This window comes from Furipterus horrens, unplaced genomic scaffold, assembly GCF_987537825.1.
Source record: "Furipterus horrens unplaced genomic scaffold, mFurHor1.1.pri manual_scaffold_4, whole genome shotgun sequence".
NCBI classification, from domain to species: Eukaryota; Metazoa; Chordata; class Mammalia; order Chiroptera; family Furipteridae; genus Furipterus; species Furipterus horrens.
The window spans coordinates 15,451,532-15,523,620 of NW_028327174.1; the positions used below are offsets into that span (position 1 = coordinate 15,451,532).

The window sequence follows — 72,089 nt, forward strand, 5'->3', positions numbered from 1 at the left end:
GAAAATCAGAGTGGCTGGCACTGAGGAATCCTAAGAAGATAATCCTTGCCCCAAGGAATTTATAGCCTAATGGAAAAATTCCTCCTTATATGGACTTCATCCAGGTGAAAAAACAAAATATACAGTTGCCTAGAATTGTCACAATGTTTATCTTTTTTATAGTTGTGGCACTAGTACAGTATTGAGAACATGGAAGGTGCTCAATAGATAATGAAGAATGAAATATTTAATTATAGATATGAAGAGATTATATAGACAATTACATAGATACAATTATAGACATGAAGAAATGTGTATTTAAATGGATTCTTAGCCTTCCTCAGTCCTACTTTCCATTTCCATGTATATACATACTCTCAACTTTTCTGTTTTCACATTTATTACACATCTATGTGCTAGGCATTGTGTAGCCTTTTTACAAATGTGAGTCATGTAACTCATCTGCTCAGGATTTTTTAATGGCTTCCATCACCTGTAGAAATAACATTATAACCTTTTAGTTCAGAATAATTGGGGGTGGGAGAGGAAATTGGTTAAAATGCAGATTTCTACTCACTCCAAGAAGTCCCAGTTGTTTATCTAAGGGTAATTCCTGCAATGTGCATTGTAAGAAGCACCACCTACTCCCCAATAATTTCTCACTTTACAGAAACATGGACTTACAGTACCAAATCTGGCAATAAAGGGGCCTTAATGAACTGTTCTGTATATTTCTGCCTCCTTTGCAACCGTTCTCCATTTCTGGGATTTTTTGCTTCAACAGAACCTTTGAGTTATCCATTTCCCCTGCATACCATATTCCCCCATACCTCTATGCCTTTGTACAAAGGTCCACCGAAATTGTCTGCCTGGCTAATTGCATTCAAGTAGCTGCTAAAAAGCTACTTCTCTGGTTTTCTCATCAGATTTCAGAGCATCTTTTATCTACAATACAGGTGCACTTTGCATCTGTGTGGGTGTGCACTCACATTTGTACGCATGCGCACAACTTTCTCAGTCTTGTTTGCATGTCTTCCTAGATACGCACTTTTAGGCTCTACGCCTGCCCTGGCAGAGACTATTTTCTTCATCTTTTCAATATTAAGCATCTTGCTCGGTACCTAGTGGAAGGAGTTCAACTTTTGGTTTGGTGACCTTTCCTAAATCACACAGCTGGTAAACTGTGCCGTCAAAATCTGAACCAAGATCTTCAAATTCCAATGCAAAGTTCTTTTTCAAGATCTCCTTCAGTGAATACCATTTCCATCAGTTTTCTGCCTCCCCAGTAGCATTTGACATTTTATTTCATGTTTTAAAGTCTTTTTGTAAACAAGTCTTATTTTCTCCTTCAGGACAGAAAGCACAGGTTTAATGTGATTCAATCTTTGTATTCCCCACAGGGCCTAGCAGAGTGGTATTTAGTAGTAGGAAAAAAACGTACTGTTTTATTAACAAATAACCTATTTGATGAACGCAAGAGCTATTTATACAACAGGTCTAGGCAGGTATAACCTCAAACAGACGCAATTTTTTACTTTCCTCTTTTGCCACGTTTTAAAGATCTTACCGCTAGAACCTTAGCCTCGCCCCACCTCCCGCCCCTTCGTTTGAACGCACAATCAAGACCTAGAACTACCAATCCCGGAATGCTCTGCGACGGAACGGGCTCCGATAACCGCTGAGTGATTGGTGAGGGGAGGCGTTTCCTTCCGGCGGGAAGGACCCGAGGGGCGGGGACTTGGAGCGACGTTCAAGCACTATTACGGAGTTGGATGGGCAACACTGGGCGGGGGGAGGGAGTTGTGGGTGATCCCTGGGTCCCCCGCCTGCTGAAGAGATGGATGAGGACGGGCTTCCTCTCATGGGGTCAGGCATAGACCTGACCAAGGTTTGTAAAAGGAGTTGGACTTCCGGTGACATGGGAGGAGAATGGTGAAGGGACGCCCGATTTCCAGGGAGACCCCCCCCATACCTTACCGTGTTCCCGACCCCGGGCTTCTCTTCTGCCAGCCTCGGGTGGGAGAGCCTCCCAGTTCACCGTAAAAAGGGGACCCTCCCGAGCTGTTTAAGGGGTAGTGTGCCTCTCCCTGTCTTCGCTTCCCGTGTCACGAGTCTGCCTGCTTAAGGGTGACTCAGTGGCCACAGGGACCGGTTGCTTCCTCGAACCCTACGTCTTACTCGGCCCGCAAGTTTTCTGTCTTTCCCGCATGTTAGTCTTTCCCGCCACGTTCATACTTGGGAATCCAGAGCCCATTCTGGAACTTCTGCAGCCTCTGTCATCTTCGGATCCCCCACCCCCAAAGTTTAGGAGAACAAGGGCCATTCCAAGTACTTCAGCGGACCCACGTCACACAGCAAAACACCCGTTGCTGTTAATATCAAAGGGATCGCACAGTGTATGTTCCTCCTGTCTGAATTATGTATTTCTTTTACATAATGCAGGTGCCAGCTATTCAACAGAAAAGAACGGTGGCATTTCTAAACCAGTTTGTGGTGCACACTGTACAGTTCCTCAACCGCTTTTCTACAGTGTGTGAGGAGGTAGGTCCTGTGATACTGATTTAAAGGGCAGCCTAGAAACCACTTCGCACTTCTGAAGGCGGCAAATGAGCAAAACAGGAATTGTACGGTCTGTTCACATACCATGACCTTGTCCCTCGGTTATTGTGTTAACCAACTAAATCATCAATTCTGTTCCATCAGGCCTGGCCCCTGCCTCTGCTGAATTTTCTAGAGGCCTTTGTGAAATAGTTCAGTAAGACATTGTGATTAAAAAGAACAAAACGTCATCGTTGAAAGCATTTTTTATTTTCAAATTCGCTGTTTCTCTTACCCCCCAGATTTACATGTTTAGATACACATTATTTCAGTTTATATTAAAATTATTTTGCCTTCCTTGATCAAAAAAAAAATGGTAAGATAGCCTTGAAACATAACTTTGGCATTAAATACCATTATGGAAATAAAAATACTGTCTGCAAATAAATGACTTGTGAAATGAGGATTAAGTATCCAATTAAAGATTATATGCTAGATCCAGGGATCCCTGTCTTTAAAAAAATAAAGGCAAAAAGAGAATAGAGAGAAATATGGGCTGAAGTTGGGTTTCAGAAAGGAGAAAGTTAAAATTAGATAATTCACAGGTGAGCCAATTAAATAAACAGTATTCAGATCATTCTGCCTTGTATTTAATATAAGTATAGCCTTAGCAAGTGGACTTTTGGTTCGATATGTTATCATTAATAAAAATTGCATGGAGACAAGAAAACTATTTTCACTTGTAGATTCCAGCTGCTCTTTCTGTCTAGTTATCAAAATCTCTTCTGTTTTTTAAGAGAAAAGGAAGTGAAATGATAATTGATGAAGTAAAGTGCTCAATTCGATATATTTTATCCAGCGGGCCCAGAGACTAGGTGCTTGCTTCCCTGAGTTTTATCTTGCAATGCTGACTCTCTAAGTGGGATATAGCATTGACTGACTAAAAAGCAGTTAGCCAGGGATTTAGTCCTTCATTTTTTATATCAGGGTGGAGAAGTATCTGGAGAGACACTATTCCAGGATTGTTAGCAGAGGGGAGCAAATACTCCATCCCTGTACTTCTCATCACCAGTTAAAAAATAAAATCAACAACAACCAGCAAACACAACTATGAAATGAACCTTATTGAGCTGCTCTGGGCCAAGGATAGTCCCTCATGACTGTGGTGCCTGACAATTTTCACTGCCTGAGGAGTGAGTGTTGTTTACAATAATCACCTCTTATTTAATGATTGCTTATGAATTATCAAAGCCTAATGGTTAATTCTTTTCTCCCCTTCTGTTCCTCTTCAACTTCCTCTCAACTGTTTTGTCTGTTTCACTATTCCCTGGTTCTTCCTTGAACTCCAGACACAAAACTAGAACAAAAACTCATGAAACTTAAATGTTTATTGCCTTTTTCTCCTTAATGATAATCTAGGTTGACTGTAACTCATTTCTTACAATCCATATTTCAGTAGTTTGAATACAGTTGTGGACTGTTTGGTGTGATGACAATAACTAATATTTATTGTGTGCTTACTCTGTGCTAGGCATTGTACTAAATTCTTTACATGTATTTAATCATCACAGTCCAGCCTTTGGTAGAGGTCCAGTTTTCACTTTTAGAAATACAGAAACCAAGATGTAGAGAGGTTTAAATCATTTCTTCATCATCCATTCACTCATTCAACATATATTTGAGTGCATAGTATTTATAGCTGCAGTAGGTGCTCTAATTTTCCCATACACAGCTAGAAAGTAGCAGAGTTGGGATTCCAACTCTGATCTTTTAACTGGAAAAATCAAATACATCTCACTATTCTGTTATGTTGCACCTTCGGGTGTAATAAGAGACTTGTTACATCATTTTTAAGTGATAGACTGTGGTGTCCACTTTATAGCTATTTCAAAATTTGTTTTTTTGTTTTCTCTTTTTTGTTATGTCTTCTCTTTTTTGTTACATCACCCATTGGATGAAATGTGTTTTTATAGATGTAATATATGTATTTAAATATAAAGTGCCATTTTCTTGCACCTTAAGATTAACAGGGTTTTCTGAAATGTGTTGTAAATTGTTAGTAGCACCTACTGGGTCCTTATTTAGTTGAAGGCTTAAACAGGAACCAAACGATTTTGTTTCCCTTCACAAAAAAATAAATTTCAGCTGTTGTCTTTTTTTTAACTGGAAGTGAACTGGGGTGGGGGGAGGACCTGTTTTGTTTTTTAATTGTTATTGTTTTTGTTTATCACATAATCTGGTTTGAACTAAACCGAAACTGTAACAACTTCAGTCACTGCTAAATCCAACCTGACATTAAATTTCAAAAAAATTCTTGGGGCTTTCTTCATTACTGTTACAGGTTTTTAGAGTTCTCTCAAGAGTACTCCAAACAATAAAAAGAAAAGTGAAGAACTTGACTTTTTAAAAGCTTTCTGGATACCAGGCTACTTTATAACTCCAAGGACTGGAACCAGAATAGGAGAGAAGTTAGAAGACAGAAAGGAAAGTACTTGAATCAGACCGAAGTTCCAGAGTTACTTAGGGTCATCTCTTCTCCCCTCACAAGTCCCCAGTAAGCATTTCCATTCCGGCCCGGATCAGCAAAATCCTACTGACTGCAAATTTAAGTGGGGGAAAGGGGCACAGTGCAAGTTCTATGCATATTGCAGAGAAAACTCAGCAGAAATTTAACCTTATAGTGAATTTTAAAGTCAAAGGTACTCTGTAAGCAGGCAGACAGAAGTTTTATTTTGACTCAGACCTGTAACATACCTAGAACACTGGGTTTTTAATCATTTTTTAAAATATTATAAAATGCTGCTTTTTTTCCCTCAGATCTTACATACAGGCTAAAGTGCTTAGGATTCTTATATAATCTAAAAAAAAATTTACAATGCTTATCTTCTGCATCCAGTTAAGCCAGCCATTGGGTTTAATCTTCAAATAATGTTTTGCTTCAAATCCTATTTACTACCACATGTTTATAGCTGATTTTACAACTTTTACAATGTCCAGGCTTACATGTCAGATGAAGCTTACTAAACAAACAGTTGCTTCCCTTTCTGGCTTCTAGGTCCATCCCTGTTGTTGCATATGGCAATATTTCATCTTTTTTTATGGCTGAGTAGTATTCCATTGTGTATATGTACGAGTGTACCATATCTTCTTTTTTTAATTGCTGTTCTATTACAGTTGTCCCAGTTTTCCTCCACTGATCTCCCCTGCCCTGCCTACCCCCTGACCCCACCATCCCACAGTCAATCCCCACCTTGTTGTCCATGTCAATAGGTCACTTATACACACTCCTTGACTAGACCATTTCCCTTCTTTCCCTTCTTATCCCCCTCCCACCTCCACTGTGGTTGCTGTCAGTCTGTTCCTCGTTTCTACATCTCCGGTTCTCTTTTGTTTGTTTGTTTTGTTCATTAGGTTCCTGTTACAGGTGAGATCATATGGTATTTGTTTTTTGCCCCCTGGCTTATTTCACTTTGCATAATATCCTCCAGTTCCATCCATGCTGTCATGAAAGGTAGAAGTTCCTTCTTTCTTTCTGCTGCATAGTATTCCATTGTGTAAATGTACCACAGTTTTTTGGTCCACTCATTTACTGATGGGCACTTAGGCTGTTTCTAGCACCTAACTATTGTAAATAGCACTGCTACGAACATAGGGGCACATAGGTTCCTTTGATTTGGTGTTTCAGGATTCTGCAGGTATAATTCCAGCAGTGGAATTGCTGGATCAGAATGCAGTTCCATTTTTAGTTTTTTGAGGAAATTCCATACTGTTTTCTACAGTGGCTGCACCAGTCTGCATTCCCACCAACAGTGCACTAGGGTTCCCATTTCTCCACATCCCTGCCAGCACTTGTTTGTTGATTTGTTAATAATGGCCATTCTGACAGGTGTGAGGTGGTATCTCATAGTTTCAATTTGCATCTCTCTGATGGCTGGTGATGGTGAGCATTCTTTGATATGCCTATGGGCCCTCTGTATGTCCTCCTTGGAGAAGTGTCTGTTCAGGTCCTTTGCCCATTTTTTAATTGGGTCATTCGTATTGAGTAGTATGATATGAGTTCTTTATATATTTTGGAGATCAAACCTTTGTCTAAGGTATCATTGGCAAGTATGTTTTCCCATATAGTTGGTTCCCTTTTCATTTTGATGCTGTTTCCTTTAGCCACGCGGAAGCTTTTTGATTTTGCCCTAGAGGATATACAGTATTCCCTCACTTATCGTGGGTATTATGTTCCAGACACTCCCCCCCCGCCCGCAAAGTAGAAATCTTACATTTATTCTACACTCTTAAACCTACGTAACTTTAACAACATACGTATACAGTACCGCACAATCTTGCAATATAGCAAAAAATCTGCAATAAATAATTATAATATTTTTTTAAATCCCTCAATACAGTGAGGCTGCAATAAGTGAACCGCGATATAGCAAGGGACTACTGTATTGGCAAAAATATTGCTACATGGGATATCTGAATTTTACTGCCTTTGTTTTCCTCTGGGACTTTTATGGTGCCACAGCTTATGTTTAAGTCTTTTATCCATTTTGAGTTTATTCTGGTGTGTGGTGTAAGTTGGTGGTCTAGTTTCATTTTTTCGTATGTACCATTTTAGTTTTCCCAACACCATTTCTTAAAGAGGCCATTTTTACTCCATTTTATGCTCCTGCCCTTTTTTTCAAATATTAATTGATTATAGAGGCATGGGTTTATATCTGGGCTCTATTCTGTTCCATTGACCTATGTATCTGTTCTTATGCCAATACGAGACTGTTTTGATCATAGTGGCCTTGCATATAGTTTGATATCAGATATTGTGATCTCTCCTACTTTGTTCTTCTTTCTCAAGATGCTGAGGCTATTTGGGATTGTTTTTGGTTCTATATAAATTTTTGAAATATTTGTTCTAAATCTGTGAAACATGCCATTGGTATTTTAATAGGGATTGTGTTGAATCTACAGATTGCTTTGGGTAGTATGGACATTTTAATGATGTTAATTCTTCCAATCCATGGATGTGGTATATGCTTCCATTTATAGTATCTTCCTTAATTTATTTCTTCAGAGTTCTATAGTTTTCCAAGTACAGGTCTTTTACCTCCTTGGTTAAATTTATTCCGAGGTAATTTATTTTTCTTGTTGCTATAGTAAATGGGATTTTTCTTCTAGTTTCTGTTTCTGATTTTTCATTGCTCGTGTACAAAAATGCCTTCAATTTCTGATTATTGACTTTGTATCTCGCTATTATTAGGTCAAGTAGTTTTTTGTGGAGCCTATAGGGTTTTTTATGTACACTGTCATGTTTTATGCAAATAATGACAGTTTTATTTCCTCCTTTTCAATTCGGATGCCTTTATTTCTTTTTCTTGTCTGATCGCTGTGGCTACAACTTCCAAAACCATGTCGAATAAAAGTGGTGAAAGCGAACACCCTTGTCTTATTCCTGATCTTAGGGAGAAAGCTTTTAGTTTTTGTTTGTTGAGTATGGTGTTGGCTGTAGGTTTCTCGTATATGGCCTTTATTATGTTGAGGTATGCTCCCTCTATTCCCATCTTGCTGAGCATTTTTATCATAGTAGTAGGTACTGTATTTTATCAAAGGCCTTTTCATCATCTATTGATATGATCATGTGATTTTTGTCTCATTTTGTTTATGTGGTATATTATGTTTATTGATTTGAGACTATTATACCATCCTTGCATCCCTGGGATGAATCCCAGGTAATCATGGTATATGATCTTCTTAATGTATTGCTGGATCTGGATTGCCAATACTTTATTGAGGATTTTAGCATCTGTGTTCATTAGCAAAATTAGCCTGTAGTTTTCTTTCTTTCTTGCGTCTTTACCTGGTTTTGAAATTAGTATAAAACTGGCCTCATAAAAAGAGTTTGGGACTCTTCCCTCTTGTTGAATTTTTTGGAATAGTTTGAGAAGGATAAGAGTTCACTCTTCCCTAAATGTTTGGTAAAATTCACCTGTGAAGCCATCTGGTCCAGGGCTTTTGTGTGCCAGGAGTTTTTTGATTACTAGTTGTTATCAGTCTATTCAGGCTTTCTGCTGCTTCTTGATTCAGTTTTGGAAGATTATATGTTTCCTGAAATTTGTCCATTTCATCCAGGTTGTCAAATTTCTTGTCATATAGTTGTTTGTGGTAATTTACAATCCTTTGTATTTCTGTGGTATCGGTTGTAATTTCTCCTCTTTTGTTTCTCATTTTATTTATTTGGGTCTTCTTTTTTTCTTGATGAGTCTGGTTAAAGCCTTGTTGATTTTGTTTATCTTTTCAAAGAACAGCTTCTGGATTTATTGATCTTTTTAAATTTTTCTTTTACTCTCTGTCATTTAATTCTGCTGTGATCCTGATTATTTCCTTCCTTGTACTCCCTCTAGGCTTTGCTTGTTGTTCCTCTAGTACTTGTAGATACAGGGTTAGGTTGTTTCTTTGAGATTCTTCTATCCTTTTTTAGGTAGGACTGTATTACTATGAACTTCCCTCTCAGGACTGTCTTCACTGTGTCCTATAGGTTTTGAGCTGTTGTGTGTTCATTTTCATTTGCTTCCAGAAACTTTGGTTTCTTCCTTGATCTCATTGTTAACCTGTACATTATTTAATAGCATGTTATTCAGTCTCCATGAATTTGAATGTTTTTTAGTTTTTTGCTTGAGATTGGTTTCTAGTTTCAAGGCATTGTGATCTGAAAAGACGCTCGGTATGATTTCAATTTTCTTGAATTTGTTGAGGCTTTGTTTTGTCCTACCATGTGGTCTATCTTTGAAAATGTTCATGTGCATTTGAAAAGGATGTATATTTTGTTCTTTGGGGTGAAAAGTTCTGTATGGATCAATCAAGTCCATTTGATCTAGAGCAGTGGTTCTCAACCTTCTTAATGCCATGACCCCTTAATACAGTTCCGCATGTTGTGGTGACCCCCAACCACAAAATTATTTTTGTTGCTACTTCATAACTGTAATTTTGCTACTGTTATGAATCATAAGGTAAATATATGATATGCAGAATGTACTTTCATTGTTAGAAATTGAACATAATTAAAGCATAGTGATTAATCACAAAAACAATATGTAATTATATATGTGTTTTCCAGTGGTCATAGGCGACCCCTGTGAAAGGGTCGTTCCACCCCCAAAGGGGTCGCAACCCACAGGTTGAGAATCACTGATCAAGAGTGTTGTTCAATGCTACAATATCTTTGTTGATTCTTTGCTTGCAGGATCTGTCCATTGTTGACAATGGGATGTTAAAGTCCCCTACTATGAGTGTGTTGCTGTTGATATCCTTCGTGTAGTCTTCTAAGATTTTCCTTATATATTTGGGTGCTCCTGTGTTGGGTTCATATATGTTAATCCATCATCTTCTTGATGGATTATTCCCGTAAGTATTATATAGTGTCCTTTTGTCTCTTTTTATGGCTTTTGTTTTGAAAGCTGTTTTGTCTGATATAGTTATTGCTACCCCAGCATTTTTTTCATGTCTGTTTGCTTGGAATATTTCTTTTTTCCATCCCTTCACTTTCAGTCTGTGTAGATCTGAATGGTGTGCATTTTAAAACCTGTGAATTGTTTGTTTCTGGAATTTTCCATTTAATATTTTCAGACAGTGGCTCACCACAGGTAACTAAAACCACAGATAGGAGCGGACTATTGTACTTCACAATTATGGTTGTTATTAGATTAGAGATCAAGGATGTTTAGATAAATTATAAATTAAAATATATTGATGTTAATATCAGTGTCTTCCATGTCTTGTGTGAATAAATTTTTTTTAAAAGATCATTTCATTTTGGTGAGGTTTTGATAAAGTAAATAAGAGTAAGTAAAATGAGTGCTAAAGCCAAAGAATGACATACTATACAATTCTGTATCCAAAAAAAAAGTGGGAATTATTGCTCTAGAAAGTACAGTCATCCCTCAGTATCCACAGCAGATTTGTTTCAGTACCTGCACAGATACCAATATCTGGGGATGCTCAAGTCGCTTATGTAAGATGGTGTTGTATTTGCATATAACCTACACACATCCTCCTTTATACCGTAAATCATCTCTAGATGACTGAAAGTGCCTAATGCAATGTAAATGCTATGTAAATAGTTGTTATACTGTATTGTTCAGGGATAATGACAAGAAAAATAGTTAGTACATATTTAGTACAGACAGCCATTGCAGTCCTAACTAATACTTAGTAAGCATCAGCAACAGCAAAGCTTTTTCCTTTCTTAATATTTTTGATCGGTGTTACTTGAATCTGAGGATGCAGAACCTGCAGATATGGAGGACCAGCTATAAACTTTTTTGCCCAAACCTCTTTAGTCTTCCATATTAGCAAGTAATTTTTCAAATAAACATTTTCATTCTTATTTCCTATTTACTAAGGCTTGTATTTCAATCCTTAGCCTATCCTGCATGAATCATTGAGTACTCATTGAAGGAAGGACTATTTAGTTTTATGATCTAACCCTAAAAAGAATTTAATACCAGTTTGTAAATATGAATCATTGACTACTCATTGAAAAACAATTTAGTTTTATGATCTAACCATGAAAAGAATTTAATTTCAATTTTTAAATAACTCCAGATAAACAGAAAATGTTTTAGGAAATTTGATCAGAAAAATTTGATTCCCTGTGTTCAGCACAGTAGCAGCTTCATCATAGTAAGAAACAGACTAATCATTTATTAGCTTTGAATAACAAACCATTTTGTCTGTGAAATACTTGGGTACTTCCATCTTTTTTTGATTAATAAGCTTTACTTTTCAGAGCAGTTTGGGGTTTACAGCAACACTGAGCAGAAAGCACTTAGTTCCCGTGTACGCCCTGACACCCAGCCTCCACGCGCAGTCTTTCCTGCTGTTAGCATCCCCCGTCAGCAGGGTGCATTTGTTAAAATTATTTATTACAACCTGCATGGATACATCGTCGGCTATGGCGTTGTGTTTTAACAGTGCAAAATTCTTTCAAATAATGTAAAATTCTTTCAAAAATATCTGGAGTTGCAATATTTGAGTTGAGAATATCTTGTTTGAAGACTTAGTTTTCTCATCTTGAAAGCTGTCAAAATAGTTTCTACCTTATACATTTGGTGTGGGATTTCAAGTGATATGTAAAATAAATGCTGAAATGTTTACAGTGATGATCATGGCTTAAAATATATACCTATATAAAATATATTAAAACATAAAGATTAATTTTTAATTCTTTTCATTGCTTTTTTGTGTTCATTTACTATCATAAAACCAATGTATGCATTTTAAAATAAGTTAGAAATTACATTCATCTTACAGATTAACTTGCTGTATGGTTTCTGCAATTAGTAAGCTTCTCTAGTGAATTCAAAGATTGATTGAACTGGCCAAAATTTAATTTTTGTGATTTTCAGGAAAACACCAACAACATTCATCCATATGTTTTATAAACCTGTTTTATATACCCTGGCTGGTTTGGCTCAGTGGATTGAGCGTCGGCCTGCGAGCTAAGTGTCGCTGGTTCGATCTTCCAGTCAGGGCACATCAGAGAAGGAAAACTCTGACTCCAAAAAACCTCCGCTGCCTTGCGGCATACCTCTTCAGGGGAAAGGCTAAGGGAGTAAACCCCGACAGAAAATCCGGAGCCGGAGTCCCTAAGGCGGTTTGACGTTGTAGTCAACACCGGCAACTCCTGCGGCGCACCTGAAGCCAAGCTGTATTGACTCCGTCTTTCCCTTGGACCCTTCCGCTGCGAAGAGAGGGGGGGTCTGCTGCATGGGCAACAGCAGACCCTCCATATCACCCTGCCCAGGCTCTGTAGCTTCAGCTTCACTGGAGAGGACACTCCAGCGTCATCACAAGACGTCGATTCAACACGGGAGGAGACAGATACCGTGTCACTCCCGAGTCAGACTGCACAGCCATTCTTGGCGGTGCAGATAGACTCTTAAGGAGCTACACCATCGTCTCTCGAGACGGACGGCTGCCGACGACGACGACGATTGCATTTGTATAAAAGCCTTCTATGAATTAATCCTCGAAATCAAAGTTACACTTAGCTTTGAATGCCATTAAAACTAGATTCTGGTGTTTTATTTCTAAATTGTATCTTTGTAGATACCAAGATGCTCATCTTAAAAACACGTGTTTTGTGCAGCAGCACTAACTACTCTGCGCTGGTTTTCTGTTTTTTTCCTCTTTCTTAAAGTGGGCAAAATGACCGTTTCTTGAGGTGTTAAAATCTGCTTATGAGTTAGGATCTTGATAATATCCCAGAAAGCAGTTGAAATGCTGCATATCTAACAACTAGTAACTAGCCAGCAGCTCCTGCACTGTGTCACTAAATGTGATAATGTTTAGGCTTAGGGAGCTTTAAAGAAGTGTTCTCATGGATCATATTTTATGATGTTACTTTAGTGTGGTAATGATAGATGATAGATAGATAGACAGACAGACAGATAAATTTACTTGTACAGAGTAGAGCATAGTAAGCCCTTGGTCTAGTTTATCTGAGATTTTGATGGTAAATTGATTCCTTTTGCTTTTTTAGAACTCTGGTTTTTTCTTTTAATTCTCTCCAACATGAATGGCTCACTTTTCAATTTCATCTCCTTTTACTTTTCAAACTTGAAAAGTTTGAATTTAGGACTAATTGTATATACTTACATGTTTAACTAGTTTATAAAAGCAGATACTGTTCCAGGCTGTCTTGTGTTAATTTTTGTTCTTGTTTTCTGTGAAGAATTTCTTCATTCATCAACAAATAATTATTAGGCTCCTATTAAGTATCAGGTACTGTTCTGGGCACTGGGGGTATAGCAGTGAACAAAACCTCTGTCCTGGGATAAGTTTTCATTCTGATTCCAGTATTGATTATGGCTCTGATAATGAGTTTGATAAGACTGGAAATGTACTTCTTATCTGTGAATACAATTTTATAAAATAACTGTGAATCATAATAATGAAAATAATAGAATACTTGCATTTCTATTCTTATTCATATATTTATTTTTTTTTTATTTTGGTTTTTCAATTACAGTTGTCCCCTTTTCCCCTAATTTCTCTCCCCCACCCACCCCACCCCCTCTCCCGCAATCATATCCCTCCCCGTTGTCCATGTCCATGAGTCTTTCATACAGACTCTTTAATTAAACCCTTCCCTTACTTATCCCCCTTCTCTCCCTCTCCCCTCCCCCCTATTGACTGCTATTCTGCTCTTTGTTCTATTTAGTTCCTTTGTTTGTGTTGTTCTTTAGTTTCCTGTATTAGGTGATATCATATGGTATTTTTCTTTCTTTGCCTGGCTTATTTCACTAAGCATAATTCTCTCTAGTTCCATCCATGTTGTTGCAAATGGCAGGAGTTCCTTCTTTCTTTCTGCTGCATAGTATTCCATTGTGTAAATGTACCACAGTTGTTTGATCCACTCATCTACAGATGGGCACTTAGGCTGTTTCCAGCACTTAGCTATTGTAAACAGTGCTGCTATGAACATAGGGGTGCATAAGTTCTTTTGAACTGGTGTTTCAAGATTCTTCGGGTATAATCCTAGTAGTGGAGTCGCTGGTTCAAAAGGCAGTTCCATTTTTAATCTTTTGAGGTAATTCCATACTGTTCTCCATAGTGGCTGCACCAGTCTGCATTCCCACCAACAGTGCAGTAGGGTTCCCGTTTCTCCACATCCTCGCCAGCACTTGTTGCTTGTTGATTTGTTGATGATGGCCATTCTGACTGGTGTAAAATGGTATCTCATTGTGGTTTTTATTTGCATCTCCCTGTTGGCTAATGATGTTGAGCATTTTTTCATGTGTCTATGGACCTTCTGTATGTCCTCTTCGGAGAAGTGTTTGTTCAGGTCCCTTGCCCATTTTTTAATTGGGTTGTTTGTTTTCTTGATGTTTAGTCGTATCAGCTCTTTATATATTTTGGAAATCAGTCCCCTGTCTGTGATGTCATTGGCAAATATGTTTTCCCATATGGTTGGTTTCCTTTTCATCTTGCTGATGTTTTCTTTTGCTGAGCAGAAACTCTTCAGTTTGATGTAATCCCATTTATTTATTTTTTCCTTTATTTCTCTTGCTTTAGGAGATGTATCCGTGAAGAGATTGTTACGTGAGATATCTGATATTTTCTTGCCTATGTTTTCCTCTAGGACTTTTATGGTGTCACGGCTTACATTTAAGTCTTTAATCCATCTTGAGTTTATTCTTGTGTGTGGTGTAAGTTGGTGGTCTAGTTTCATTTTTTTGCAGGTCCCTATCCAGTTCTCTCAGCACCATTTGTTAAATCTATTCTTATTCATATAAATAAGAAGATAGTATATTAGAAAGTGACAAATACTTCAACTATAGTTTTCATTATTTTCAAATCTGCCCTTTGTTATCCTTAATAGTTTATTTTAATCAGACTTTATTCTTTTGTTTCTCATCTTTTCCAGAAACTGGCAGACCTTTCTCTTCGTATACAACAGATTGAAACAACTCTCAATATTTTAGATGCAAAGGTTTGTATTTTGAAAAATTTAGAGTATCAACTTTGCTGTACACTTAAAAACTTTCTCAGTTTTACTTAATTTTAACTGCATTTGGGGATGAATTAAACTTAGCTCCTTTATGCTGAGGTAATACAGTGTTTTTTACTTGTTGTTTTTTTTTTAATTTATTATAATTAAAAAGGGAAATATACTCATTATGAACCTGAGTCTGTGTACATGTACACATGGGATGAGATGTCTTTAATTATACTAGTCAAAAGCATAATGTGAGTAACATGTTAACAAATTGAGCTGTTAGTTTACTTCAGATGATGGAAAATTTTCAGTTATTTTAATAAGAATCATTTAATAACACAGTAAAAATTACATAACTTGAGATGTCTCCAGAGCAAAATTTGGGGAAAATAATCAGCTATTTTCTATTTGCAAATATATTAAATACTAATGAAGAATACCCATTTTGATGTCAGAAATTACAAAAGATAACTAGTAAAAGTGGAAGGTTGTTTTGATTTGAAAGCTTACAGATTTTTGATTTTTTTTTTTTTTTTTTTTCCTGGCTGTAAAGTAATAAAGACACTAGTACACTTTTGTGACTTTATCCTTTTATCAAAAAAAGAAAAACCTGAAAAACTACTAAATATTTACGAGGAAGTAAAATGACTGATATCTTTAGCATAAGGATCAGGCTGTCTAGTTTGTACTTTTTACATCTTTTTTTAGACTTCAACCACTATATGTCTCTCAGAACACTTCTCTAACTTAGAAAATTTAGGCTACCTGGCCTTGAATATGTTCAAGAAATTCTAGCTGCCATTCCCAATTGAAACTGTTTGGGCCGTAGCCACTGTGCTAGTACTGCCATCAGTCAACAGTTCTCAATGAATATCACCGCTTCGGTTCTTATTACCAGTGGGTTTTTCATTATTCTTTATTATGATTGTGTGTCTGGTTTTAATGTTTGGGGAATTCTTGAGTTAGAGCCCAAGGTCACAAGTAACGTAAGTATAAGGATAAGTTAACCTTAATTATTTCCATGGTCATAGAGTTAATCTCCAAAGTTAGCCAAACATTTGACAAATGTTTATCATTGATATCAAGATGAAATCAGGAAAGAGGGTTTGCATGGCTCGTGCACCTCCCGCAGGAAATGCTTAACTACTGATGGCATGCCCATTTTTTTGTGCATGAAAAATAACACGTTTTAGTAACATTCGATGATAAATGTTTAACGAAGGAAGAGAATGAGCTATGTCACGTTAAAGTGTGAAGACAAGAGTTTTGTCATTTCTCAAATAATCTACACTTAAAATCTGCTCCAAAGCACTTTTTTACAACATCTTTGTGAGGTGTTTTTTTTTTAATCCCCACTCCACAGGTGAGAAAATTGAGGCATATGGAGATTTATACAAGGTCACATGGCTTGTGATATAAATGTAGGCCCTTGGACTCCAAAGCCCATGCTCTCATTCCTTACACTAGGAAGTCTTACATTTTCAAAGTAATTCCTGGTAAAAGAAATGTTATAAGCTAATTTAGACTTGTAAGAAATTGTTCAAAAATATTTTATTTTTGATTGCCTTTCCCTTTTTAAATAGTTGGTAGCATGGACAATTTCAAACACCAAAAATGAGATTTTATAAACTTGTTTCTACATGCTTAAAAACAGAAGAGAGCTCATTGAAATACTCACCTGGAAACTTAGTGTTGAAGTACCTACTAACATCCTCATATACCAACATTAATTTTCTTTTCTCAGTTGTCATCTATCCCAGGCCTAGATGATGTCACATTTGAAGTATCTCCCGTAAGTGTCTCTAGTATCACAAATGAATCACGTCCTGAAACCACTTCAGAGCAATCACAGGTCAGTATTTAAGTTCCAAGAAACATGAGCAGATCTTCTGGTTGCACCAGATAGAGCTACTTAGCATATTTGATGGAAGAAGTTAAATAAAAATATAAAACTTTGAATAGTAACATTTTAAAAGCTTAAGAGAGAAAATGAAATTGAAAAAAATTAGCTATTTTGTGTGTTATTTTGAAGGGGTTCCTGAAATTAATATTTTCTTTGCCTATTAAAAAGCAACTTGTTTTATACAGGACTAGGAAAAATCTTCAGTATAATTATTTCCTTCAAGTTCACTATGGAAATTTTTTCTAAGTTCTAAGAAATGTACTTTTTAAATGTTTTCTTACAAAAACTTTCCAACACACACAAAAATAAAATAGTACAATGAATATCTGAGTGCCCATTACCCAGATTCACCAGTTAAGATTGTGTGGCCACTGCCTTCATCTCTATTTTACCGCTTGCTGTAGTGAACCCCAGGCATCATGTCATTTCACCCCACGTAATTCATGGTGCATCTGAAAAGTTCTGACATTTCCTTGCATAACCGCAATGCCTTTGTCATACACAATTTAATTGAAAGTAATTCCCTGATCTTATCTAACTTCTTGTTACTCAACATTTGCTCCAAAGACCAGCAACACGAACATCACCTGGGGGCTTGTTAGAAATCTCAGGCTCCGCCCCAGACTTACTAAATCAGAATATAAATTTTAACAAGTGCCTTGGGTGATCTGTAGGTTCTTGACATTTGAGAGATACTGATCTAGGAAACACCAGTTGTCTAAAAGTGTGCTTTTGGATTTTACATTTGGTTCTTAAGCCTTAACGCCCATTTACTCTCTGTATAAGTTTAAATTACATATTACTTATTATTCCAAGAAATAAAAATTGATTGAGAATAATCCCTAGTGCATCCCACTGAGGTATAAAATTCCAAATAAATTAATTCAAAAAATGGTGTTCTACCAAGTAATACTGAACAAGTACATTTCCTGTCTATATGGAATTCTGCATTTGTACCTGGAGGTACTTTCCATGGGATATTTTTTTAGATTATTATTGTGTTGACCGTGGTGATAATGACTGACATGTAAAAGGTGCTTATGTGAACCAGGCACACTTCCAAGTGCTTTCCATAAATTAACTCAACTTAATCCTCATAACAGCCCTACACAATAGATACTATATGATCACTTCTACTTTATAGATGTGGCAGTTAAGGTACAGAGAGGATAAGTAACTTGCTAAACGTCAAATAATAAATGTATAAGTAACTTGCTAAGGTCAAATAATAAGTGTAACAGCTAGAATATCAACTCAGGCAATCTGGTGCCAAAAGTCACAGCTGTTACCTGCTGCCCTACAACGCCGCCGTCACATATGTTGAATTTATTAAACATACTGAGCCCATGTGGTAGGAGGCACTGTAGGAGGACCCATATATTTCAATATAGTATAGATTTCTGTAATGAATTAGATGACCATATACTTAACAGTTAAATACTAGGAAATTTAACATCCATTTAATTAATATAGGAAATTCCACTCTGATGGCCGTTGGAATATATATAATGTGCAAGAGGAAATCCAGGTGTTGTTGAGGAATTTAACTCTATAGGTCCTTTCTATTAAATGTGGACCACCCTTTTCCTAAAATAAGGCATGTAAAAAATATTAAAGTGTTTACACTCTACCTAGCAGAGTGAATGTTAGCAGTTATACGTTTCTATAAATTTTTAAGTCTGTATAACTTTTAATATTAATTTTTCCAGATGTTATTATGAATGCCATCTATAATATGTCTTCTAAAACTTATGTAGTTGTATTCATCCTACCTATTAAAGGTCTCACAAGTTAAATTTTCTAAAATTCAGAATAACCTGATATATCTGGTAATTTTATTTTAAAATTGTATATTAATTCATTTGGAGGATTTATGAAGTTCTGTGGACTTCCTGAGTTTAACAGTGTGGTAAAGTTGTGTATTGATTACTTTAATAAAATAACTTTATCATGTTCTTAATATTCAAATCAACTTATTTTTTCTCCATTGTTATTAATTGGTATATTTTTGTAAAATATTTTGAAATGAACTTAAGTATTGCTTAATACAGACTTTCCATTGGCATTACAGTCAACTCACTTACCATATGAAGGATAATCATGCACTTTTTCTTAATCATCCATTCATTGCCATCTCTGTATGAGTCAAAGATCCAAGCTTGGCGTACTGATTTTCCTGCAACTTTAACTGCATGATTCAGATTTCGTCATTACTCACAATAGAACATCCAGTTGTGCAGACTGAGAATAAAATGAAGGACAGTTGAGAGATATGACAAAGGATTTATTGGGTCATTCAAATATCAAAGGTATAAGACCTGACATAATTAAACCTTATTGAGGTCTTGATTATTAGGCAAAAGTTAATGGCTAAGTTTTGAGATCCAGAAGGCCTATATGAATTATCAGTTAGTCTGAGGTACTTTTCCATGAGTTTATTATTAATAATTTTTTAAAAAATTTGTACTTGGGTCTTGTTGGCATTTTTTATTTAATTAAATGTTTTGGACTTTTTCTGTTTTATTTATTTTACAGATGAATATATGCACACACACTCCTTTTTGTGTACTTAATGTGACAGTAGAAACTTGAAGGATTTTTGGATATTTTATTTGCTTCAGATTTTTTGACAGATTTAATTTATATTTGAATTATCTGAGGAAAAATCTTGAATATACAGTTCACATTCATATTTTTAAAACTGAATGTTTTAAAGATATTTCTTGATTTGTCTATATTTCAGCATAGATATGTGGACACGCAATTGATTTCATCCTGTTAAGGAAATTCCTATGTTAATATACAAATAATGAGTGAGAACTCACAAAATGAACTTATTCTAAATGTTTAGGTTGATAGAAAAGTCAAGAAGTGTATAGAGACAGTCCTAACTTTGTACGTAAGTGAGGGCAGGGTTGCAGCGTGGACAGGTTTCAGTTACCACAGTTCTGTGAGAACTGCCTGCATGATGAAAGCATTTTTAGCTAAAAGACCATTCCCAGTATTCTTCTCTGTAAGTAGTATTTAGTATTTAATTTTGACCACTCTTTGGAGAACGTTACCGTTAATAGTTCCATCAGTAGCTGAAATATACAAAACCAGATCATTTTATTTGAAAAATGAGTTTTTTATTCCACAAATTCAGTCGGTATTGCTTTCTGAGATGTTAGAATAGCCGTATCAATTTAGAAAAAGATTATTTAGTAAATGAGGAATCAGTTATGCAGATGATAGATATCTAGAAAATCAATTCATTGTCCATTAGAGTCAAACAATAGACAAATTGAATAGTTTTATTAGCTTTATTAGAAGTTTTATTAAAATAATATGTCCACCTATAATTCTTTTTTATCAGCACCCTGGGGAAAGTAAAGCAGAATTCTAGTATTTTTTTATTTCATAAATACATTTACATTTTTAAGGAACAAAATAATGTTATTAAGTGTAGCTTCCTCTAAATAATACTTAAATATTTGGAAACATATATCTTTAAATTATTGGTATTTAAATTTAGAAATATGATTTTTTTCTGATACTGATTGCTTTAGAATTATAAAAAGAAACATCCCTTTTAAGTAACATGATGGACCCCTTTTGTGACTTGCCTAAAGATTTACACGCAATACTCTCTACAGCAGAACAGTTTACAAGACTCTGGACCACAGGAAAGTGAAGTAACAGCAGAAAATATCTTAACTGTAGCCAAGGATCCAAGATATGCCAGATATCTCAAAATGGTTCAAGTGGTAAGCTAATTTGGTCTGTCTTCTCTGTCTAGCAGTCTCATTTGAAATTCTTAACCCTGGAGGTTTTCATTGTTATTTTTCAACCTGAACAACTGCTAAACCGAGTGACCAAGTTTTCTGCTCTCTTATTTCTCTCCTATGTTCAATGAATGCCCTGAAGATAAGTAACCAAAAGTCAAATCTTTCTAATTAAAATTGATCTCACGCTTCAAACTAACAGTTTAATATAGATTTATATAATTTTTTTTGCTTTACACAAAGTTATAGCAAATTTGGGATGTATCAATGAAGGAATGAAAGTAGACTATTCATAAGGCTTAAGCTTAAGTCCCATATGCTAGCACAAAAAATTTTTTTGTATATTTTTATTTTGAATTTTTATCCGTCAATGGTTTGGTTCTTAGAAAAGAGCATAAATTAGCCTTTATGGACAGTGTGGCTCGGTTGGAGCATTGTCCCATAAACTGAAAAGTTGCATATTTGAACCCCAGTCAGGGCACATTTCTAGGCTGAGGGTTCAGTCCCTGGTCAGGACATGTACAAGGGGCAACTGATCAGTGTTTCACTCTCACGTCATTATTTCTCTGTCTCCCTCCCCTCCCCTCCCCTCCTCTCTCTAAAATCAGTAAGCGTGTCTAAGAGCATAAATCTCTTGGCCATGTAAGGTAGTGATTTTATTATATGATTTTAGAATTTATATTATTTCTAGGAAATCATTACATGGTATGATATCAGAAATATCTGCAGTTGCGTATAACAGTAAAAGCTGATTTCTTTCTATTCCTATAAAAGTCCTATTGCAGTGGTTGAAGGAGCTAGCTGTCCATCATTTTTTGGTTAATTAAAAAAGTAATGTTTTTTTACCGTTCCACTGTCAGACAAAGGAAGTACTCACACTAAAGAAGAGCAGTTCTATTTTGCTGTCGATGCATTCTTTATCAGTAAGATAATTTAATCAAATAGTATCTGACAACCAGAAAGAGTGGATTGGCTTATTTAGAAGCCGCAGTGGTGACAGTGGGAAGAGAATGTGTCAGAGCAGTGGGTTTGTCACTTCCAGAATTCTTCATTGATGGTCAAAAACCAGGGCTCTAGCTAGTCTGTAGAAAAAACTGAACCAGACTTTGGGATGAAAATGTATGAAGTTCTTTTATTAAGAGAATAAAATAGAGCTAGTTTGACATTAATCACGATAAATAAGTTTTTAAAGCTGGAACCCAGGAATGCTTGAGCTAAGCTTAAAATTTGGACTGTTAAAAACTGTGTTTGACTCTTTCAAACAAAAGAGGAAGGGTTTCAGAGTTACTCTGGAAGCCTTTTTATTTAGTCTCTTCTTGCCTAACATATTTTAAGTATGAAAGAGGAAAATCTACTTGATTTCTATAAGAATGTTCTAACATCTTTGGTAAAAGACTGTGTTTTAGGATAACAGTGATTTTCTTGGTGCATTTATTACCTCTGATTTTACAAGAACTTTAAAAACTCCTATTTTTCTTTTTTATATAAATCCACTATCCATTTATTCCACAAATATTTATTAAACACTTACCTTAAGGTATCATACTAGGTATTGTCTAGATCTATTTAGCAGCTAAGGTTTCCAGACACCACTTACAATTATTTTTGTTATTAATTATTTAGATTGATTTCATTGTGTTTCAGAATTACATATATTATATGTGTGTATGCATATATATATTTAAAATACTCCTTAAATATTCCTTCTTCTATTCATATGACTTTCTATCTCACTAGGAGTAAAAGCCAGGGTCCTTCAGAGGCCCATGCAATCCTGTACAATTTAGCTCTCCCCTGTTACCTTTCTGATCTTTTATCCTAGTTCACTCAGCTCAGCTCTGCTGGCCTTCTTGATGTCCCTTGAACAAGTATATGGACAGCCTCCCCTCTCGAGGCCTTTGCATCAGCTATTCTCTCTGCCTCGGACACTTTCCCCAATATCTTCATGGTGTACTTTTTCACTTCCTTCAAATCTTTACTCATATAGAACCTTCTCTCTGGCCCCATTCCTTATACACCTCTTACCTGCTTTATTTTTCTTCATATAACCTTCCAGTAATATGTAAAATGCTACTACTTATCTTTCATACTGTGGTTGTGTGTCTCCCTCTACTGAAATATAAACTCCGTGAGGGTAGGGGATCATATTGGGTCCTGCACCATCCCAGTTCCTTTTCTCTATGCTCTTTTCCCTTCTGCTGGGTTTTGGTGATAACATTTCTTTTTTACATTAACTCAGTGGTTTTTGGATTGGTAAGCTCTGTCAAAATACAGGTTCCTGGTCCCTACTCTACTAAATTAAAATCTCTGAAGTTGGGACTTTGAGCTAGAGCATACATATTTCTTTTTTAATAAAAAGCCCTTCTGATTAAGAAGTGCTTAAAAATATTTCAACCTATATTATAACATCATTAAAAGAAGCTTTACTTGGTAACATTTTAAGAATAAATAATTATTAATTTTACTTTATTTTTAATTTTATAGAAGTACTTTAGCTTCAGCCCATTCTTTTTGTTTGGTACCACTGCGTATGAGCAGGATTTCAGTTTCTTCAGCCTCAGGCTCTTCCTGTTTATAGCCCAATTTTCCTGATTTCAGCACTTTACCTTCCCTCTGCCTTAGGTATGGGTATTTCTAATTCCTCAATGTTTCCAGGTTTCTGGAGGTGCTGCTACTTTGTGGTATGCCCCTCTTCAGGCTCATGGACTTGGCATGTCTCTGCTAAGTCAGCAATCATTCTTTTATCTGCTTTTAATTTCCATGTTATTGTGGTTCATATATGCCTCTTAGTCATTAAAATTGGAGTTTGGGCCTTACTCTTTGGAGGTAATTTTAAGGGGAGCAGCATCTTTACACTGGCATGTTAAAAGTGCAAGTTCATCCAAGTTAAATTTAATTTTACTGTTTTTAGTTTATTGTGCCAGCCTGGATCCCAGAATCTTATTACCCAACTTTTGTTTCCTACTGCTGCCTGTCCTGAATTCCATTCTTCATACCAAACCACAAATTCTTCCCAACATAAGCTCCATGCTTTTCCACCTCTGAATCTACATTTCCCTTCTCTTAATTACTGCATGCCCAGATTCTTCTCATCTAACATATTCCTGTGAACACTTCCACTAAATCATCAGATTCTGAACCCACCAAGACATAAAAGTAAAGTATTGTCTCTCATCATTGACCTGTCTATATTTTTTATAAAACTTACAACTTCATATCTTGTTCAATGATTATTTACACATATTTTGTCTCCCCTATTGAAAAGGAAATCACAAGAAGAACTGTGTCTTGATTCATCTTTGTATTCACTTTAAACACCTTGCCCGTTAAGGTGTTCAATCAGTATTTATTGAATGAACGATTTTACCCTGGTATTAACCCTCCTTCCTGGCTTTGTGTCACCTGGAAATGTACAGAAGTGCTCCCAGTCATGTTACTGATCTAAAATCTTTTGTAGAACCAAACCAAGAATAGACCAAGCAGTGGAATTTCTCGTGGTTGACATTACTCTGCTTGAACCATCTATAAATCCACTTTATCTCCTGTTTCCTAAGTATATCATGAGTGACTGTCAAAATGGCCAATCACAGGTGTAGGATACATGTTTGGCAATGTCTTTGATTGTCTTTCCTGGGCATGGTCACTACCAGAGTTCATGTCACTTCTGCATCATCATTCAGTTCTCATTTGTTCAAATTAAGTATGAAGTAGTTAAATCAGTCCCTCTCAATGCTTCCTTTACCTGTTGAAGAGTAAAATTTTCGGCATATAGGAATTTATCAGATGCCCTGATTTGGACAAAATTAAACTGCCATTACATCATGTTTGTATTTTAATCCTAGCACTTGTTTGCAACATGTTTCAGAAAACCTCATCTAAATTCTGCATCTGGTCAGGTGGCCAAAAAGAATACTCCGTCTGATAATATAACTGTTGCCCTTTCTTTTAGCATCACTTAGGGGTTCCTTTATTCCATGTTCAAGAACATCCATATATCTGGATATGTATTGATTTATAGGTGTCTTTCTCCTTCGATTGTAAAACATTGTAACACATGCCTTTCAAATGCCAGTTCCCACTCATTAATTTCATCCCACTAAGTGTTAATGATCCCTGAGATGTATTTATTTTGAAATGTCATGTTTGCTCTATACAAACACACACACACACAATATACACAGAGACACTTTTTATTTTAGGGTATTGGCCTTGTTCTCTATATTTTTATGTCTCTCCTCTTAATTACCTACTAGTCCTTTTACTGATTTTTTTTCTCTTGACATTGAGGATTTTTATTGAGGTAACATTGGTTAATAACATTATATAAATTTCAAGTATACATTATCATTCAGTATCTATACTCTATTGCATGCTCACCCCTAAAGTATAGTTTCCATCCATTACCATATATTCTTTGCCCTTTCCCCACAGCCCTTGCCTCTGATAATCCCCTTTCTTTTGTCTGTATCTATGGGTTTATTTTTGTTATGTTAGTTCATGTTACTTTTTTGTGATCTATATATCACATATAAGTTAAATCATACAGTTCTTGTTCTTTGCCATCTAATTTATGTCACTTAGCATAATACCCTCAAGATCTTTCCATGTTGTCACAAGTGGTAGTATTTTCCTTTTTTTATGACTAAATAGTATTTCATTTTGTATGTACCGCATATTTATTTTGTTATGTGTTGATAGACCCTTAGCTTGTTCCATATGTTGGCTATTGTAAATAATGCTGCACTGAACATAGGAGAACATATGTATTTTCGAATTAGTGTTTTCATATGCTTTTGGGTGAACACCCAAAAAAGGAATTCTGGATCAGATGGCAACTCTGTTCTTAATTTTGTTGAAGAGCCTTCATACAGGTTTTCACAGAGGCTGCCCTGCCCCAGTTTGTAATCTCACCAGTAGTGTATGAGGGTCCCTTTCTCAGCATCCTCTCCAGCACTTATTTCTTGTCTTTTTTTTATAATAACCATTCTAACAGGTGTGACGCGATATCTCATAGTGGCTTTGATTTGCATTTCCCTAATAATTAGTGATAATGAACATCTTTTCATATGCCTGTTGGTCATCTGCATATCTTCCTTAGAAAAACGTCTATGCAGATTTTCTGCCCCGAGCATTTTTTTTACCCTTTGATTTTAGTTTAAAGCTCCTTGAACATACCTGTGGGTTTTGCTAAGCATAGCTCTTTGGTTCTTCTGAACCACTTAGCACTTTTCCGGAAGTCGTTGGCAGCCGTCCGTCTCGAGAGACGATGGTGTAGCTTCTTAAGAGTCTATCTGCACCGCCGAGAATGGTTGTGCAGTCCGACTCGGGAGTGACACGGTATCTGTCTCCTCCCATGTTGAATCGACATCTTGCGATGACGCTGGAGTGTCCTCTCCAGTGGAGCTGAAGCTACAGAGCCTGGGCAGGGTGATATGGAGGGTCTGCTGTTGCCCATGCAGCAGACCCCCCCTCTCTTCGCAGCTGAAGGATCCAAGGGAAAGACGGAGTCAATACAGCTTGGCTTCAGGTGCGCCGCAGGAGTTGCCGGTGTTGACTACAACATCAAACCGCCTTAGGGACTCCGGCTCCGGATTTTCTGTCGGGGTTTACTCCCTTAGCCTTTCCCCTGAAGAGGTATGCCGCAAGGCAGCGGAGGTTTTTTGGAATCAGAGTTTTCCTTCTCTGATGTGCCCTGACTGGAAGATCGAACCAGCGACACTTAGCTCGCAGGCCGACGCTCAATCCACTGAGCCAAACCAGCCAGGGTTGTTTCCGGAAGTATAATCATTTTATTGTCATAAGGCATCACCAAAACTGCTGTTCTTCAGCGGCATCTGCATAGCCGGTGGTTTTCTGTATCCATGTTTTCACAGAACTGTAGCTGTTACTAGAAGAATAGATAACAATATCACTGCATTTTAGAAAATGCCTCACAGAAGAGTCATTAGAGACCTATTACGACCTGTATCATTGAATCCTTCAATTTCTGCCATTGACATGGGGAGAACCTACATAGCTTTGTGTCTTTATACTTTAGGATGGTGAAATGCCTTCCTGTTTTCCGTATTAGTCTTCTAATCAGTTGTTCATTCTGCTAAGGTGGCTCAGTCCCTTGAGTGTGACTGAGAGCAAGCAGGGTTCAAAGGGATATAGATGGAAAGAGAAACAAATTCGAACACTTCCTATAAGGAGGAACCTAATCCCAGTTAATTCTGGAGGGTAGCTTCTTTACAAATTGCCTTAGCGATGCTGGAAAGTGGTTCACTTTCCCAATAAGATGCAGATTTTTATTGAAATACCCAATTTTTCTTTACCTCAGAAGGCAGCTAAGGCTTTTGTAGCTTACCAACTACTCAAAATGTCCTTTTAGTTATTAATGCAGAGGAAGGCCAGTATCAGCATAACTCATCAAATTAGTTGTTCTTTGACTGTTGGCATGGTCTTAAGTCGTGTAGCGTACACGTTACTACATGTTACCAAAGCTGCATTCTAGAGAGGGGATTGCTTGTATGAACAAAAGGGAAGATAGCATGGTCTCAAAAACAAACAAACAGGCAAACAATAAAAGAACTGCCTTTCTGAAAAACATCCATTATATACCAACAGTATAAAAATCTGTTCTAAGATCCACAAAATAATGTTCTATGCTCTCAAAAGGGAATTAACAGTGCAGAAATCCTCTCAACTCCTAAAGACAATAATAAGATTTCTTTCACTTTTTAAATTGTGTTTATATTTTTATCACTTAAAAATGAGTTGTTACTCCATAACCAGACTGTTACATCTACAGTTCCGCTTAGGCTGAGTTTATGTTTTTCTAAAATGTAATATTCTTTCATTCAGCATCTTAATACTTCCTAGGCGCTCAACTGTCTTGTGATCTCCTCTCTCTCTTCCTTTCCGAATTATTGTTTAGACCCATTTTATTCTCTAGCAAGATAGAGAGTAGACAGACGTTTCTGTAGCTATTTTAATTTTTCTGCTTATATAAGTTTGCTGACCACCAACAGTGATCACTCATGATCACTCACTTCAGATAGGAAGTCCTACAAATTATAAACATAATTTTTTTAAAAACTAAGTATCAATGAACTATATAATCTTTTTGGCTTTCTTCTTAAGCAGCCGTAAAATCTGCCTTTTCCTGGGTCTAGGTGTCTCCTGGAATGTACTGCTTTTATATTTGCTTTGCCTCACTGTCACATAACCTGTGCATTGGTTTTAGAGCCTAGGTAGTTCAAACCACTTACTTAACATAAACTCCTTTGAACATAAGCCAGCAGAATTTTTTAAATGTCACAAGTACCAGTTCACAGAGAAACAGCATCTCATGTTTTGGTCTCCATACCTTTTTCTGTCACTCCTGGATTACTGCCCTCTATGAGACTATAAGAATGATTACAGTTCCCGAAAAGAGTTGTTTTTGTAGTACATCTGAATGCCTAAGAGTACCCCCAGATCTTTACTGTGTACCTCTGGGATGCGACATGATATAGTTTCTTAGCTTGTCCTGTAATCCTGTATCACCATGTTCAGGTCATGTCATCCATTAAGGCTTCAGTTTCTTCATACATAAAATGAAATCTGTAGTTCTCTCTAGATTTATGATCATATTTAATTGATCCCCAGATTTGGATCTCATTATTAATGAATGTTCCTGGAACACCTGCTGGCATTTTCTGAATTTTTTTTCCCTTTTTAAGCAAGTTTTACACAAGATTTTTTAGTGAGTAATACTGTTGTGTTCCAAATGTGGCAGATAATTGATTCTTATTTAATGTTTGTTGTCATAATAGTGCAGCACAAGCCTTTACTAAATTACATATTGCTTTTATAACTTAACTGGAATTGTGTACATAGAACACTTTTCCAACAATGCTCCCCCTTTTACTGGCAGAGCTTGATGAATCCTTTGCCAGTAATAAATTGTGCATTGGGAAAGTCCGAGTTCCACATTAAGAAGCTAATGACTTGTATTTTTTGTAACCAAATTTGCCAAAATGGTCTCTTTGGACACTTGGGTTTTTTTTAAAGCTCTATTTTCTTTGGCTGGTTTAAAATATGGATTGAATAATCTCCTTAGTTCTGGTGGTTCTGATGCATCTGTTGCCAGCAAAGGATGTTGGCCTGGGGAAATGTGACTTCCATTTCCTAAGGATGAAGCATCTCCCAACTGATTATTAAAGATGTTCACCAAAAAGTTATGTACCTTGGACCTTGTAAAACTAATCAAGCATAAAGTAGAGTGCACTTAAGATAAGGTGTAGGTTTTGTAAAAGTAATAACGTATTTAAAACCTTATTTGAGATATGACCCCAGTGTGACTTTCCCTGGTCTAAAGAGCTCCAGGGTAAGTTCCTCATCACTGGTCAACAGTGTAGCCAAAAGTGATTCCTACATAATCAAAGCTGTGGATTTAGTTTGACATCTATATGCTATTTCTTTTTGTATAGCTTTTTTTAAACTCCGTAAGTATAATAGTATTAATAAGTGTTTTGTTTCCTTTATAATATCATAGATTTACTAATCGATATAAAATGTAAAAGACCTGTACTCAGGTCAGTATTTTTTTAGTACATACAGGTTTGGGGGGACAACATTTTGTGGTGTTTCACATTGAAGATAAAAGCCATATGTAAAATGATTGATTTCTCGCCCATATGAATGTAGGTAATGAAAAGAGGCAAATGAACACTTGTCTATTTAATTAATTGCATAATTCAGCCAACTCTGAAAATTGAAAAGGGAAAATAGTTTCTTCTTCCTATCAACTAAATGGTCAGCCAGGTCCATTTGATTACAACTGAAAGAAAGAAGCAAAGCTTAGCAGAAAGTATGTACTACTATATGAGTAGTACTTTGAGCTGGATTAAATGGAGCTCAGGTGACCACAATTATCCTCTTGTTTCAACATTCTGTCTTATATCAAATATAAGAGGGATTAGATAGAGATTTCTCCTGTGACAGAAAACTGACAGTTGACCTCCAGCTGGGAGCCCCTGAGGTGTTACCTATACTTTGCCATGGGCTGAATGTCTGGAGAAGAATCTAGAAACAAGTGACTTTTTCTAGTATTCTTGGCAAAGAATAACTAAAATTACTTATCTCTGCTAAAAATAGTGAACTAGCTTCTAAGGAAACCATGTGTGAAGAATTATGATAGTTTTATAGGTTGTGATTTTTCAATATTCTGGCTGCCTTTTGAACCCTTTCCAAGTTGCCTTGAAAGTTAGGGAGCTCAGAACCGGTCATATTGTAAACACATTTAATGTTGGCAAGTATTGCTCTTAAATGATGTACTTGCCCTTTTGTTTATTCTTTGCTATTTTATTTTTCTTAACCTATGTTTGGTAGCGAGCAGTAAGCAGTGGTATTGTTAAGTCCGGGTTTTAATTCCTAATATATGATGAACATCGTTAGAACACAGGAGGAAAAACATGTAGTGGACAGGCGCTACTAAGTTAGATGGTTGTCAGTATCCATTTGGCAATATTGTATGTACCTGCCTTGAGACTTACCTATTCCTACCGTTGCCATAATCATACAGTTCAGAATATATAATACTGATATCACATATTGTTCATTATAGTTATCCTCAGGTGGCATTCAGTTACCATGAAAGGTTTGATTTGTGAATAATCTGTTACCAGGAACTAATTATTTAACCATAACCGTATTTATTTATGGTTCTTATCGTTTCTGGGAAAATATCTTTTGAACAGTGAGTGACCCTCACTCAGGAGGGTTTGGAATTCTGAATTCTAGTTGAGGAATTGTCACATACCCATGATACTGTATATAGAGAACCCTAAAGATTCTACCAAAAAGCTACTAGAACTGATAAATGCATTCAGTAAAATAGCAGGATACAAAATAAATATCCAGAAATCAATTGCATTTTTATACACCAATAATGAACTATCATAAAGGGAAACTAAGAAAACAATTCAATTCACAATTGCTTCAAAAAGAACAAAATACCTAGGTATAAATTCAGTCAAGGATGTAAAAGACCTGTATTCAGAAAATTATAAGACACACTGAAGAAAGAAAGAGAGGAAGTTACAAATAAATGGAAGCATATACCATGTTCATGGATAGGAAAAATTAACATCATTAAAATATCCATACCACCCAAAGCAATCTATACATTCTATGCAATTCCTATAAAGATAACAATGGCATATTTCACAGAACTAGAACAAATATTCCAGAAATTTATATGGAACCACAAAAGACCCCGAATAGCAATAGCAACCTTGAAAAAGAAGAACAAAGTTGGAGTAATCATGCTCCCTGATTTTAAACTATACTATAAACCCATAGTAATCAAAACAGCATGGTACTGGCATAAAAACAACTATAGATCAAACTAGAGAGTCCAGAAATAAATCCACACCTTTAAAGTCAATTTACATTTGACAAGGGAGGCAAAAACATACAATGGGGTAAAGCTAGTCTATTCAAAAAATGATGTTGGGAACACTGGACAAGATATGTGCCAAAAAAATGAAACTAGAGACCACCTTCCTGCATTATACATGAGAAAAAACTCAAAATGGATTAAAGACTTAAATGTTAGACTTGAAACCATAAGCATTCCAGAAGAAAACACAGCAGTAAAATCTCAGACATTTCTCATAGAAATATTTTTCCTGATACATATCCTTGCGCAAGGGAAACAAAAGAAAAAATAAACAAATGGGACTACATCAAACTAAAAATGTTCTGCATAGCAAAGAAAACCAACAAAATGAAAAGACAACCCACTGAATAAGAGAACATATTTGCCAATACATCTGATAATGGCTTAATATCTAAAATTTACAAAGAATTTATAAAATTCCCCCAAAAAATGCAGTTAAAAAATGGGCCAAGGACCTGAATAGACACGTCTCTGAAGAGGACATACAAATGGCCAGTAGACATATTAAATGATGTTCAATGAGATAGCAATGAGATAACACCTTATATCTGTCAGAATGGCTATCATCAATAAATCAACAAACAAGTGCTGGTGAGGAATGTAAAAAAAAGGGCACTCTCATGCACTGTTGGTGGGAATGCAGATTGGTACAGCCACTGTGGAAAGCAGTATGGAGTTAATTCAAAAAGCAAAAACTGGAACTGCCTTATGACTCAGAGTTTCCATTTCTGGGAATTTATCCATAGAAAACCAAAACTAATTTGAAAAAATATACGAACCCCTATGTTCATTGCAGCATTATTTACAATAGCCAAGATATGGAAGCATCCCAAGTGTCCATTAGTAGATGAGTGGGTAAAAAAGCTGTGGTACATTTACACAGTGGAATACTACTTAGCCATAAAGAAGGAAATCTTACCCTTTGTGACAGCATGGATGGACCTGGAGAGTATTATGCTAAATGAAATAAGCTAGTCAGAGAAGACAAATATATGGGTTCACTCATATATGAATCTAATGAACAAAATAAACTAACAAAATAGAAGGAGGCTCATACATCGAGTACAGACTGACAGCTGTCAGAGGGGAGGGTGGGGCACGGGACTGAGTGAAAAAGGTGAGGGGGTTGGGAAGAAATACTCAGACAACCGTATTGTGATTACCAGAGGGAAAGGGGGGTGGGGTGGTAGAAGGGCATATAGCAGGGATCAATGGTGAAAAAAGGAGACTTTACTTGGGGTGGTGGACACATAATACAATATGCAGTGGGGGCCCAAAAGACAAAATTTATTTATTAAAAATTGTGTATTTATCCTTACATGTTTAAACTTCAGTGACCTTCAAAGTACTTTCCATTTGATGCACTACACCTATCAAGACTATTTTCCACTGCTCAAAACAGTTGATTTCTGTGCCTTTTAAGTGCTTCTGCCATTTTTTGTTTCACCTCCTCCACATTGGCAAAACATTTCCCTTTGAGGATTTTTTTCATCCAGGAGAAAAAAAAAAAAAAGTTGCTCTGGGTAGACTGAGATCTGGTAAATAGGGAGGGTAGAGCACCAGGGTCATGCTCTTTTTTGTCAAAAACTACTGAACACTCAGCACAGTGTGGACAGGTGCTCATCTAAATCACCCATTATGAAATGGGCAAATGCACTGAAGGGTCTTAAAAACAAAATTCACTGAAGCCGAACACAGCCTCTCACGACAATGCCAGCTGGGTTCCTAGGACACTCACCTAGAGGGGGAAGCCTGTACTACAAGGGGCTCATCCTCCAAAGATAATTCCAGTTGGGGGGCGGTGTCCCCCTCGTACAAATGGTGAGTTATAGAATTGTACATGTGAAACCTATGTGATTTTATTAAACACGTCATCCCAATAAATTCAATAAAAAAGAAAAAGAAGAATTGTCGCATACCAACATTTGTGTACACACAAATATCAATCTTCATTTGAGTTGTAGAAGGATATTAGACTACTGTGCATTTACATGTTTTTAAATAATATGTTATATAATTAAAAATTAAATATAATTTTAAAAAGGGAGAGTAAGTGAAAAATCAAATTGAGAATGCAAAATACTCTTTTAAAAATAACTGATAAGGTAATACATTTAGGGTGCTAAATTTGTCAAATGAATTTTTCTTAAGTATAAAATTATATTTGAAGAGAATATATTCCTGAAGAAATATATTCTCTATATCTTGTTTTTGTGCCATTGGCATAATTAAAATAATTGAGATAATGTATAGGACAGCTCTGAAACCATCATTTCAAGCCAAAACATGTCCTTCTTTATTTCAGTTTATTAATTTTGCTACATAGCAGTCAAATTTACTTCATCGGCTTTAAATTCATGGTAACACCATACCCTCTGTTCATCTCTCCCCACAAAAGAAAGAGAAAGAAGGGATGTAAACAAGCAGGCAAACACAGAGGAAGGAGTTTTGAGAAGATAAGCTTAAGGTAGTTTTAAATTTTATAGGAATTTTCTTTAAATTATATATAAAATGGGAAGCAACAAAAACAGGGGCATTTAGCAGAAAAATACTTTTAACTTTGGACTGGCCAGCCTTTCATTCTAACTCTTTTAAATGACTTCCCAGCCCTTTAGAAGTTATGACAAAAGGAACATTACTGCTCAGGTTCCTAAGGAAGCTTTTGAAGATGTACGCTGACACAGAGCTTTATCCTTTGCTGGAATGCGTGGTATGAGTCTCTATTCTGCTCCTACTGTAATGTTCCAGTTACCCAGCTTTGATTTCTCGGTGCCGTTCTTTTGTTCCCACTGACCACCTCTGACTTATTTATCTAAGGTATAACACATAGAAGTTTTCCAAATCGGTAAGGAACAAATCATAGTAATGTATATTAAGTAGTTACTTACATTTCCTCTTTTTAAAAATACTGTGCATCTCACCTTGAATATAAATTTGTCTAAGATTGTGGTTAATTAATGGAAAAAAATAGTAAAGGCTAGAGTTGCAAATGAGCTATATTAAGGAAGTGGACTCACTTCAGGTGGGAAAGACGTGTCTTTGAGGTTTTAGAGCCCTTCAGCTTGAGGAAGGCATTTCAGCACCATATTTGGATAAGGGTCTCAGATAGTGTAAGCTTTCAGAATGGGGCAGACATTAACGTGCCTTGAATTGACTGCAGCGGTGTGAGATGCAACAGCATACTTCATTTGTAAACTAACTTTTGGTAAGGATTATTTTGCGATTTGGAGAAAATGCTAATATGTTTACTGTATATTTTTAAAAGAAAGAAAAATAGATTTCAGAATATTTCATTGGTAAAAATGAATGAAAATTATATGTTCCTCTACCTGAAGATATCTACATTTTTTCTATTTATCTTAATACTGCAATTTAAATAAATATCTCCAGGCCTAAGTACAGCTCACCAGGGCTTTCATAATATAAAAATACAGCATCTCGACTTTTCTTATTCTTTTCCTAGTCCAAGTTCAGAGATAGCTTTTATGTCACTTAGTTGGTTAGAGGATGTACTGATGACACCTTGATTCAGGGCCTTTTGTTGTGGTTCTGTAGCCACATGGAATACCTAACTCTGGCTATCTTTCTTTAAATAAGTACCTGTGGATCTCTAAGGACAATGAATGAGCAATTCATAATGCACCAGCTCAAACATATTACCACTATTGAAAAATTAGTTCGGAAGTGAATATTTTTCTTTGGCTTAAGTCAGTAGAATTATTTTTATAATTAATTACTAAGAATTCCATTCTTTTATTGCTATATTTGGAGATATTTCTTTAAATCCTCTCGAATAGGTGCATATAGTAATGAGTTTCCAAAAACCTGATTAAATTGAGACCATCTGAACTTATTACACTTTTAAGTAGCAGATTCCAAAAGGATTTGTTATAAAAATTAAAGTTTTTATTCCTAGAAAGTAAATGTATAATTAAATTTAGGAAATTCTAATCAATGCATATTTTCAAGAACAAATATCATTTGAGTGAAATTAGGCTTAGCAAAGTTATAGTGTAGCTGAAGTACTCACAATGGAGTTACAGCATAACTTGGACTATCAAAGCAAGTCTTTAAATTTTAGCTGTTGTTTTATATAATAGTGGAGGGGAATGGGTCTTCCAAAGCACCTAATTACTTTGAAATGTAAAAAAGAAAAGAAAAAAACACTTGAGTAGCTACAAAATGCAAAGAATAAACCATACACTTCTTCCGTTGTTAATGTCTAAAATTTATCACATTACAAGAATATCCAGGCCCTGGTTGGTATGGCTCAGTGGATTGAATGCTGGCTTGCAAACCAAAAGGTTGCTGGTTCAATTCCCACTCTGGAACATGCCTGGGTTGCAGGCCAGGTCTCCAGTTGGAGGTGCATGAGAGGCAGCCAATGGACGTTTCTCTCCTCTAGCACATCGGCGCATTGATGTTTCTCTCCCTCCCTTTATCTCTCAAAATAAAAATAAAATCTTTAAAAGGTGAAATGGATGAAACTGATCATTGCCAATAGGTTTCACATTAAAAAAGAAAAAGAACAAAAAGAATATCCAGGGAAAAAACAATCACATGGGGAAATTGATGCAGCTGTATTTTAAGTCTCATAACAATAGATCCCTAACTTTTTTAAGTAATTTTAAAAGTTTTCTTTCTTTCTCTCTTTCTCTCTTTTCCTTCCTTCCTTCCTTCTTTCCTTCCTTCCTTCCTTCCTTCCTTCATTCCTTCCTTCCTTCCTTCCTTCCTTCCTTCCTTCCTTTTCTTCATAGAGAGGGGGGAAGAGAGAGAAAATGAGAGGGAAACATCAATATGTCATTGCCTCTTGCATGCCCCCAACTGGCCCGCAACCCAGGCATTTGCCTTGACTGGGAATCGAACCAGTGACCCTTTGATTCACAGGCTGGCACTCAATCCACTGAGCCACACCAGCCAGGGCTAAAGGTTTTCTTGATAGGCATTTATTTAGGTTAACCTCCTTAGTTCCCATGCCTAAAAGGCACAGGTAGAACTGCTAACATGTATTTATTTTATGAATAAAATAATAACTGCCTTACCAACCACCTGGGAACCCTGGTCATGGCTAATACAATTTTTATGCATTTTATCACATGATTTGTTCCTTCATCTTTAAAGATATTTGATGCGCGGTCAGTGAAGAATTCTTTCTCTTTTTTCAGTGAAGAATACTTCCTCCCTATGAAACTGATCTGTTGAAACAATCACTGAAAAAGGAATAATTTACTGTTAGCTCCATGGAAACCACTGTGAATATACCAGTCAAGATTTGTGAGCTTCTTTTGTGCCCACATATTTAGTTTCAAACTAATGACCCTTGGAGACAACAGTATCAGAGATAATTTTAGAGTCTATCATTTCCTAAATCTGTAGTCATTAGAAATAAAGCTTCCTGTTTTTAGATGGCCATATTCATTCTACAGTGATTAAGAGATTCATTTAAATTAATTTTGTATCCCTTCACAGAAAGCTTCTAGAAGGGGAAAAGGTCATTAAACATACACTTGTATTATGGTTTGTTCAGTAAACATGTATTAATCTGTTATAGAGAATACTTTATCAAAAATTTTTCCTAAATATAACACCCTACTAATATATTTCATAAAATGCAGTATAAATACTTTAAAAAGAGCATTATTGAACATCAGAAGGCAAAGAAATGATTGAGTCCATTTCACTAAGTAAAAGGAGCTAATTAGAGAACTTCCTGCCTTTTTTCAACCCATAGCATCTGTTCAACTCCTACTCATTCCATATCCTTGAAAATAAAAAAGGTACTATCCACCTAACAGCTCAATAGATCTTTTCTTTATGTTGACCTACTTGGGAATAAACTTAATAAACTTCCTATTTTCCATCTTTCATACTGAATTGTTATGATTCAAGCTTATAAACTGAGAGGAAAAACTCAAATATAAGGAGTCGTTTGTTATTTTTAAAAAGGAAAATCATCTCTAATAGATTAAGAGGGGTTTTCCTCTTTCTAATTTAAAACTAGGAAAATTTCAACATGGTTTATAAGGGAATTTAGTAGCTTGGATTTCATTAACACAATGACAAATAAATGTAAATATTGGTAGTCCTGTAGCCGTCAGTTTTTGTGATATAAGAAACTAGTACTTAACTGTTAGTGGTGCCATCATAATTTCATTACTGTGGCTTCTTTACACACTTTCTCCAGTGACGCAAATACAGACATGATTATTTGGAACATAAGACTTATGGCTGCCTTCTCTCTTCTTCATTACTTATGTTGGACAAACTGCCATTATCACTTGCCAAAAATAATCCCACAGTTCAGTAGACTTGAGTTTTGAGGTCTTTCATGTCCTCCTTAGACCACCAGTAGCCTTGTTTCTTGGAGATCAGAAATTGGACACTTCTTTTTGATGTTTAACAAACCAGACTATTCCTTAATCTCTAAGGATGAATACAGCAAAACAACAAATTTTCTAAGCAGCGTCACCGGCAACATAGCAAATCCATTTGGAACACATCCTTTGTAACAGGCCAAATTGTTTTTGTATCAAGCTTTGATATTTGTATTAAGCTGATAATAATAGTGAAGTCTCTAATGGAGTAAGATATTATAAGTTATATGTATTTTCTTTTATCTCTACCCATATACAGAAATGACTGAAGGCTTTTTAAGTCTTTGTTTTTAAACTCCTATCCCATCTTCAAGATTCAACCTCAGCAAATCCTTTGGTGGGTCTAACATTGCCCATTATGCAAGCCTCTGTTATAAATTTCATGATTGTATTGTGATCACATGTTTAAGCCATCTGTTAGACTGTACTCCCTGAGGACTGGGGCTGATGATATCCATTTTCTCAGCATTAAACACTGCTGCCATAGTGATGTTAAACATTTAGGTATGCGGGATTTTGTTATTAGGATTCTGCTAACCCCAGTAAATTGACTCCTAACCACCCTGTAAGAGCCCTGAGACAGAAAACTGTCACATCCCCGAGGCCAAGGGATGGACAACTGCAAAAGAAGACGGGGGCACCTTAGCTGGGCTGGTGCCCAGAGACTTGAGGGTAGGGCTCTGAGAAATTGCACTGGAGCATCAGAGTTCCTCAGGGGCTTCTTCTGTACCTTAGGATCAAAACAGAATGTCACAACTAGCTAGTGACATGGGAGAACCACGCAACAGCAGCTCAGAGAGCTTGCAACAAGGGAGGCAATTGTGTTTTTTCCCATGTGAGCCCTGGCTCAGCTTACTCCTTCCACCACATGGAGTAAAGAGATAAGAGGGTGAGGGTCCCAACCGTGTGTGCACCCTTTTAAAGCACAGTGACCCTGCTTACTTTTGAAAGTGATATAATCAAAGTCCTCAAATTTAACTCATCAGATAAGTGTTTCCTCCTCTTTGGGCATGATGTGAAGAAGAGTAGTTGACAAAGGCACTTGATTACATCTTCTCCCTTTAGAACTTTAAAAGTGAGTTTTCTACAAATGTTTATTTATCTATCCAATCAGTTCCCTTTCGTGTACATTTGTATTTATTTCTGACATAGCCTTTTCTTACTGTTTTGACGTTCTTATCCTAAACTTTGAAATTCACATATTGTCAATGTTTTTATGACTATACAGTTCTAGAATTATCATTACTCAAGGATGGTATTGGTGTAGGGAAGATGTATAATATAGTCTCAGGACAGTTTTTGAATTCTGTTTGATGTTTGTGCATGGAATTAGACCATTTGCTTTAAAAAGAACATTAACATAGCTATACTTATGAGTAGAAAGCTCTGAAATGTTTATTTGAAAAGAAGTTTATTTATATTGTTAAGTACCATTTTAAGTTATCAATATTTTGGTGATAAAAGAAGAGTAAGAATATGATACCTTGCCTCTTCTGTACAGCACAATTAGTAATAAATAATCACAACTATTTAATTTGGGCTTATGTGGGCTGGATAACACTGATTCTGTTAGGTCATTCAAGATGTGTACCTTATTAGATTACTGAAGCGCTATGCACATAGTGATATAAAAACAGAAGTAAGAGATATTTTAAATAATAAGCCCTCTAACAGGTCTTGTTTTAGGTGGTGTGTGGAGACATATAAAAGAGGTGTTTTTTAGCTTCCATTTTTTCCAGTTTTATTAAGAAGTAATTGAAATGTATCACTATATAAGTTTAAGGTGTACAGCATGATGGTTTGATTTACACCTACTGTGAAATGATTACCACGATAGGTTTAGTTGACTTTCATCATCATACAGATACAATAAAAAGAAAAAATTTTCTCCTTGTGATAAGAATGCTTAGGATCTACTCTCTTAACAGCCTTCCTATATTTCAAAGTAGTGTTAAGTATAGTCATCATGTTGTATGTGACATCTCTAGTACTTATGTTTTTTTGTAAATGGAAGTTTGTACCTTTTGACAACTCTCCTCCAATTATGATACCACCTCCAATAACCATAAATCTATGAGTTTGGTATGTTTTTTGTTTTGTTTTGTTTAAATTTCATGGATAAGTTAAATCATGCTGTATTTGTCTTACTCTGTCGGACTTATTTCCCTTAGCATAAATGTCTTCAAGATCTATCCATATTGCCTCAAATGGTAGGGTTTTCTCATTTTTAATGGCTGAATAATGTATCTATACATGTAGATATAAATATCTATAAATTTCTATCTCTGTAAATATATACATATCACAACTTTTTTATCCATTCATTCATCAAGGGACACTTAGGTTGTTTTCATATCTTAGCTATTATATAAATAATGCTGCTTTGAACATGGGGGTGCAGATATCTGTTCAAATTAGTGTTTTCATTTCTTTTCCCAGAAGTGGAATTACTGGCTCATGTGATAGTTCTATTTTTAATTTTTTGAGGAATCTCCATACTGTTTTCCATAGTAGCTACACCAATTTACGGTTTCACCAATAGTGCACAAGGCTTCCCTTTCCTCCATATGTACTCCAGCATTTGTTATCTCTTGTCTTTTTGATGATGGCCATTCTGAAAGGTGTTAGATAACTCATTGTGGTTTTTTGGTTTTTGGTCTTTTTTACATCCAGTTTCAAGGCATTTGACATTCTTTATGCCTGTAAATTAAGCATCTTTGATGATGTCACAGACCTAGTTTACCTTTCAAATGAAAACAAACTTTAAGTGAAAATAAACTTTAAAGACAATTAGCTGCACTAGTTTATAGTCTACCACTGAGCATTGTAATTTTCCTTGAATCACGATTTTTCTCCTTAAGATTACCCTCCTAGTCATTAAAGGGACTGCATTAAGTGCAGTTTTAATTTATCCTGTTCGTTTGCATAAACACAATAAGAGCAGCAAATGATCACATATGATCTTTACGTCTGCTTTGCTGGAACTTACACAAGGAACCTTTAGGTTGACCTTCAGGCTGCCTTTCAGGGCTCACTATGTTTTTTTTCTTTTTCCTTTCGGTGAAAAGAAAAAGAATTATTTATTTAATGGTTATGTAGATTTAGATTATTTGCGGATTTTTGCCGTTAAGTTTTATTTTCTTTAAAACACCCACAAACACAAAGTTTTGCCTCCCCCTACCAAACCAGGCTAGTTTTAGAAAAGTCAGAGATACAGTCTTCCTACTTTCCAGACACAGTTCAGTTTTACCAGCAGCTCCCAATCATTCGATCCTGATTGGGGGGGGGGGGGTTTCCTGTGTTGCGGTGCCTTCCAGCTCTTAATGCAGAACCACGTGGAGTTTCCAGCCTCCTTGTAAACCGCATGGAGTTCTCTGCCCCCCTTGCAAACTGCATGGAGATCCTCTCACTATGGTTTTAATTTGTATTTCCCTGATGACTATTGAGGGTGAGCATCTTTTCATGTAACTGCTGGCCATCTGTATACCTCCTTTGGAAACATGTCTGTCAGGTCCTTTGCCCATTTTTAAATTGGATTATTTGTTTTCTTGTTAATTGCATTATATGTGTACCTTATACAATGTATTTTGTATATTAACCCCTTATCAGATACATGAATTGCAAATATTTTTCCATTCTATAGCTTGTCTTTCCCATTGTTGATGGCTTCTTTTGCTATGCAGAACCTTTTTTTTTTTCCTTTTCTCATATATTTTATTTCTTTCATTTAATTTTTATTATATTTTCCCATTACCATTTAGTCCCCTTATACACCCTCCCCCAGCAATCACCACACTGTTGTCCATGTCCATGAGTCCTTATTCCTTTTTGCTCAGTCCCTCCACCCCCTAACCTCCCACCTCACTAGCTGTCATCCTGCTCTCCATCTATGAGTCTGTCCCCATTTTCCTTTTTAGTTCAGTTTGTCCATTAGGTTCCACATATGAGTGAAATTATATGGTATTTTATCTTTCTCTGACTGACTTATTTCACTTAGCATAATGTTCTTGTGCAGAACCTTTTAAGATTAATGTAGTCCCACTTATTTGTTTTTTTCTTTGTTGTTTGTGCTTTAGGAGTGATTTCTATAAAATCATTACCGAGATCCATATCAAGAAGCTTTTTTCCTATGTTTTCTCTAGGAGTTTCATGGTTTCAGGTGTTACTTTTAGTCTTTAATCCATTTCAGGGTAATTTTTGGTGAGTGGTGAAAGATGGGATCTAGTTTCACTCTTTTACATGTGAATGTTCAATTTTCCAGCACTATTTATTGAAGAAACTGTCTTTATTGAGTAATCTTGGCTCCCTTGTCAAATATTAGTCAATTATTTATTCTTGGGTTTTATTTTTGGGCTCTCAGTTCTGTTCAATTGATCTATGTTTCTGTTTTTATGAAGGATACATTTTTAATAATTGAATTATTATATTGTGTCCTTTGCTTAGGGTGTTCCAGTGATGGCAATAAGAAACAAAATGATATCAGAAGGACTAGACCCAAATCTTCTTGAGTAAGTATTCTAATATAATAATATTACTGCCAAGATGTTGAATTTATTGGTTATAATAAAAAGATTTCAAACTCTATTTTTCCTATATAGTGTTTTATAGTTGAGTGAATCACCTTCATAAAGAGTGTCTCTGCTATGTTACAAAAAATGAAAAAACATCTTAAAAAATCTGTCATATGCTACTAACGCCAGCCTTTGCACATTTAAGGGGAGTTACAATAGATCAGTGATGAACCTATATATCCAAAAGAGATTGAATTTTTTAAAATTTTTATTGTCAACACTATTACAGGTGTCCCCATGTTTCCCCCTTGCCCACCTTCACCCAATCCTCCCCTCCATTTCCCTCGGACCATAAAAGAGACGGAAATTGATGACAGTTTTGTTGCACTGCAGCAGTATCCTCAAGAAGCAGTGGTTTCTTTCTTTCTTTCTTTTTAATTATCTACCTGATTTTTGTTTACTATCTCAGTATACAGGAAGTTCACCAAGATCTAAGTTGAGGCAGAATAAGAAGTAAAGAGAGCAAAGTCACTCTAGGTCCACATGAGTGGTTATTACAGAACTAGATATCAGTTTCTGTGAGATTTATAAGATACTTTTTGAGAAATGCTGTTAATTTGTGGCTCAGAACTTTGACGATTTATTCCATCCAAGCAAACCTGGCTACATAGCTCATCTTGGATAAATATATATCATAATGGATTATTCAGAACCAGACTGTTTTGCAAGTGTCTAGATACGTGTAAAGAGCCCTTCCATTTTGTGATTTTAGGTCACCCTGATGTATTTAGCTATGTTATCCAGGCATTCATATTCTACTAGCAGTATAATACTTGGGCATTTTTCTTGACTCTCAGCCTTTCAAGAAAATGTGTGCATTTTGGAGGGGAGATACCATAAAACAGTCTTTTTCTCACATTTTATCTTCTGGAATATGAAATTTATTTAAGAATTTTTTAAAAGACTATAAGAACAAATTTCCAGCATGTATCTACATTTAGTATATGAGGTATATCCAAGTAGCAAACTTAAAGTACAGTGGCAAAGATTGGTAATCTGAACTAAAGCATCTCCAGAACATTAGACATTTGTTTTGGAAATTCTTTCTGACACAGACTTTTAAAGCAGATGGACTGTGACATGTACTTTAATGTGAATTACACATATGGGCCCAATCCATTTTGATACTCATTGTAATAATATATGTTATAAATATATTTAATGTTCACCATGACATCTTTTTTGCTTCTGGAAATACACAGTAGACCTCTGCAATAACAGAAAGCTAAAATGACCTTTAAAGTGCCTGATATTTTTCTCTAGAGAAAATGTAATAAATAGAAAACTAGCAGCCCTGTAAGCATTAGCACAGGCTGGGTATCCAGTCCCTTTACCGCCTGTTGGCTTCATCTCATCACTAACCCAGACTGAACCTACCTCACAGTCTTGTACTTAACCAGCTACCCACACTGGCAGCGTGGAAGTCACTGTCGATTGTGCCCTCTCTCCCACTCCCTGCTGTGGCAGCGTGACTGTCTCATTTTTGAAATCCCTTGTATCTGACCACATACCTCCATGCTCACTGCTCTTTAGTTCAAACTCTAGTCATTTCTCACCTGGATTATTATAATAGCTCCTGATTGGTTTCCTACTCTTTTTTTAATGTGTCACTAAAACCTGAGTGTTTCTGTTCATACTTCATTCTTGCTTCAGATCTTTTTGTGACTCTTTACTACCTCAACATGTAGTCTAACATATTAGAATTGCATAGAAATGCTTTTCTCTCTGTACTTCCTGGACTTGCAAAGAGGCAAACTCCAAGACAAATCATAATTAAAATGCCAAACGTTAAAGATAAAAGAGAGAATGTTAAAAACAGCAAGAGAAAGGAAGTTAGTTACCTACAGGGGTGTTCACATAAGACTGTCAGCTGCTTTCTCTAAAGAAGCTTTGCAGGCAAGAAGGGACTGGCAAGATAGATTCAAAGTCATGAAAAGCAGGGACCTACAGCCAAGTTTGCATTACCCAGCAAAGGTGTTTAGAATCAAAGGGCAGATAAAGAGCTTCCCAGACAAGAGAAAACTAAAGGAGTGCATCATCCCCAAATCATTATTATATGAAATGTTAAATGGGACTTACTTAAGAAAAAGAAGAATATCAAAACTATGAACAATAAAATGGCGAAAAAGAAAAAAACAAATCTGTCAGCACTTGCATCTAAAAAAGCAAACGAAGCAAACAAGAAGGACAGACAGAAGCCTGTTTACAGAGAGCATTTTGATGGTTGCCAAGATGGGAGATGTAGGGGAATGGGTGAAGAGGTGAGGGGATTAAGGAGCACAAACAGGCAGTTACAGAGTAGCCATGGGAGTGTAAAGTACATCATAGGAAATGGAGCAGCCGAAGGACTTACGTGCATGACCCATGGACATGAACAATGATGGAGGGTTTGCCTGAGGGAGTAGGGGTTGCTAAATGGATGGGGGGCAAAGGGGAAAAGTCAGGACACCTGTAATAGCATACTCAATAATATATATCAAGAAATGTTTTTCTCATCAAGACCCAGATTCTCTCTCAAGCTTCATTTCTTGCCACTCTTCCACACAGCTTAGCAAACAAGTGGCTCTTCCCTAAATGTTCCCTTTTGGTGTCTTTGAATGTGCCTTTCTTCTGCATAGAGCTTCCTTCCCCCATCTTATTGGCCTGGCTAATTTTATATTCTTCAAGACTTCATTTAAGTATCACCACCCTCTGAAGTCCATGGATGACTACCAAGGGGAGAACTCTCCGGATCCCCAATATTTCCTTGATATAGCTCACTTAGCAAGTTTGAGGGTATGTCATTGTCTGTAAATGTTAAGAAACATTTGCTTGCAAGGTGGTGCCAAGTTTTAGGGTGGAATTCCAGTAACAGTTAAAACATTCTTACATGAAAGCTGCTCCTCAACCACAGCCTGGTGCCAGAATTCTGACCCATTACCTCACAAGTACAGGCCCTGGGTCACCAGGGGCACTGGTTGGAGTGGGGCTGACTCACTATAACCTGTCACCACTACGACTAGCAGACCAACTCCAGCTACGTTCATCTAGATAAGATGAGTGGAATCAACTGCCTTGTTAAAGAGGAATTCTGGCCCTTTGGGAATCATGTTTACTTAAAAGTGAAGGAGCTGCACTTTGGAAGAAAGGTCTCAGCTGATGAAGGAGAAGAAAATGTGCCACCCAAGTGAAGAGTGTACTTTTATTTAGAATCTGAGGTACACATTAAGCCTCAGCCAAGAACTTTCAGTAAAAGATTGTTCTGTTTCTTTTTTTTTCTTTTGAAGTATAAACTACACTTTTTTATTACTCAGATAGTAAGGCAGACTCATAACTATTAGAAAAATAGTCTAAATCTGCACTGAGCAAAGAACGAAATTGAGATTAATATAGAAATAAGTACTGATCAGAAAATACATTGTAATTTGATTATGTATAAAAGTGTAGTAGCTAAGAGTACACAATTTTAAACCAAAATGGTTTACATACTAAAGGAGAAGAGAGCCTGGCTATTTTCCTAAAAAATAAAAATAAAAAATAATAACTATCATTGAATTTTAGGAAGTCTGTGAAACTGAAGAAAATGCTTGATAATTACCAAATAAATAGTATTTGTTTGCTACTTCTAAGTAATTGTTTATTTTTAGAAATCCAAGTTTTTGAAAATAATAGTTCTATATAACCAAAAATTAATTCTCTTTAGCTTGTAAGAATTAGTTTTCAATGTCACTGAAATAAAAAGATATATGAAAGAGTACCTTTATCACCTTAAGGTTAATCTTTTGTAGTTTTATTTTCAGAAATACAGAAGAGATGAATTGCGCCTTATAAATTCTTTCAATCAATGCTTAGATTTTCTTACCAGGGAAATGAAAAAGAAAAAAAGTTTCTTTCATATCCTTTTCTGAACATACATTTATGTCCCAGAACTAAGGTTACTACTATTACACAGTAACTAATATTTTTACTATTCTAGGATATAGAGATTAGCCTCTGGGCCTCCCCTTCAGCAAGAGAAGAAATCCGTAATGGTTAAGGCTCAGGCACAGGTATACTTTAGAAATAGTCAGCTTACTAGGATTCAGATTCTGCCCTGCAACTTTCTAGCTGTATAACCTTGGACTAATTACCTAATTTCTCTATGCATCAGTTTCCTCCTCAGTAAAATGGGAAATAGAATAGTTCACCTATCATAAAGTTGTTCAGACTAAGTAAGAATAATGTAAGCACTTAGCACAGCTCTGGACAAGCAGTAAATGTTCAGTAAATGTTAGTTGTGATTTATGAATGTTTTAATGGAAGAAGATGTAGCAAGTTCTAAACAACTGGATTTACTACGCTTTTGGATCACAACTTGTTTATAATCCTGTAGTTGACTGTATACCATTGTGTTTTCAACAGACATATTTAACACACACAGAGTAGTTAACCTTCTGAATCATATTGTTTTCTCAAACCGAAAAATATATATTTTAAATGTTGCAGTAAAGAATAGACTTCTGAAATTGAAATTTAACTGGTCACAATCAATATTAATAGAAAGGTACAGTTTGCAGCATGTTGATTTGGCTAAAGAAAGCATATGATTGAGTTCAAGGTACTGTGCAGCCTTTGCAGAGAAGCAGCTCTGCTGGCATTTGTCCTGGAGGTATCTATTCAAAAGCTTTATACCCTTCTCCCAGACTGGAATGACCGGCGTTATGGTTTCCAGAAATAAAAGTGACCACCTCAGCCTACTATCCCTGAGACAAACGGGGATTTATTAATGTTAACTAAAAGGATGCTGGAAAGCAAGAAAACTTTCTTTTAATTATACTCAAGGCATGTCCAGCAGATTTTCCTGCTCATGAAGGGAATTCCTTATCTGCCAACAATCGTTGTCTGCCTCCTGCTACACAACAACACAGTGGATTAAAGGCTGGGCTTAGGCTGACTGAGGGTACAATAAGCCTTAACTAATTCCCCAACTGGACAATTCTAAAAGTAGGTTTTTTACTGGTTCCATTCTTTGAGTTCTTGCTGAACCAAGTTCCCATTCAGTTTAGTTGCCCATCTTCAATCACTGACTGGCATACTGGCTAGAAATTAGAGTACAGGAAAAAGCAATGTCAGAAACTCGTGATTGTAAGAATGAGAGAGACAATAAAAAAATCAAAAAGGTGGTGTTAAAAAGCATCTGTGACCCTGGCTGGTGTGGCTCAGTGGATTGAGCACCAGCCTGCAAACCAAAGGGTCGCCGGTTTGATTCCCAGTCAGGGCACACGCCTGGGTTGCTGGCCAGGTCCCCAGTTGCAAGCATGTGAGAGGCAACCACACATTGATCTTCCTCTCCCTCTCTTTCTCTCTCCCTCCCCTTCTCTCTAAAAATAAATAAATAAAATCTTTAGAAAAGGAAAAAACAGTTGTGGTCTGCCAATGGCTAAACTTTTTAGCTATAAAACAAATCATGGGAATGTAGTGTGTAGCATGGTGATTAGAGTTAACAATACTCTGGTGTATAATTGAAAGTTGCTGAGAGAGATAGATCTTAAAAGTTCTTGTAACAAGAAAAAAATGTAGAAGCTACATGTGATGATGGATGTCAACTAGACTTACTGTGTGAACATTTCACAGTGTATACAAATATCAAAATGTGTGTCTAAAACTAATATAATGTCTATTATATCTCAATTTTAAAAAATGACTAAAGACAGACAATAACAAGTATTGGCAAGGATATGAAGAAGTTGGAACCCTTGTGTACTGTGTGTAAATGATATATCCACTATGGAAAACTGTATGGCAGTTCCTCAAAATATTAATCCTAGGACTACCATACAATTCAGCAATTCCACTTCTGAGCATATACCTAAAAAAATGAAAGGAAGAACTCAGACATATACAGGTGGGGGCAAAAGTAGGGTTACAATTGTGAGTCTGCAAAACAGTTTCTTTTATTATTGTTTATTAAGTATTGTATTATTTCCCACGTGAACAACCGTAAGCCTCCTTTTGCCCGCCCTGTACTTGTGCATCTTTGTTCACAGCAGCATTGCTCACAACAGCACAAAGGCGGAAGCAACCCAAATGCCCATCTACCCACGGATAATTAAACAAAATATAATATATGCACACAATGGAATATTATTCCGTCTTAAAAAGGGAGGAAATTCTGATAAATGCCATATAATGGATGCACCTGGAAAGCCTTCCTTATAATAAATGACATAAGCCAGTCACAAAATAACAAATCCTATATGATTCCACCCAGAATAATCAAATTCAAAGACAGAAAGCAGAGTAGTGGTTGCCAATGGCTGCAGGGAAAGGGGGATGGGGTGTTACTGGTGAATGGATATAAACTTTGCGTTTTGCAAGATGAAAAGGGTTCTGGAAATGGTGGTGATGATTACATCACAGTGTAAATGTGAAATCAATGACTGCTTAAGAATCCCAAACTTAGTTGTGCAATTTCAGTAAAAACCTGTATTTTATTTAACTTTTCCCCATCCTTCCCCCGTTACTCCTGCCAAATGATCTAATCTCATCTACTTTTCTACCACAGTATTCCTTACACTCTGGAGTTTCCAAATGCAGCATCATACCATTCCCGTTTTCTCTCCTTCGTTCAGAATCTCATCCCCACTCATTCCCCCATTTGTTGTTTCTGGCCAACTCCTGCTCACACCCCAAACCCCGTCACAGGCGTCTGTCTAGTTGCCTGTTTTAATGACAATATTAAAATTGTATTCTGGTTTATTATAGCACAGCCACGCAAAGTTGAAGTTTCACCATTCCCATATTTCCTTGTGCCTAGTGAGTCTTTGAGACACTTTTTACCAACTCATACTTTTGTATTTATCCTCTGAAGATGAAACATATCAGTGAAAACATTCAACAGATATGAAGACCCTTCACCCCCACAGAATTTCCATATTGCCTGGGGTTCTTCATAGCCGTTCCTGAATGCTCTTCTATTTAAAAAACTTCTTCCTGCAGCTTTCCTGAACATGAAGATTTTCCTTTTCTTTTCATTGCTCGCTTTTCTTTCTCTGTACCTTGGGACCCTTGCAGGCCGCATGGGTGTAGCCCTGCTCATGTCAGCCTCCCCAGATCGCATCTCTGTCTGTAGGTGGATCTCCATGGTAATGAAAACCATGAAGTGCTGAAGAGCACACTGTGTAAGGACTGGCAAGAGAAGGCGGCACCACGGCCCGTACGGGAATAGCACTTAATCCCCGTGGTGCTGGCGACGCCAGAGAGAAGCACCATGTGGTGCAGAGTGGGCGTCTCTCGGTTAAGGATGTAGACTTGGCAGGTTTATTAGCAGCAATATTCTAGGATGAACCTAATTTATAGTTAGTAAGTGCTTTTTTCAACTGGAAAAACTTAAAAAGAATTTTTTTTCCTTCTCTTTCAGGAGGCCAGATGCTCCAGTGCCTGACAGAGAAGGTGAAAAAAATACAGAAGAAAGTTCAGATAGCGAATCTTCTTTTAGTGACTAAGTTTAATTTTGATAACAATTACATATTCACATATAGGCATGAATTTACGTTTTATTGGGAAGAGCCTGAACTTGAACTCTTATTCACAAAAACAATAAGTGGCCAAATATTCACCACCAAGCTCTCTCTGTGTTAAAATAATAATAATAAACCATGTATAACCTTGCAGTATGTCTTGTTATTAAAATAAAGAGCCCTGAACTGAAAAATGAAGTAGCTACAAATACTAAGCTAGACTATTGCAGGAATACGATGAGCATTTAACATAAATCAGTGTGAGATCAGTGATCAAAAACAGACTGAATGAAAAAACGTGAATTTGGCTAAGTGAATTATTCATTTTTTGACTTTTAGCAAGAAAAGTATGTGCATTTGTGTCATACGAGTTGTTAAATTTCTGGCAGAAAATAATACTGGATTGACGTTTTCTGTGACAACATAAAGTTTATATATCATATAGTAAGGGTATGGAACTTTATTGGTAGTATTTATTAGCTTATAGAGCTTTTTACCACTTGGCCATTAGATCATATACTATCAAAGATATTATTATTGATTATCAGTAGAAATTGAATAGGTAGTTTCTGTGTAGTTCAGAGTGAGCAAGCATCATTGTCATCAGCTCTTAGTGCCTAAACAGAAAAAATATATTCAATTTGCACAGGTTTAAAATGTCCTTAACTCACCTTGCAAAAATTCTTCATGAATAATTATTTGCACACAGTCTAGAAAATGTCTAAAATACAGTTGATCCTTGGTATCCATGGGGGATTGGTTCTAGGAAGCCTTGCAGATATCAAAATCTATGGATGTTCAAGTCTTTTATATAAAATGACATAGTATTTGTAAATAACCTATCATATTTCCATATACTTTAAATCATCTCTTGATTACTTACAATACCTAATAAAATGTAAATGCTAGGTAAATAGTTGTTATGCTGTGTTGTTTAGGGAATGACAAGAAAAAAAAGTCTTCATGTTCAGTACAGACTCAACTATCAAAAGCCTAACCTACATAGTACACCTCAGCAACAGTGTAACATGTAAAAAAATAATTTCAGTCCAGTGTTGGTTGAATTCACAAATGCTGAATCTTCAGATATGGAGAGTTGACTATACTTACAAGGAGATATATAAATGCATTTGATTAATGGTGCTTATTTTAGTATAGGCTGCCTGAAAGACCCTGAGAAAAGGACTTGGATGCATGTCGGTCATTTGCAAGGTGATCCCAGGAAGCAAAAGAAAGAACAGAGTAAGATGGGGGAAACCCATACAAAGGTGTATTATCAAGTTTGCCATTTGGGGCTGAAGTGCTCTAAGACCTCCTGAGAAGCTTAAAGAATGCCCCTGACATTGTCCACCTAATACAAATGGGATCATTTACTGACCAGTTTCCATACCCCATTAGTTGAGAGTGACCTCCAGGAATGTTAACTACCCCTGCACTTCCAGACTGTGCTCTTGTGTGGGAAAGTGGAGGCTCCCCTAGTGTTGAAAACTGACTTGCAACAGAAAAACAGAAATCCCTTATGGGATTTCACCAGCAAAACATGGAAAAAATCTAAGCTCAGAACTGTCCGGTAGAGCTGTGGCTAATATCAGAAGTTGACAAGGGATGTGATATGGAACCAAAGAGGTATTTGCCGCTGTTTACCCTTGCCTGTTCAGAATTGCTTGACTCCCACGTTAAATCCACTTCATCACCAAGTCCTTAAGGTGATGGCCAGCCACAACGTATAAAAACTACACAGAAGGATTAGTGAGACAAAACTACATTTCCCGTCGCTACAACTGAACCCAAGGCCAAAACTCGTATTCATCATCTGCCACCACCCATCTGAAATTTTCCTTGCTCTCTGCCAGAAATTCTAGTTCGGTTGCCTGGTGTTGTGACCCAGACCTTCATCCCTTGAAGGATCTAGACCCTTGGGGAACTTGGTCCTTTTTAGTCTATGATTATCACAATTGTCTGCTCTTCACACCAAGCATGGAAGGAAGCATTAAGACATGCCCAAACGTATTACCTGAATTCCAGACATATCCTTCCTGTTTCATTTTGTAGTCACAATTCTAGCTCATGTTAGCCAACATAGTAATTCTTTTTGCCTGTTGTTCCACAGACATGAGCAGCCCAATGGGACCATGTGGCATCAGTTAGCCGCCTGGTTCTTGGACATGAATTCTAGTAGTTGGAGACATGGCATGATATGGTCACCATTGGAATAGTGCATGTATCACATCCTGGAAAACAGCACCCCAACCCTGCAAGATGTTGCTTCTGAGCTGATACCTAAGCTGACCCTGCAACAGGACATTTCATTGTTCTATTAGATTGACTGCTTCTGGACAATTCTGTATATGGTAGGACCATGGATCCAACAATATATGTCATTCTTCACTTGCTACAAAATAGTTCCTTGCTCTGAGGCAATGTAATGCCAGATACCAGGTTGGTAATAAATATTCTGTAGACTATCAGATAGCAATAATGGCAGAGGTACTAGGGCAAGCCCACATAAGAGTACACATTAATTACAATAGTAAAGAATTGTTGCTTCTTCCAAGGTGGAAGGAAATTAATGCCAACAACTTGCTACCATGTGGCTTTAATCTGAAGGAATGGTACGAAACCATTGGTCTCTGCTGCTGATACGTCATGTGTTCAATAGAGGCAGTAAGATCAGCTCTAGTGAGAGAAAGCCCAAGCTGTTGGGCCTATAAATAGCCACCATCTCTGCCACCACCATTACTCCATCTGTGGGCATGTTGTTTAAACCTAGAGTAGTCAGGAAAAAGCCGGCTGAAATCTGAAGGAATCATCCTGTCCATCTAATCTTTGCCTGTTCAGGTGAGTGGTCTCATATTGACATTCCATGATACAAAAGTCAGTACACTTTGCCATGATTAGAAGACTGTGTGTACAGCGATGGTCTCTTTAAATACTGCCTAGGTAGCCTTTTGGCTTTTAGCATACTGCCCAGGCTCTGTAGCTTCAGCTTCACTGGAGAGGACACTCCAGCGTCATCGCAAGATGTCGATTCAACACGGGAGGAGACAGATACCGTGTCACTCCCGAGTCGGACTGCACAGCCATTCTCGGCGGTGCAGATAGACTCTTAAGAAGCTACACCATCGTCTCTCGAGACGGACGGCTGCCGACGACGATACTCTTAAGAGGATAGTTGGCTGATCTGAGTCTGTGACTTTATTTTTTCAAATCTTCCAAAGCAATTAACAGATGCTAGCCGGTTCTACAATCCTTTGACCCCAAACAATTCTAGTGGCACAGCTTCTGGATAACCCATTGCCTCTCATCCAAATCTACCACAGGAGAGATTCTTAGGAAGTGTAATACACACCAGGGATTACCACCATCCTGCTCATCCTAGCAATAAGGTAAGGGATCTAGTTACAGGACCCCATCCTAAGGGTCTGCTTTGCAGGGACATTCTCATACCAAAATCCTTTGTTATATTCCTCCTAAAACAAACCTTGAAAGAAATACTTGGGAGCAAGTAGTTTATTTGTGAATAAATTCCAGAAAGCAGGAGTGAGAGAGCAGGAAAAATGAGATAGGGAAGAAAGTAACAACATAAGGGTGTATGATCAAAATTGCCATTGAGGAGATTGGGAATTGATTCCAGGACCATCACCACCTCAGAAATGAGCAAGTGCTTCCCAGAATTGTCTACCAGAAGGACAAGAGGCTGAATCATCTGTCCACTAACCCTGGACCCATTGGTTGAAGGCTTTACTCCTCTACATTTATGCGATGTACTTGCAGATAGACCTAGAAGGCTCCCATGACCTTGGAAAGGACGCTTTGTCACAAAGTGGAGAAATGGGGCACTTATTGGAGATGGGCTGCTGTCACCAAAATGAGAGTCTGAGATTGAGTGGAATTCCCAGCTGTGGCTGAAATCCAAGATGGGCCCAGAGCATATGTTGTAGGCAAGACCATGGCATCAGCTACAGACATTGCTGCTTCTAAAATACCAAAATGACCTGAACTTACTTTGATTTAAAATGTATAATTTTTTCTTGGATATGAAGAGAAATAGGATAGTAAGCCACCCTCAAGATTTCCAGAACTGTTTCATTAAATTTTTTAGTTTTTAAAAATCTTCCAAAAATGGCCAAAGGATAAACAATGACTAAATTTATATCTTTATAGTCTGTTGCAATTATAATACAGTTTTAAATGTTTCCTTTTATACATACCCCACAGAGTCTTTCTGTAAAAGTTTTATATCTGAACCAGAACATGGCTCCTGTGAGAATAAATTGTGTCCATGTGCTCTTGAAGAGTGCCCAGACAACATAATGCTCGGTAAAACTTTTGTTTCTGATCAAGTGCTTCACAAAAACAAGCTTGATTCCCAGGATCCATGAAGAACTTAAATTTCCAAAATTCAGTTCTTTAACAGCTGCTTCAATGGTGCCAGGATGTCTTTTCAAAAATGTTCACTTTTACTTTTCTTGTTGATAAGATTAATAAACAAAAGGTGGCCACTAAAGCCTCCTACTTGTTAGCCAGTTTTTTAAATTCTTCCAGTAAGTATACTATTTCTTCCCAAATCAAGGACTATACTTTCTCTCTCAGCTAAAACTTGCCATTAGTTATCCTTCTTAAGGCAGTGGGGAAAGACTCTATCTTGTTAAGATGTCAAGTCTTGTCAAACTTTTGTATAGATTAAATGCAATCCAATAAAAATTCCAGACTCTATAGAAATTGACCAGCTGATTCTAAAATTCATATGGAAATTCAAGGAACCTAGATAGAATAGCAACGTCTTTGAAAAATAAAGTTGAAGGACTAAAACTACTTGATTTCAAGCATTATTATAAGCTACAGTAATTAAAATATGGTATTAATGTAAAAATAGTCAAATACAAGGTCTGTCCAGAAAGTATCCAGCTGAATAATATGAAAAAAATAAAGATATTTATTACAGAAGATACAAGAAACATTGTAAATTGTAAATAAGTTTAGATAGTCATCAAACTTTTTGACAGCAGTAGTTTATACTGAAAGACAATGGTGGAACATATTTAAGATATCTAAAGAAAGGAAATGCGAGCTAAATATTTTATACCCAGCCAAACTAAACTTCATGTATAAACATATCATCAAACTGTTAATACTAGAATTCAACAAAACAACTAATTCAATTAAAAAATGGGCAAATGGTGATAGAAGGAGACATGACTTGGGGTGATGAACTCACAATACAATATATGGATTATTTAGTATAGGATTGTATATCCGAAACCTATGTAGTTTTATTAACAAATGTCACCCCAATAAATTCAATTAAAAAATAGAACATAAAAAATGGACACAAGACTTAAATAGGTATTTCCCCAAAGAAAATCTACAAATGGCCAATAGGCACATGAAAAGATACCCAACATCACTAATCATTAGTGAAATGGAAATCAAACCACAATTAGGTATCACCTCACATGCAGTAGGATGGCTATTATAAAACAAAGCAAAGGATGCGGAGAAATTGGAACCCTTGTATGTTGCTGGTGGGAATGTAAAATTGGGTGGCTTCTCTGGAACTAGTACAACAGCTCCTAAAATAAATTAAGCACGGGATCACCACATGATCCAGCAGATCTGCTTCTGGGTCTGTACCCACGAGAATGGAAGTGGAGGCTCAAACAGCATTATTCACAAGAGCCCAAAGGTGGAAACAGCTCAAATGCCCATCCATGGATGATTGGATAAACAAAATGCAGTACATGCATGCGATGAAATACTAGCCTAAAAAGGAAGGAAATTCTGATAACCCTACAACATGGATGAACCTTGAAGGTATCACAATAAGCCAGATACAGAAGGACAAACATTGTATCATTCTACTTGTATAATGTATCTAGAGTAGTCAAATTCATAGACACAGAAAGCATCATGGTAGTTACCACCGGTTGGGAGGAGAGGCAAATAAGGAATTAATATTTAATGGTACAGAGTTTCAGCTGGGGAAGATGAAAAAGTTCTGGAGGACAGTGGTGGTGATTATGCCTAATGCCACTGAGCTGTATACCCTAAAATGGTTAAACTGTTAAATTTTATATTATGTATATTTTACCACAATTAACAAAATGATTAAAATCATGCCAGAACCTAAGACCCATGAGATCTTCCTTTGAAGGGGAGACAGATGAGTAAACAGGGTTGCAGTCGAGTGTAACGAGCAGCACCTTGGGCTAGATTGTGTAAGTGCTGAGGAGAGAGACCCGTTTGTTCATAAAACAAATGATTACCAAGTGCTTAAGACATGTCAGGTACAAGGATATTGCAACGCACAGAACAGACGAAAGCCTCCACCTTCAAGCAGCTTACGTTCCTGCTGGGGGAGAGCGACAGACAAATAAATAAGTGAAATATATTGTATGCCAGAGAGTGCTAAGTGCATGAAGAAAAATTAAGCTAGGAAAGGGGATAGGTAATAGAGACGGTTGGGAGGTATGCACAGTCTAGTGATGGGAAAGCCATAAACACTTTTTAAAAATCAAGATGAATGCTTCAAACGAATAGATACGGAATATTTTATGGATGTGCTGAGGAGGGACATCTAATCTCAGAGAAGGTGAATGTCAGGGAAGCTGTGTAGGTACGGCCATGTCTGATCTGAGTATTAAAGAATGCCACAAAGAATCAACAGTAACCAAGGGCAAAACCCAGGAGTAGCATGTGCATATAGCATGATGTGTGAGATGCCAGGGGTCATCTGAGGAACCCAGTAATGCAATATGAACAGAGAGATGAGGCCGGCAGGTTGGGGCGTTGTGGAGCACGATGGGGAGCTTGAGTTTTACCTGAAAGTATGTAGGACTATCATAAGACAACCATGAAAGTAACATAATTGGATTCTACTTCAGAAAGATCACTTTTTTCCTCTATGGACCTGATTGAAAGAAATCAAGGCCAGAAGCAGGGTGATACAACTAATGTATCCAAAAGAGACGTGATAAGATTGAACTAAAGCACGGCCTAGAGAGATATCACGGAGACCCACCTGAAAAATGCCGAGGAGCAAATCAATAAGATTTGGTGACCAACTAGATGCAAGGTTTGAAGGAGAGATGTCAAGGACAATGCCCAGGTTTAAGGCAATGATGACTAGGTGCCGCTTACTAAATTGGGTGCAAAAGAGAACAGGTTTAGGGTAAATAATAATTCCATTTGAGATTGTTTACATTGGAGCACTTGGGGACCTCCAAGTAAAGCTGTTCAGTAGAAAATATGAGTCTGAAATTTAGGGGGGAAAAATCTGGGCTGAAGATATAGATTTGGAAGTATCAGCCCATAGATAAATGAAACCACGGCCATAGATGAGCTCCTGAAGAAAACGTGAGATATAGATTGGGAAGAAGGCCAAGGAAGTAACCAGAGATAAACACACACAACTCCTGGAACAAGTGGGGGAAGAACAGGCCAGTACTAAGAGTATTAAGACATGGTCAGAATTGGGAGAACAGGACCTAAAAAGGATGGTGTCACAGAAACCAACATCAAAGAGTGGTTCAAGTGGGAGGGAGCAGCCGCCACCAACAAATGCCAGGTAGCACTTATCACACCTTTTTACGTATTTATTTGACTTTTCTGCCAGACCTGAGCTCTGGGGTGGCACTTGTAAGTCTTCCCATCCTACATCCAGCTCCAGGTCTACACAGCAGATACTTAGTACAGCTGTTGTTTCTTTAAATTTGTTTTTCTGTCACAACTTGCTTATCTTCACGTTCTGGAATTCCCATTCCACATATGTTAGGCTGCTGGGTGTTCTCCCATAGCTCACTATTCATTTGTTGTGTTTCATTTTGGATAGTTTCTATTGCCGTCTTCAAATTCATTCATATTTTCTTCTTGCTGTGTCTAATCTGCTGTTAATCGAGCCCCATTCAGTTCACTTTTAAACTGTAGAGGTTTGACTTGAGTCTGCTTAGATATCTTCCATTTCTCTCCTTGTCATGCGCATGCTTTCCTCTAAGTCCTTGAACTTATGGGATATATTTAAAATAGCTGTTTTAATGTCTTTGTCTACTAATTTCATCATCATCATTTCTGAGCCTGTTTCTATAGTTTTCTTCTCATTTTGGATCTTATGTTTCTGCTTCTTTGCATGCCTAGTAATATATTTTTTAATTTTATCTTTCAATTACAGTTTATGTTCAATATTACTTTGTCTTAGTTTCAGTGGTAATTTTCATTTACTGTCAAACATTGTAAGTTTAATATTTTGGGGGGGATCCTGAATATGTTTATAATGTTTCTGGTATTTGGGTTTTGCAACAGGATGCAGTCCAATCACTTGGAAAGAGTTTGCTGTTTTTGAGGCTTGCTCTTAAACCTTTTTTTTGGTGGGTGCAGAACAGCCTTTAATCTAGGGCTGATTTGACCCTGCTATTGAAGCCATACTTTTCTGAAGGCTCTCCAAGTTCCTGATGTGTTAGGACATCTTTCTGCTCTGCTAGCAGGAAAATAAACGATTCCCAGCCCTTTGTGTGCTCCAAGAATTGATCCACCGTCCCTTTTCGAGTAGCTTCTTCTTTGGCCTTGATAGTTTCCTCAAACCTATGCATTGACTATTACTCAGCTAAAAACTTGAGGGCACCCTCTGTGGACATCTGGGGCTCCTGCTGGTTGCAGCTTTCTTTTCTCCAGTGTTCTGCCCCATGAAGTCCAGCTGCCTTGGCTTCTCTGTGCCCTGAACTCTGTCTCCTCACCACAAGAAGATCACCAAACTCTGTTGGGTTCCCCTTCCCTGCCTAATGGCCTGGAAACTCGCCAGGCAGCAAAGGATGGCATTCATCAAGCTCATCTTATTGGGTTGTTTCCCCTTTTCTTCAGAGATCTCTATCCTGAACTGCCTGTTTTCCAACGTCTGAAAATTAGTTTCAGAGATTTTGACCAGTGTTTTAGTTGTTTCAGGAGGGAGGGCAAATGTGGTCCGTTACTCCATCATGACCCTAAGTGAAAGAGCAGTGCTTCCATTTTAGACTCTTTAATTTAATTAGAAGGTATGCTCCTGGTAATTAAGATAGCACCCAGAACAGAGCATGGCACGGAGTAAACATTCAACAAATATTTTTGAATGAATGAGGTCCTGTTTTCTCCCAACATTGCCTTCAAGAAAGTATCTTCCTTTTCATTCTAATCATGTCCTTCATATACCAAGAACATGATCAATTCTCTCCTGCAAAATATGACTGTTCTCTTCTGTATTCATCTGCGTGTGGTAAACGTTCACCCATGTTATTTCTAAAGTGTTTGCTGAGGGTGAGGGTTTCCCGAGAGAAGATCCACATAGACCGAAGGTGCCTCTGGTTGACTAAATCTACGGATGAGTTCAGGAGCCCAAGCTCTAATCAGTTGTGTACCCATCAAACAGTGATCTAATCCTCTCCATTTTCCTCAGAGGAAATGCTTTATATGCCTCATCAACCAAAATCGTGTAACCTAGCCCTGATCTAGCTCCATAATTTATGGCCTGAAGACTAGAAAGAATAAGGAATCGCTAGTATTGGAATTAATTTTGTCAATTCCAGGCTACCAGGCTAAGTGCTAAAAAATACCTTGCGTGAAATCATCTCCTAAATCAGTTTCTATTTTAGAAGGACAAATACATTTCAAAAGTAAATACAGCTCAACCCTGCCTGGTGTGGCTCAGTGGATTGAGTGCCAGCCTGTGGACCAAAAGGTTGCTGGTTCGATTCCTGGTTGGGACACATGCCTGGGTTGTGGGCTGGGTCCCCAGTTGGGGGCATGAGAGAGGCAACCAAGCAATGTTTCTCTTGCATATCATGTTTCTGTCCCTCTCCTTCTCTCTCCTTTCCCAACTCTCTGAAGGTAAATAAATAAAATCTTTTTTAAAAAAAATAAATACATTTCAAAGATAGTAACTGTATTAGCCCATAGTGGGCATTTTAATTTCTCCCATCATCCCAATTAGCACATTAGCCTTTTGAAAAATGGAATGACGTGGCAAGAGTGGAACTGCATATATCAGCACTAAGAAGAAAGAACTTTTTTCATTTTTAACAAATCAGATATGGAATTAAATGCAAGCTCTTTTTGAAGTGAAAAGGATTTGTTTAGGTAACATATTCTCCCCAAGTTAAAGTGGAATATGATGTAGGACATGAGTGCCACCTGCTAAGCTAAAGCCTAAGTGGCTTATTATTACTGCTTTTATTTTATTTATTTTTTATTGAATTTATTGTGGTGACATTTGTTTGCAAAACCATACAGGTTTCAAGTGTACAACTTAATGAAACAACCTCTGCACACTGCCCACCACCCCAGACAACGTCTCTTTCGGTCCCCTTTCTGCGCACCCCGCCCCCCCATTTTGCCCACCTCACCTACCCCAGCCCTCCCTTCCGTCTGGCTATCACCACACTGCTGTCTGTGTCTGTGTGTTGTGTATGTATGCTTTTTGGTTCATTCCCTTCCCCTCCTTTCATCCAGTCACCCCCCGCCCCTCTGAGAGCTGTCAGTCGGATCCATGTGTCTATGCCTCTGTTTCTGTTTTGTTCATCAGTTTCTTGTTTGTTATTACTACTGCTTTTAAAAGGGAGCATTTTCCCACTCATTGCCCCAATTCTACATCTGTTTTTCACTTTAGAATAATAAGTCTGGATCCTTAAGTTATAGAAGAAGTAGTATTGCTTAAGCAATTCTGTTGACAGTCCCCAGATTCTTGGGCTTATTAGTAGCAAGATAAATGAAGCTTGGGGGAATCGTATGTTTGGAAAGATTTGGGGACATTTCTGTTCAGATTTTTTTTTTATAATTTATTTATTTGTTTGTTTATTTATTTTGTTTTTAGAGAGAGAGGAAATGAGAAAGAGAGGGAGAGAAACATCACTGTGTGGTTGCCTCTCACTCGCGCCCCCAACTGGGGACCTGACGTGCAACCTAGTCATGTGCCCTGACTGGGAATCGATCTTTTCAGATTTTGATGGAAATGAATCAATGGGTCTGCCTATTTGGGCTCACCATCGAGTCAACATTAGGACACAAAACCCATTTTCTGGTTTTTCCGGGACATAACATGTTAATACTTGAAAATTTTCTTCTAGATGAAATACTCAAGTCACAATGTGTTTCTCATATACACTGGCCTTATAATATCCACACATTTCTAGAAGTGCATGACTTCCTTCCACCTTCTCCCTTCAAACAATTAAAACTGAATGGGAAAGAAAAGGATTTCTTGGAGTTTCTTTCCTTTAAGAAAAAGAATTTGTTTTAAACTTTATGAAACACACTGCCCAAACAGGAAAATAAAGCAGTGATAGTAGTCACAAAACACAACTCTGTAAAGTTAATTTATTAAACAGAAATGTAGTTTGATTTTATGAGTGAGGAAGTGCTGAAACATTCTGACCACAGACCTCCTGAGGTACAGAAGGGGATGTAGCGTGGGGATAAGAGGACTAAGTTTAATTCCTTTCTCCCTCCTTTTATTTGTACTAATAATTTCAGAGGCAGAGTTTTTCAGTGTTGTCTGTAAGTGGTGGGCCAAGAGATTTTAGTTGACAGAAGGTTGCAACATTCACTTCATAGGAAAAATGGGACACATGAAGGTCAAAATAAGTTTCTCCTCCTGGAACTATTAGACAAGTGGGAACACCCTGTTCACTAATTGCACAGATGAAGTCGTTTTTGTTGTACAGATATTAAAGGCTTGACGTGAGGATCTTTCAGTTCCATCTTGCTCTGCTGTATAATGCTGGTGACAGGTATTTAAGAACTGCCTGTTCTGTCCGAAAGGTTCACTGTCTGCTGAGTACTATCAGACTGTCTACATACATGTTAAACTGCTGCCAGCTGCTTTGAGCACAGCAGACCGTCCGTGTGGCAGCCACACCTCAGGTTGTAGTTCTAGCCTTTGGATTTCATAGTCATCATTTAACTTTCGGGGAAAAAAAATATTTTTTGCTCACTTACATGTCAAAGACAGTGGATAAGATTTTGCTTATTTTTTTAAAGAGACTACTTCTATTTAAAACAAACTTACTTGCTTCCAAATGCAATGAGTGTTGCAAAACATAGTAAAATACTTGACTTCTCAGATCCTTCCTAAGTTTATTTTCATTGTACAACCAGTTCTATTTGGTGGGAAACTTTGGGGGCTCTTTCACATTCTGGCAAATACAGTCGCACCAAATTTGTAGAATCATAGGGGGTTGTTGGTGTGAAGCAGGAAGGTTCTGCAAAATTAGGGAAATTAATCTCAAGGTCAGTAATAGGATCAAATGTCACAATCGATTTCCACGAGCCCACCAGGAAAAAAAAAAGGAAGCTCTGTAGGTGAATCCAGAAATGTCCTTTCTGAATAGCTACTTGCTATACACCAACAGGAAAGCAAAAATGATCCTTCAAGTACTCTGTTTTTTTTAGCATTTGCCATTGTTAATCAATGTTCTAATTGAGAGTTGGCTCCAGGCTCTTTGCAGGAGAGTATTTTGCAAGAACCTCTTCTTTAGGAAGGCCTAGTCTATTTAAACATGTCAGACTACCAGTTGCCATGATATGAAAGTTATTAATATGAAATCTTTTGGCCTTCCATCTTTCTTATCTTTTAATGACCCCAAATAATGAACCATTAAAAATTTTTATTTAAGTAATTTCTATACTATGCCAACTGTACAGAATATGCCTGCAGTTGCACTAGTCTCCACGGAAACATTGAAAGGCAGATAAACAATTCTGGACAGCAGACAAGAATGCATTAACCTGCTTATTGCATTTTGAATTTGTTCTTAGCGTACACGTTGGCAACTTCCCTACAAGGAGAAGGTAGGATAAATCAGAGGAGATAGGAGAATTGTATTTTTGCAATAGAAAATAGCACTGGACTTTTTCATGGTAGTTCTGTCCAACAGAATAAGAATATAAGCTACATAAATTATTTTAAATTTCCCAGTAGCCAAATTTAAAAATGGAATTTATTTTAACACTACATTTAATTATATCCAATAAATCTAAACTGTTGTCATTTTAATATGTAACCAATACAAAAAACATTAATGAAATATTTTATATTCTTTTTCTTACTAAGGCTTTGAAATCTTGTGTGTATTTTATACTTATGAAAAAATCTGAATTTACTGGTCACATTTCAGATGCCCAGTAGCCACATGTGGCTAGTGTCTACCATGGTGGACAGAGCTATCATAGAGAGCAGTACATAGTCACTGTATTTTAAAATAAAAGAAAGAGAAGAAATACCGTAGCCTCAGCGGAGAATTCTTACAGTTTTCCCTTGGACTTCCCCAGGACCTGACTTGTTTCTTTCCAAAATTATGCTTCGGGGTGCTCTGCATGCTATAAAGAAGCAGGTCCACCAGGCCCTAGTGGTATTTTGCTTTCTCGTGTCTATTGTATTAACATTGTGCCCCAGGACAAAACTGAATCTTGACTTGTGACTATAGTATTCATCTTCTAAAGCTGCCTACACTTCAGGGCCTCTGGCCTGGCAACCTACTGCTAAAGCTGATTTGAATCCAAGAGGAGGTTCATCCAATTCTGTTGAGCCAAAATCTATGTCAACCTGAACAGCCTATCAGGCAGCACACACATTCAGTGCCTGGCCCAGGCTAAGCACTGCCCTAGGCATAACCTCATTTGCTCAGGTCCTTATTTGCTTTCTGCAGCATTTGAGTGGTATCCTCATCTCCGCCTCTGCTGCCCAGTTCTCAAGGGCCCCTCCATAGATCCACCAGAGACTTTGCTTAAATGCATCTGATTGATCTGCTTTCCCAAAGGATCTCTGAGATGGCCCCCACTGCTAGCAAAGTATAAACTCTTCAGTGTTGCACATGAGACCTATCCAGCCTGGCCCCAACCCGTCTCCCAAATTGCACCTCCCCCTACTCACTCCACACATGCTCCAGCCAAGCGGCTTCTTGCCATATCACTCCTTTATGCCATGTTTATATACACAGTTTTCTCTTCCTAGAATGAACCTTTTCCTCTGGTTTACATGTCAAAAAACTACTCATCCATTTGAGAAAACCCAAGTTAGTATCTTGGCTTCCCTACTTATCCTATAGGGGAGCCTGATAGTCTGAAACACATTTGTTTCTGATGGTCGAAGTTGATATCCATCTTTTGTTTGGGGGAAGTTTTCTTAGTTTGTTCTTGCTCACTTGCTCTCCTGTTTTAGAGAGGACCATCAGCAACTCCAATAATGCTCAACCTTTGCATAGCATCAATTCCCCAGTCCGCCAGAATACTCTCTCAGGGAAAACAAGTCAAAGCCTTTTTTTTTAAGTTGCCCTTGAAAGCTATTTGAAAATAAGACTGACCGATATCTAACATAGTCATGTTCAGAAGGAACTAAAAACAAGATGTGGACCCTTTAACTCCTTTTTTGTGGCTGATTCCACATAAGCACTCATTTTGAATTCATTTATCCCTTTTGGGGTTTTTCAGGGAAGCTTCCCAACCATGCTTTTTGTAGCAGAGCTATCAACAATTCACTCTCACACCTCAGCACATCATGAGTCAAACAGCTCACCATCTCTTTAAAGCTCTTCTGGACTCTCTGAGTTCTGCAAAGGTCATCACTTGGAGTTATATACACAAAGTGTCCTTCTTCATCACTCCTGGCAACAAGTAAGTTGCCAAATCCTGTTATTCTACCGCTGCAGCATCTCTGACAATCATTCCCTGTCTGCTACCCCCATTGCCAACATCCTAGTTCTGACCCATGTTGCCTCCCACTCGTACCCTTGGAATCACCTCCAGCCCTGTTTGCCTTCCACTCCTAAATTCCATCATCTACCAAGATTTCTAAAATGCAGCTCTAAGCATGTCACCTTCCAGCTCAAAAACCCTCAATTCCTCCGCATCGCTTAATAAAGTCCAGATTCTTTAGCTGGACATTCAAGGCTCTGGCCCCAATATATTGTGATCTCCTCCTACTCTGGCCAAAAGGTACTAATTGTCTCCCAAATATGTCCATTGTAGCAACTGGTCCTTGTCTGTGACGTTCTTCTCTCTTCTTAATTCCCTAACTTCTTGCTGATAGAAATAAATCCCATCCTTCAAGTCCCAGTTAACACTACTACTTCTTCCATGAAGTCTCTGGATTTTCCAGCAGAAATAATTTTTGATCCTTGTACATACTTTATTTCTGTTATGACCCTTACTACAGTTTATACTATAAGCTTATTTGGATGTGTGTGTATATATATATGTGTGTGTGTGTGTGTGTGTGTGTGTATATATATATGTCAATACTTATTTCTGCTCAGATTATAAAGTTTATTTCACATAGTCAACACATGTTTATGGAGTACTTACCATGTGCTAGTGCAATACTGAAAATAGTAAGCAAGCCAGACATAGAGTATCCATTTTAGAGGGCCATCCTACAGCACCTACCGTGTGTCTTGCCTTTATTAGCATTCAGTGATTATCTGTACAATACATGACTGAATTCCTAACTCACCTGAAAAAAAAATATTTCCAGAAGTTTTTATTTTCAGTCCCAAAGAGTAAGAATACTAATTCAATTAAAAAGTCTTCAGAGCAGCTGATCTGGGAGCTCATAACATATATGTGTGTGTGTCTTGCATACTTTAGCCATGGAGACCCTGGAGAGCCCCCATACAGTTTATACACATCTAACAATAATAATCATGACAACAACCGCAGTGAGCCTGGGCATTTGATTTCCAAACCCACTTCAGATGAGAAGCAGAAAATTAGGAGTAGGGGCTAGAAATGGCATAGTCAGTCACACAGGCAACCATGAGACTGAGAGTGCAACAGCTAGGGAGGACCCAGAAAAGCTAAAAAAAAACAAAACAAAATAAAACAACAATAAAAACACAGCCACATACAGCCATTTAGAATAGGGACAAACAGTTCTGCATACTTCTCAGTGTTATAACACAATACTACTTTTAATGAAAATCCCTGGTCATCAAACTGGACTAGGTTTATATTGAACTATTTATTTTATTTTATTATTTTTTAAAATATATTTTGTTTATTTATTTTTAGAGCAAGGGGAAGGGAGGGAGAAAGAGAGGGAGAGAAACATCAATGTGTGGTTCCCTCTCACACGGCCCCAACTGGGAACCTGGCCTGCAACCGATGCATATGCCCTGACTGGGAATTGAACCGGCGACCTTTTGGTTTGCAGAGCAGTTCTCAATCCACTGAGCCACACCAGCCAGGGCTATACTGAACTATTTTAGGGCAGGGATGATTAATGTCTGGGAAATGTTCCCATCCAAAATAATTAAAACTCTTGGTTTTTAAAAGTATAAATCCTCAGCCATCTATTAAACTCACTTATCCAGAACGATTCCCTCCCACCATGACCCACAGGCTCTGCAGCAAGTTTGATCGCACTTCCTTACATTACTTGATTCATTTGCCTCAGAACATATGTTGGCTCTCAGCATCTAGTTCCATTTTCATTCAGTGAGTTTTATTCTCATCTTATCTGTACAACACTCTGAAAGGATCAATGGAGGACACAAAGCATTTTAAAAATCTGTACCTTAAGCTTGTCTTGGGGATGCTTAAGGTCTAGTTGAGGGGATATGACCTACATCCTGGAACCAACTAAAGGGACATGATAGAGTGAAATGTACATAAATATAGAGTAAAACAAACTTTGCAATGAAGGATTTTTTTCGGAAGTGGACTGATCACAAAAGATTTCTTGGAGATGAGGCACTGAGCCAGAAGTGGAAGATTTGGGGAGGGCATTTTGGGTAAAGAAAATAGCACAAATTGGAATGCATACCAGGGGCAGGAAAGAGCAAACGGTGTGCAGGAAATGGTAAAGAGCCAGCCTGGTTGCCTGGGGCTGAGGGGCCCTGCTTGGGAATAATAAGAGATAAGTTTTTATACAAATTTCCACAGTTTTATACAAATCTCTGACATTTTTCTAAAGTCATGGCTTAGTCAGCTCAGGCTGCTATAACATGGCTTAAACAACAGAAATTTATTCTTATAGTTTTGGAGTCTGGAAGTCCAAGATCAAGGTAGGAGTGGATTCAGTTTCTAATGAGAGCCTGTTCCCTGTCTTGCAGATGGCCATCTTCTTGCTGTGTCTTCAAATGGGGGAAAGAGAGCAAGGTCTCTAGTGTTTCTTCTTATAATGACACTAATGCCATTAGAAAGCCCAACCCTCATGACTTCTAACCCTAATTACTTCCCAAGACCACATCTCCAAATACCATCACATTGGGGTTTAGGCTTTAAACATGAATTTGGTGAGGGTAAAGGGGATTGAAGGTGGGGACACAAACATTCAGTCCCTAACGGGTCATGTGAATTTAAATCCCTGTATCTTTTGGAAAGCCAAAGAAATCAAGTTTGATGTTCAGACTGATACTCTTTCTTCAATCATGTCACTTTTGTTTTTTACTAGAGAGTTTATGAATGCCTAGTTGCAAGCTACAAAGTTGACTTGATTTGCTTTCTCTAAGTTCATTTCACAAATAAAATTGTAAGCAATGTAAAGTGTTCCTTTGGTTAGAAGCTCTGGACCACCCTACTTCTAGAAGATATCATCCAGTGCTGTGGATGTGTCTGAAGCTTTGGGTGATTGTTGACAGATTCATGAGTAATTGGGCATGAACACAAATAATGACCTTACTTTCTACAGCTTGTTAACTGGTAAAGACTGGAGATTTATCAGCCTGTGAAATGAGGTTTTAATAACTGTGTTTTTACCTTTCTCACTAGACTGTAAAGTCTGGGAAGTTGGGGTAAGTGTTTTCCCCAGAGTCTAGACCATCACTTACCACAGAAATGGGACTTAGTGTTAAATTAGCAACTGAATAAATGATTGAGGGCAAAAGAAATTAATTACTAACATTTGACTGAAGTGAAATAGTATATTTCTCAAAATCAACTTAGCCTGAATCAGTTGAGATTCTTGTAACCGGTGGATTATGCCTTTTTAACAAATTAAAAACAAACCACAAAATCAGGGATTTTAAAATAATTTTTTCACAGGCATGCTGTTGTGAATCCAATACACGCATCCTGCTGAATTGGCGGCTTGGTGTAATTGAGAGCCAATTTCAACGTTCACATGACAATGAAAATCTCAAGCTTAAATTTATTAATATGTTGCCTTGGCAGAACACCAGCCCTCTTAATAGTAAAATATGGAGAGAAAGGATATTAGTCTCCAAAGACTTGAGTATGAGTTTGAAACTAAACTGATGTTGTTCTTAAAAATATCTTTCATAAGGAGACATAACTGTGGAGTTGTGAATCTAAAGCAATTGAAATGAAAAATAACCCAAAGGATGGAGAGTCAAAGTTTTAGTATGGTGTTTAGTTGGAAGGCCCAGGGTCAAAATATTTAAGTGTTTTAGAACCCACCTGGGCACCAATCAGAGAATTTCTTATCTAGACATACTTAACAAATAAGTTGCCAAACGCACTAGGATATGGAGCAGAAGTACAACATATTCAACCAGATGGACCCTGGAAAAGGAGAATACATCGTTTCTAATAACCATGGCTATCACTTATTGAACACATACCAGGTATCTGTCCAGCACTATGTCAGGTGCCACACAGACTTATCTTTACAAAACCCTCATTGAGCAGATGAGGAAACTAATGCTTAAAAATAGGCTAATTAAATGACCCCAAATCAACAAGTCTGTAAAAGGCAAAGGCAAGATTTTATTTAGCCTTTGCTATTGAACACTCCATTTTATTTCACTGCTGCTCAAAAAGATGGTCCTTGAACTGACAACTTCCGCATCACCTGGGAACTTGTTGGAAATCCAAGGCCAAATCCCCACCCAGACCTCCTGAGTCAGAATCTCTGGTTTTGACCAGTGCAGATATCACAAACCCAGAAAATAAATATCAATCCATTTTTCTATTTGAACTATGTAAACAGTAGTTATCATACCAGCAATCATAATTTCCAACAAACAGAATATATAAAATGAGCCTTAAGAAAAACAACCAAATCGCATTATTATCCATTTAAAATATGAACAAGAGCTACAAGGATTGGAATTCTTTCAAAATTTGACTACACATATGGATTTGGGATAAAAATAGTAATCACTGAGCTCATTCTAATCTGTAACAGATAAAATAGATTTTTAATATAAGCCCAGAAATCAGTGTCTTGAAAAGAGGGCAATAGTAACCATCAGTGTGCTTTGACAAAAATAAAATGTAATATATGAAAGTGGCAATCAGAATTCCAATCTAATGCTATGAGTGCTTGTCTTGCCAAATAATAAAATGTACTGACATACTGCTGAGCTATCATTGGCATGTGATATAGACATTGAGATTTTTTTAAGCAACGTTACTGGAAGTCATTCAAGTATTTATAATAGTGGAATGGGTAAACTGGAGACATTCTCTTTCAATAAATTTTTTGTTCCAAACTCCTTGATGAGAAAATATTTGGAATAAAACACAATAGATTTATGTACAGACTTATATGGCTGAAATTGATTTTTGTTTCCCTGGGAATTTAAGAATCTTTTTAATAGTGGAGAGCTGGTGTACAGCTGCAAAAGCTTGGCTTAACACAGAGCCAATATTTATGCCTTCTTGATAGAACAAATGGGAGTTCTCCCTCTGTTTTCTATCTTACTTTTATGTTGAAAGCCTGGCAACACTGGGATATGATACTTATTTCTTCAAAATGTTTCTAAATTGTTGTTCACTGTTTTGTATTTCATCTCAACGCTGCTTTATTTATAATATTATTAAACCTCAAAGAAACCCATATGGTAGAAGAGAAGGGAGAAATTTTGCGATTTCACTGTTTTATTCTTCTTTAATAGAATTTATGTGAAACTGAAAATTATTCAAGTCTGTTTTTTATTCTCAAGGAGTGTGTCCATGCCTTGCAACAGGAAGGCTTAAACAGATGGGTAAACGATATTACACAATAAATTGTGTGGCTGAAATATAAATCTGCACAAATTGCCCTCTTTCTAACAGGTATGTCAAGGTTATGTAGATACTTGCTATTTCTATATTTAAATAAATCAAACCCAGCCTTGCAAAATACAAACATATTGTTGTCCAAATACAGATCTTGCAATATTGCTACTAGTCGTACCTACTTCTCAATAATTTCTAGATTCTTTCTTGTCTTATATATTTATTTCTACTGCTTAATATTTGCTTGCTATACTTGAGGACCTATTAAGGGCCAGTAGGTGTACAGGTGCTGTACCCATATGATAAGCCCTCAAGTACCTATTATTATCCACACCCACCTGCTGAAAACACAGAATTCGTCTGTAGGCAAAGCAATTTTTGCTTCCTGGGGCCGTATCTCTCACTAGCAAAGTTGTGATGTAATATACATCATATTTTAGAAAGGAGAATAAGAGTAGGAATCCAACTGGTCAGTATGATGTACTGGTTAAGATCTTGGTTCCAATCCTCACTTCCACTTCCCATGCCTTCATTTACTATCTCATGCCCTGTTGTGCAAATTAACTCAGAGAGTGCTTAGGAAAGCGCCTGGTGTGAGGCAGGTGGTCCATATATGGTGGCGGCTATCATTGTTATTCTCTGAACCCTTCCTATCACCTGTAAAATGGATGCAGTAAACAAACAAACTTTATGGAATTTCTATTATAGGGAAGGCTAGAGGTCCAATGAGATCAAGAACCATGTATGTCTTTTTGCTATTGCATTCTAGCACATTGATGCAATAGATATGAGTAAAAATGTAAGTGAATGAATAAATGAATTATATATGTAAAGCACTTGGCACAGTGCCTGGCACAGGGCAAGTGTTTAATAAATGAGGGCTATATTAAGTATGTTTAACTATTTTGTGGGATCCCTTCATAGATGCTGACCTCTGCCTATAACCTTCACTTTGTGGAACTAAGACCTCCCCAAGAAGCTATATCTAGTGGCAAGATGGACTAACTCCTTAGGCTTTGACTAGGAAACAGTTCTTGGTAATAACATTGGGCCAGAAATCAGGAGATCAAGATTCAAGCCCTGACTTGATGGTTTCTTAGTTATGTAGCCTTAGACTTGTTTGTGCCTATTATTTGCCATTTCTTATATAACCAACTAGTCAGGTGTGTGTGTGCGCCTTGTCTCCGTATATAAGAACTATCACTTCTTAAGCACCTGCTCTTTGCTAGGCACCATTTTAGGGAATTTTCTAATTCTTTCAACAATCCTTAAAGATTACAGATGAGGAAACTGAATATGAGTTCTTAAGTAGGTGATCAAGTTTAAACCACAGTAATTGATGGAGTCAGAATTTGAACCCAGGTCTGTCTTATCAAAGCCAATGCCTTTCTACACTACACTGTCTTTCAAACAGCTACTTGCCTTGTCAAATCTCAGCAGTCTAAACATTTCCCTGGAATAATGAATGTTGAATAAAATTTGAACTCTCTCCACCCCATATGCATATGCAGAGTTGTGGACATAATAGGTGCTCATTAAATTTAGATTGAGCCCTGGCTGGTGTGGCTCAGTGGATTGAGTGCCAGCCTGCAAACCAAAGGGTTGCTGGTTCAATTCCCAGTCAGGGCACATGCCTGGGTTGCAGGCCAGGTCCCACACATTGATGTTTCTCTCCCTCTCTTTCACCCTCCCTTCTCCTCTCTCTAACAATAAATAAATAAAATCTTTGAATAAATAAATAAATAAATGTAGGTTGAGTAAATAGAGGGAAAAGGGGGCACACTGGCCTTGTTCAGTTTTGTGGCCTCATTTTTCTCTGAGAGTTCACTTTTTTTGGATCTAAACAGGAAGTGATAAGGTCATCACATGAATACAAATAATGGAGATGAGCCACACTGACTTTAAGGCATCAAGGAAGTAAAAGCTTAGTCCCCTGTATTTCTTTCCCAAAAGTCAGGGGGATTGAATATCAGTATCCCCATCTTATCACAGCTTCTGAAGATAGCAGCTCACTGTGGAAGGCACAGGGACTGTCCTCACTGGGGCAGGGATCACTAGGCCCTTCCATTGTTCTACACCAAATAATTTCCTCTGGGTGTATCAGTGTATTTTAGATGAAGTTGATTAGTTCTTCGGTGTTATTACCACTTACATATATTTTGAAGACTACAAACATGAGAAATTGAAAAAGGTCATTATTTCTGACCATGGATATAAGAGAGTTTACATTTAGATGGAGGTAATCAATGCAATTTTGAAATCTTCTTTACTAGGTAATCTTTTGAAAAATAGGTAGTTATGCTCAATCAAGGACCCTTGTGTTAAATTTAGAGCTTGTATAAGCCACTTAAACTGAAAACTGTAGCAAGTAGTCCCAAACTTTAAGGAGCCTTACACAATAAAAATTTATTTCAGACTCATGCAATAGTGCAATGTGGGTATTCCTGGGCAGCCAATGATCCCTCAAAAAGCATCTCAAGGACTCAAGCTCCTTCCTTCTTATGGTGCTGCCACCCACTCTAGATCTACATTGTCCTCTTCATTAAGCTGCAGGATGAAAAGAGAATGCGGAAGATTAAGCAAAGTTCTTATAAGCCAGGCCTAGATATATATTGCTTCTGGTCCACATTCCTTTGGCCAGAATTCAGT

At 37.1% G+C, this 72,089-nt stretch overlaps 1 protein-coding gene across 3 annotated transcripts; it reads left to right on the forward strand.

Moving 5' to 3' along the window:
- The first annotated feature begins 1,697 nt into the window (after positions 1-1,697).
- WASHC3 (WASH complex subunit 3) lies at positions 1,698-49,673 on the forward strand. 3 transcript variants are annotated; one of them, XM_090275352.1, is made up of 7 exons: positions 1,698-1,867; positions 2,422-2,520; positions 14,933-14,998; positions 16,749-16,856; positions 20,543-20,653; positions 41,915-41,979; positions 49,421-49,673. In XM_090275352.1, exons 1-7 carry the CDS (start codon positions 1,817-1,819, stop codon positions 49,503-49,505), a joined length of 585 nt encoding a protein of 194 aa, XP_090131478.1. In that variant the 5' UTR covers positions 1,698-1,816; the 3' UTR covers positions 49,506-49,673. The 3 variants fall into 3 exon arrangements, with proteins under 3 accessions (XP_090131478.1, XP_090131479.1, XP_090131480.1); XM_090275353.1 differs by having other exon boundaries at positions 20,546-20,653; XM_090275354.1 differs by lacking the exon at positions 20,543-20,653.
- The last annotated feature ends 22,416 nt before the right edge of the window (positions 49,674-72,089 follow it).

Coding starts and splice junctions, on each gene's coding strand:
- WASHC3 (XM_090275352.1), top strand. CDS start 1,817: ATGGATGAGGACGGGCTTCCTCTCATGGGGTCAGGCATAGACCTGACC. Junction 2,521..14,932: donor TTTCTACAGTGTGTGAGGAG/GTAGGTCCTGTG, acceptor CATCTTTTCCAG/AAACTGGCAGACCTTTCTCT. Junction 20,654..41,914: donor ATCTCAAAATGGTTCAAGTG/GTAAGCTAATTT, acceptor TCCTTTGCTTAG/GGTGTTCCAGTGATGGCAAT.